The following is a 72,089-nucleotide window of genomic DNA, read 5'->3' as shown; positions in this document are numbered from 1 at the left end:
ACTTATAAGATAAAATTTCTATGAAATATTTCAGACACATAAACTGATGTTCAATATCTGGTTTGAATCAAAATAAAACATTTTATTTAATTATTTTCTTTAAACACTAATTTATCATTTAATTACTTTGTGAATACTACAATCTTCATAAATCACTCTTTAAATTGTTTTTCAATGTTTAACAAAACAATTAATATGTCACCGAAAGTTCATCGTGCGCTTGGTTTTATTAAAAGGCTTATAATAGTATTTGGATTAAGTAATCCTTTTGAAATAAGGAAACAGCTAAACAGTTCACAAAAATTACTTTTTATTTCGATTTTTTTTTTATTATAAGGAAGCTTAATTACTTTTTGATGATGATGAAGGTTAAGTTTTGAAAAAAATTTAACGCATAACTTTTTTCCAATTTCCAGTTTGAGAAAGAATGAAATTAAGCACAAGTCTGAATGAGTTAAACAATGAGCGACTCAGTTGAATTATCTAAAGTATTTTTCATTTTCCCAAATTGAATGCATTAACCGGAAAATTCTATAGCTCTTCGTATTTACTGTACAATTGAATCATTTATTTTCAAAACATGATAAATCCACTTTTTTTTTAAATTTGCTTTTTTTTTGACTAAATTGTTGACGTGGATAACCACGTCTGTCTTCAAAATATGAAGTATCTACTCCATCTATATCCTATTTTACAGCTACGCGAAATATTTGTTTAGTATCAAAAACAGGATAAGTCCCGGACTTACCTATCATCTTTTGAAAATAAACAACTTCTTTATGTGTAAATGCTATATTAGGCTACTGGCTATAAATCTTAAGTTTAAAGCGTCTTTTAAGTTAAATAAGCACTCCGGACATTATATTTAAATCTCAAATACAATTGTGTCATAGACTGGGGATGAAAGCAAAATTGTGTACCCATTTTAAAGCTTATTTCACATTCGTTTATTTTCAAAGTATGATAAGTCCAAAAGCGTTTTTATTTTTTATCTTTTGAACTATCGCTCCAAAAATTTAAAACGAAACGGTATTCTGTACCTAGACAAAAGTTCTACAGAATATATTTTTTATAAATTTTGCTACACACATCAAAAGAAAATAGAATCTTTTTTTTATTCTCCTGAAAAATTTTAAATCATGGACTTATCATCTCCAGATCACATCCTGGGTAGTTGCAATGCACTAATACACCAAAGATTTAAACACTTGGGTAGCTACCAGGTCGAAGAGGATAAATTACACTCTTTGAAAATACCCCAAATAATCAATTTCATGAAAGGAATTAGGTTAGAGGAGGAGCTATAAAATGAAGTACTAACTCATATAGCTTAAAAGGGGGGGTACAATAGATCTTATAGGTCGCAGTACATCTTACACCCCTAATATCAATCAATCAATCAACCAAATAAAAAAAAAATACATACAAATTTGCATTGTCTTCTCTGTGTTTTTCGAAACTTTTTCAGCATTGCTTATTTTTATATCTCAATTCGAACTACTTTCTTTGTAATTTTTTAGAAATTTTCGATTATACTTTCAGAGTTTCTTAACGGTAACAATAGCTTGTTTATATTTATAATCCCTGATAGGCTTTTTTTAGAATTAAGACTTTTATCGAAAAATTCTAAAAATAAAAAAGAGTTGGTAAACGATAAAAAAAAAACTAAATATTTCACGAGTACCAAATAACAAATAAAGCTGATGAAATAATTAAGCCAAGGCAAAACATACATTTATTTACTTTTAACCTAATTCCATTTAAAGGGTCAACTCCTTGTTATTTTGTTATTTTTGTTTACATGAATAAAACACAAAAATAAAAATAGCTAAATATAGACATTTTCATAGATATCACAACAAAGAAAAAAATATATACTTCTTTGGTATCTATATGTGAATCCTACATGGACCATAATCGAAAATTGTAAATATTTACGTTAGATTTGCTCAGTTTGCGCGACAGTGTAAATACTGTCAACTTTTTTCTTATTATCAATTTATAAACGTTACTAAGCATTTTCGAACAAGTATAAAAATAATTGGATATAAGTAATAATAACCACGGTTATCAAAGGTAAACGACCGATTAAAGTGGCAGGTGTTTCGATTACTTCATGCAAATTACATCTCACTAAGGTGTTTTTTTTTTTTTTTTAATCACATAACATATTAACATATTTACTGGACATAAATGTACAGATGTACACGTGTGTCAAACTATCTTATTACATACTAATATAAACTGGGGATTAAAGTTACTTTGACAATGATTTGATTGGATTTATCAGTATTAGGGTGACCATTAAAAAAAAAATATGTTAATAAAAAACGTCTTTCAAATAAAATGTTGCTGAAAGTGTTTCATATATTTCAAATTAGCCTTGCATACGAAATGTTTTTAGAACCTCTTATGAAATCTTCTTTAAAAAAAAGAGACAGTAGAAAAGATTTTGTGGTCAATAAAAGACTTTTCATTTAACGAAAATATCTTAAATCCAGACCTCAAAATTTAGTTTTAACTGTTAATTTTTAAATTTGAAACACACAGACTTAAGAAAATTTATACCCAACACTTCTGCACAAACATTTCATTCCTCACTCTTGTGTCATCTGAGAATCATGAACAAATGGTATAATCTTTTGCGCTTATCTTTTTGAGATGAGAAAAAATATCAAAATAAAAAGTAAGGATCTTTTACTGGTCACCCTAAGAAGGTATTATGTAAATTTATAATGCATTTTATTAAAAAAAATTATTAAGATTCTAGTATAATCTATATTTTAAATAAGCTCTCCCCGTTCTCTATATAATAGAGGTATATTCTGTTGACAGTGAAAATTTTGCAATCAAGTTAATCTAGTTTCTAGTTGCCGCTGAATGAATAAAAGAAATAAATTTAAGTGAGAGGAAAGAGGTTAAATTACTTAAAGAACTACAGAAATAGATATGCGGAATTGCAGAACATTGCAAGAGTGTAATATAGTACCCGTTCAAGTGACAGAGCAGTGATATTTTACTTTTATAAATCAAAGTCTTTTGTTGTAGAAATTTCAATTTAGTTTGAGGCCTGCCAACTTGCACCGTAGAACCTGCATCAGGAATGTTTAAAGTGATGAAAAGCCAGCGAAGCGATACTAATTGAAATTACTGTAATTGCCTTGCCATTAAAAGGTGTAAAGTGTGACTCAGAAAAAATGACTATTAGGTACTGCAAAAAATACGCCACTGAATTTCAAATACACTTGCTCTTCTAATGCAATCTAGATGACAATTTTTTACAATAGATGTATTAAGCATCACGAATTTAAGAATGCTGAATGCAAATGCGAATATGAGTGGTAATCTAGGTGCAAATATGATGATAACAAAAGAACTCGCACATGTTTCCAGCTGTAGCTTTAAAAGATTTTCATTTTTGATATTATCGGCGTGCTGCAGTAATGCAGAGATTACAATTTATTACCTTTTAAACGATAAACAGCGCGTGTGGATTAAAAAGAAGATACCTACTTGTCGATATTTTTGAAAATGATGATGCAATATTAAGAAATCAAAAGTAAATTGAAGAATAGCATTTCATTACATGATCATTACAAGTATTGAGGTAGGAATGTTGAATAATTTCAAGTGACTACTTGACTACTTGCGCATCTCATACATATAATTTAAAGACTTTTTTTTAATATACAATTAAAGACAAAGATAAGTCAGTCAAAATTGATCCAGAGAGTTTAATTTCTGTGTAATTTATGTTAATACAAATATGAAATATATTCGTAAAAGTCAACATAATAAAAATGTCACCCACAGGTCCTATTAAAAGTCTTTCACTTCAGTATTAATTCAAGGATTTTTTTTTATTTACATCACAGCGAAACAGCATACCTACCATGAATACATGTGGTACTCATATAGACGTTAAAACAAAGATGTCCTTATTAACCAGCCTTATTATCACACCGGTCACATATTTGAGCTGAAATTGCATCTATATGAGAAAAGGCAATATCGCGGCTTTCATTAAGTTCCATTTGCTTAAGCAAATGAAATGTTCCATCAAAAATGCCACTCCTGGGTGTGCTTCCAAGAGTGGTATTCGCATTTAACGATGGTTTTATATATAGCTACCTACGCTCTACGTGATATTTCCTCAGAATGTTTATATTGGAGTATTTTGTTTATAAATAAACAATCATGGTCGAACCATGACCATGCTGTAGTTCATTTATTCAGGAACGCAGTAAGATGGAAGGGACGTAAGACCAAAGTTACACTTAATACAGATTCTTTGAGCTAGTTCATATGGACCAATGCAATATACAAGAGTGATTCGTTATTGATGGTATTAAAGTAGAACTTTAAAAGTTGTGGAACAAGTTGAAATATTAACTAATGTTTGATTTGATAAAATTTTTAGAATCATTTGTAGCAAAAACGAAAAAATTAGCTCATAAGGTTTTTGATTTAAAGTAGACTCAGGTTTTCATGGTTTTCGTCTGTGGCGGTGAGTAGGGAAAACCCTGTAATATTTTTAACTATATTGATTATTGATACTTGATAATTGTGTGTTTCCACAAATCTGCAAAACTAAGTTACGAATTCCAATATAATTTTTTAAAAAGTATTTCATTTTTTAAAAGGTACCTAAGTAGAAAAAAACATTTGATTTAATCCGATTGCAAATTTCATAATTATCATAAAATCAGAAACATTAAAACGATGAATAATTACTATAAGTAGGAGGTAGTTATGAAATAATGACAAGCATCGAATACGGATAATAAATATCGCATCAGCAATTTAGAAAATGGGAACAACTAGCAGAAGCCCTTGATTGTTATATAAAGCAAATATAGCTGCCATCCGAAAAATGAGATGGGAACAGCCGGACAAAAGAAAGCTTAAGAACCATGACTTTCTCGTAGGGCAAAATGTTTTGATCATAAAAGGGCATGGAAAACTCCGGATCAATCAACCGTCAACAACGTATTTTGTTACATCTAAAGAATTTCGTCGACAATCTGAAAGGTCATTATAAGTGTGACTGTAGACCAGACCATTCACATTAAGGCAGGTTCTGGGAAAACTCAGAAACATCAAATCGAGATCGATACCAACGACTATTAATCGATTTCCAGGCCATGTATGACAGTATCTTCTTCTTCTTCTTCTCCATTATCGACGATAGTCATGATCTCGGATGGGGTCACAACTCTCCCACTCTACTGCTTCACACTACCATGTATGACAGTATCTAAAGAGACGAACTATATAGAGCCATTTCTAGATTTAGCATTAGTGCCAAGGTCGTCCACCTGTGCAGGATGACGATAGAGATGACAGGCAAAGACCTCACCAAGACCTGTGGTGTAAAAAATGTTTAAGACAAGGCAACGCACTATCATGTGACTTCCTTAACATAATTCTTGAAATAATGAAGAAGCGGAAAAAGCGGAAGCAGGAAAATCCAAGTCTAATATGATGTCGTAAAAAAGGACACTCAACATCGAAGTAATTGTGCTAAACGTCACCATGAACAGGCAAACTTTAAGGCAGTATAGACTTCGTCTACCAAGGATCCGCTATAAATACAGATACAGATTTGATTCGAGAAACTAAAAAAAAAACTAAAAAAAAACTTATGTATTATTTCGGGAGAAAATTCTTCGGGCGCTTTTTGATCCTGTCTGCATTGATAACGATTGTATGAGAAAATCAACGAACTGAACTAATAAACGCGTGAAGATGCAGCGACTGAGTTGGCTAAATCATTTGGAGTGCATGGATTGACATTGGAAAAAAACTCTCGTCTGAGGTAATGCACGCATGTCAACGTCATTTCATTTTCTAACTCATTTCATCCAAGTGATCCAAATTCTATATCATTTCAAATTTAAAATTTGTATAGGAAATTATCTCATTCGCTCCAGTCAGAACAGGCTTACAAGACGCTGACGAGCCCAGAGTGACCCATGATCAGATAAAAAATGATGGCACCCAATTGCAAAATGATCGCCTTTTGTCGGTGTCCTATCAATAAGAAAAAAAAACTGTTTGTTTAAAAAACATTTTTCATTAGGTAATTGGGCCTGAAGTTTTGTTTCGTGGAAACAATAATCTCATCTATTTTAAACAAACAATTTCTTGTTAAAGAAATGCGAAATGTGAAAAAGAATTCGTATTCAATGTATGACTACATTGAATACAAGTTCTTTTTCACTTGGATTTATTGATTTAGAATTCTTATTTCCAATGTTCTTCTTAGAAGGATAACAAATAGTGTATAACAATGTGTAGACTTGTTTGCCAAAGAATAATCACTTTATTTTTTTGTATCATATTCCCTCCTTAGTAACATCCTGGATACGGCCTGTGTATTCTTTTAAAAGGATTTGCTGTTAATATTTAATGGCTTGAACCTACTTCATTTCATTCATATCCTGTCAAGGTATTATTATTCGAGTTTTGAGTGAATATTGAATAACAAATCATTTTTTGTTTCTTGTTTGTTGCTTTTTTTTATGCTTTCGGATCATTGTTTTTAACCTTGTTTTCCTTTAACAACGAAACCTTAAAGGATAAATATGTAAGTCTTTTCACTTGTAATTCATCTGATACGTGTAAAAGTAAAATATATATTCTTGTTCAGTTCAGTGTCATGTGGAACTCAGTAATTCCTATAGCATAGATATGGAATGCAGTTAGAAGAGCTAAGAAAATAAACAAATCAATATATGTAAATGCCAACAAAAAATGAGCAATGAAAAGTTGAAGAAACATTAAAGAAAATTGTCAGACATAAGAAGCTTAGAGAAGGTGTCAATCTCGAAACAAAATTCAACGGAACACCCATTAAAATTCAGTTCAATCTCATTCGCAGCTGTATAACCATCAACATCATTATCTAGTAAGCTTCACTCAGCTTTCAATTTATAGTTTTATTAAATTCTATTTATGACAATCACTATGCTCATTTTATAGAATTCGAGGCTACGAATGCACAATTGAAATCGTAACCGGATGCACAAACCACAAACACATAATTCATACAAAAACGAGACTCTCTATAGACTCTAGAGTCTCAAGTAGTTGAAGTAGTTGTCATCGCTGTAGGTTCTTTAAGTAGGTATCTCCTGCAATAACTTAGATTACTATAAAGACAGCCAGCGCCTAGTAACCACTTACTGTGATCAAAGAATTTTATTCCCATGCTTGATTAAGTAAATTAATAATTATAGACTGCCAACTGCCACCAGCGGCGTTGTAAACTAAAATCACGTTTATAGCATGCAAGCTTGATGTGATACAAAGTTCTAATGTGAATGTGAATCACTTTTGCCCTTTGAAATGCAGGTATGTTATTTAATGGCGTAAATGTGGTGAAAGTATGTATGTATGTAAGAGTCTGACAGCATAAGGAGAGAATTTATCGATATAATGAATTAATGTTATACTTGCTATTGGGGTTTCCATATATAATGTTTTCTGCTTAATAGATCATCTGTCATGACGAAGGTATATTGAACTCACAATAATTAAAGACATTATAAATTAATTACTTATGTGGAACGATACCGGAAGATAGCTTTGTAGGCATTGCATTTAATGAAATTAACATGATTTTCTACTAAAACATTATACGAGAATAATAATTTCAGTATCGGATCTTCTTATTATTTTCTGATTATGCCTGAAGATTTCTGCAGTAAAACTAAAGAACTTGAACACATATCTTCAATTCTACATATGTAGATTAGATATATTATTTCTTCTGTGGGATATGTCAAATTAGCGTGGAAGATTCTCAATTGACTTTCCTACGATTTATATTACATGAATACAATATTAATAAGCTGTCACTAAATAATCGATAGTATGTGCTCCTTGAATCAGTTGTTTAATGGAGTGACAATTTCTTAATCTCGTAAACTGCTCCTGCTCAGCCTTCAAAATCTATTTTATGTTAATATGTGCAGTCCATCTGGTTAGCAGAACAAACCAGGTCCTAACACTGGGTTAATGGTTTCTTTTTTTATTCTAATTGAATCGTTTATTTTGAGAGGAGTATATTAGGTATGACTCCATTTTATAATTTTTTCAGACGAAATACAAAATGGATGCATTTTTTTTCTAGCGAATATTTAGCAGACTGTTTTTGACGTGTTGCATGTTCTTTTAATCTATATTATTGGGGAGAGTACAAGAGGCGACAAGAACTCAAATCCGCAATCAGAAAAATTCTATTTGCCTTCGTTCTTGAAATATTACCGTTATAAAGTACAAAAAAAAAGGTTAATTTATAACGGCCAAAATTACGTTTTTTAGCATCTTATAACGGTAATATTTCAAAAACGGAGGCCAATCAAATTTTTCTGACTACAGATTCGAGTTCAGCACATCAAAAACCTCTAGAAAAATATATCTTGGTTTTGTGGCAAAAAAAGTTCAATTTTGTTGAACAGTGTAATCAAGAAAATGAAAATCTGATAAAAAGATAATTTTCTTATTTTCAATTTTCTCGGAAACTATAAGGCATAGAAGCATATGGTTTTCAGTATGTGATAAGAAATTTATTGAGGCAGTTTATTTCATTGATTAATTTCATATTTAAATTCAGTCTTTAATGTGTTTTTTTTTAAACTTTTTTCCCCAAATTTTGACTTTGAAGTTGATTATTTCGAGAAAAATTAATTGAAAAATAATAATTTAATTGAAAAACTAGAATTAAGTGTATAACTCTAGCTTTTGAAAAAGGTATCATTCATAACTGTAAGTGTTGGCCTAGATTTTTAATAATTTTTTTGTTGTATTTTACGTGATATTTTAGAAAATTTCCCCTCCCGCCTAAACGGGGGGAGATAGACCCCCCTCCCGTAGTAAAAAATGATTGTATTGAACTCCTCTACAAAATACCGTTATCAATTCTTGTCGCCTAAGTTATCGTACTCGTGCCATATTAATAAATCTGTCGAAACAAATCTGATTAGTGATGTTTACAAAACAACTTCTATCTAGTTTTCGTTTCACATGAAAAATGTATCTTTAAGTTGAGTTTTAAGAGCTAGAACTTTGACATGAAATCAGAATTTACTATATAAAGCATTGGACAGGCTGGTAATTAGTGAAGTATCTATAGCAAATTACTTTGGAACCCAGCCAAATAGCTCCAATTTTGATGATACTGATAGGTCGTCAGTAATTAAAAAAAAAATTTAAACTTATTTATCTATGTGCCGCTGTTAAAAAAAAATAAAAATGCGGACCAAATCAATTTTTTTTTTCAAAAATGTTGCCTAAATTTTATACCTAAATTAAATTATATCAAAATTAAATTAACCTCAAAAAATGTCACTCTAATCTGGATGTGCGAATATGTTAATCATATAGTTTTTTGGTCGCTGAATCCAGATTCGAAGTCAATTTTGCCCTATCACGTCAGGTTTCTGAGGTATCCTCAAAAAAATGTCAAATCCAAACAAACAAAAGTTCTTATCTGGGGGTGCGAATATGTAAGTCGTATGTTTTTTGGGTCGCTAAAACCGAATTCGAAATCTATTTAGCCGTATATCACGTCAGGTTTTTATGATATTCTCAAAAAATGTCAGATACATAAGAACTTTTTTTGAGTTTAGACATTTTTTGACGTGAAAAATCAATTTTTTCAAAAACGATCTATGAATTTGCTTGAAATTTTGTTTGAATATGTAGAAAAATAGTACATGTTTTCAATAAAGCATAATAATTTTTTTTTTTTTTGAAAATTTTTGAAAATCTTTATTTACAAAAAATTATTTTTTTCAAATTCAATTAAATTCAATTAAAATTATTCTTTTGCGTTAAACCATAAGAGCAAGTAAATGAGACCCAGTCGGGCATTTTATCTTACATTCTGGAAGGGTATTTATTTTGATCCTTTATTTGTTATTTTATTCATAAATGACTTGTTATCAATTATAATAGCCCAGTAATTTTAGGCATTTTTTACCCCAATCTGCGGAAAAATTCCTACTGGGATCGATTTTGGTATAGACCTTCGTTACGGCGTTGTTATGAAGATGTGAAAAATCGACATTGATATCGCGTCCGCGTTAGAAGTTATAGAGGTCAAAAGGTCACGAAAATCAGTTTTTCGCATATATCTCGTGACCTGTTGCTCGGAGGTCAATAGGGGTATATGGGAAATCTGTTTGTCATAAAATTATCTACAAATATTGCCTTATGCATTTTTCTGTAAATCCAACCGATTTCGGACTATATTATAACGTAGTCATTCAAACTACAGAAATTTGTTCAAAGTTTCGATATGACTCTTAGAAGTAGTCTAAAATTGATTTGGGGTGTTTTGACCCTCAAATGTTTTTACCCTGAGACCAAAACGTAAGATTTTATTAAATAGTTAGTTAGCAGCTAAGTAACTTAGTTAGTAAGTTAGTTAGTATCGATTACAAGTGAAACTTATAAAAACGTATTAATAAAAAGCAAAACGGATTACACATGTATTTTTCAGTATTCAAATACTGAATTATTCACTCTTAAATAAAACAAACCTATTATTACGTATCATGTATTATGCCTACGCTTGAAACAGCTCTATTCCGAAAACGGTTGGATTTACAGAAAAATGCATAAGGCACTATTTGTAGATAATTTTATGACGAACCTATTGACCTCCGAGCAACAGGTCACGATATATATGCGAAAAACTGATTTTCGTGACCTTTTGACCTCTATAACTTCTAACGCGGACGCGATATCAATGTCGATTTTTCACATCTTCATAACAACGCCGTAACGAAGGTCTATACCAAAATCGAGCCCAGTAGGAATTTTTCCGCAGATAAAACCTAAAATTACTGGACTATAAAGTTTTAGCTGATTAAAAACAGAAAGCTATTTCTACGTTGGGCAGTTACTCTAGCAGCAGAAGCCTTCAAACTATAGGGCCAATCCTTATGGACCTGTGCTGTGAGTACATCTGAGTATACCCATATAAGCTGTTCACTAAGTAGTAAGTAGATTCTTAAAATTAGTTCTTCCGACATTTGTTGAGAGTACCTTGGTGGGAACCTGGAACACAAGTAAAATGAGAATTCAACGGATCCATAATGGAACGGGTATTCCAGATTGAAACAAAAACACCTTCCCAGTTCTAGGTCAAAAATTATTTCAAAATAGCACTATCTGATATTTATTATTTTTGTCCATCCACTTCAAGTAGCTTTATATACATTAGAACAAAAAATACCCTATTTGCTATCCACTTTTAAATCCATAAAAGCCTTTTATTTATTTATGATAAATGATAACATAGTCGTGAATGCTCCACTTCCTCATTCAAATTAAATCTTCGTCGTCAATTTTACAAATAAAAAAAAAAAAAAACCAATACAAATTACTCAACAAATATGAATAAACAGACATAAACATAAATGTTATTATTTATTAAGAGGTTAATAAAACGATACTTAGTGCGTTCACTGAACTTTGCAATAACAAATCTCAATTTTAATATCTCATAACAAATGCTAACAAGTGGTTCACCACATCTTAATCATAGATGATGTGAATCGCAGCCAAAATCTAAGTCAACAACCTCCCAGAGGTCATATGCATTCATTTCGTCTTTTTGCCCCCAACCGGTGGGTGGCAATGTTCGAGTGCCACATGTTTTGACAGCACTTAAACCAATGTCTAGGTCATATTGGAAATAAATCATGCACAAGAAAGTTCCCGAAATAAAAATCGATCAAAATCATTTTAGCGGAAATGTAAACTTCCTCTTGAAGTAGGCGAATTTTTCAGAGACTGCCATTAATAAGGTTCGATGATCGAGGAGGTTTTTTTAATCATTAGGTTAATAGCACTAAGGCTATAAGCAAATGTGGGATAAAGAGATATGGGGTACTTTTATTTGGATTAAAAAGAAACACACACACGCGATTTTCTATATCGCAAGAAGTCGCAAACGGAAGAGTACCTACACCTATTCGTGTTTGCAGTAAAACCTGTGTCGGACAAAGTCGTTAACCTAATTAGTCATAACTATGCCAACGGCGACGGCCGGTCTCTTGCGAGAGCTTAAGGTTTACAAGATTTAAAATTTGATCTAATCAACTATTAATTGAATAAAAACAGACAAAAAACAATTTCATTTGATGAGGTGCGATGCTAATTGAACAATGAAAAGTCCATGCTTTATTTAGTGATTTTAGTGCCGGTGATGGAGGCATTTCCTTTTCCTTATCCTTTTGCACTTCCTCTCTCTCTCTCTCTCTGAGCTTTGTGTTGAATTTCCGATTAAATTTCGTTAGTTGAAGGAATTTGTGTACTTTGCAGAGAAAAGTCACGTACTCAAAGTGTAAAGATACACAAGTGAACTTGGTGTACTATTCTGAGCAGCAAGGTATAGTTTTTTATTTTCCTTTTTTTTTTCAGATTGTATGCTGCAATCAGTGCAGCACATGCTTCGCAAATGGTGGAATGTATTCGGCAAATGTATGCGAACTTGCATGGAATTCCTGTTTTAACACTGTTGTAAAATTTAAGGGTGAAAACGTGTTTGACTTTTCTTTGCTTTTTGATTTATTTTAACTTGTGTTTTTTGATACTATTAAAAGCAGTTGAAACTGGTTGCTGAAAATAGAGCAAAAAAGTCTTAATGCCGTGAGTAAATTGAAGCAGGACGATAAAAAGTTAAAACTAAGCAAACTGTATTTCCTAGGAAAAGTCATTTTCTTTTAATTCAAAAATACCAACTTTATAATTAAAGCCTTGTGAATATATTTGTTCACAAATATTTAATTCCATCAGGCAGGGTATAAATATACTAACTTAAATAAATTATTTAGAGAGCGCCGTGTATTGTATTGTTTCATCCAATGTGCATCGTGTATTCCTGACGCTTGATTTTTATTATCTGCACTGTTTTTTTTTTTTTAATAAGGTACAGCTATATATATGTATGATATATATCGCTGGCTGAGAATTATAGGGTTGTATGTCAACCCACCTTGGTTTTGAGAAAATCGACCTCAAAGTTTTTTAAGGCTGGTTTTTCGATAAAATAGTTACATAGCAGTAAAGTACTGATGCAATCTTTTAAAGAACCCTACAAAAGTCATAAAACCATGAAAAAAAGCATTACTTTAAAAAAGGATTCTATGAGCATTTAAAAAAAAACATAAAACCCTTTTATGAAGAAGTTTTTTTAAAAGTTTTGAAAAAGGTTCTATGTTCAACAAAGAACCTTATAGTTTACTCAACCAACCCTACAATTGGACATCCGGGTCTAAGCACTCCGAGGACAACCTAGTCAGCAGACTTTTTAAATCAAGTTTATCCATGTACCTATACCTATAATATTTATTTATATTTTATAACTTAGCCATTGAATAAGGTTCGGACCCTCTGTGCCACCAAATTTTGTAATAATCAATGTATCTTAGAAATAAGTTAATTTTTAGTCAATTGTAAGTAACAAGTTCAATGAACTAAATTTAATTGGAAATTGAAAAAAAAAACTTTATAGTTATACTCGTAAAGAGTTAAATGGATTTTATATTGAAAAAAAGTGACTTTCATCGTGAAATATGCTTGGATTTTATTTTTCTTTAATTTTATTTAAGTTTATTTTTTTAAACAGTGAAATGACTTGTCAAATTCTATTTTAAATAACAGAAAGAAATTCCACAAATCACGTAGTTGCATTAATAGAAAACAAAAATTCCTGCTTTTGTTGAAATATGTACACGGAAAAATGACATGCTAAAAATAATTAGAATTTGTATTAAGTTAAGCGGATTTTTGCATGCTTTTTTGCCAAAAAGACAGCCGCCCTTAAAACAATCATCTACGGTGCGAAATTTAGGTATGCCAAAAAAAATTTAAAGTTTGTTTAATCTTTTAATTTCAATAAGAATGCACATAAAATTAATGAAAAATCATTTCTTAGGTACCTAAGAATTGAAATTCACTTTGATTTTAATAGATTTTAAACGGATTCTACTTATTTTGATTAGAAATCTTATTAATTTAAGAGGATGGGATTTTAGAGGAGTATCATCTTGTATTATATATATACCTAGATGAACAACGAAGCACTTCCATAAGTGCAGTAAAATCTTGACCTTTGGAAAAAAATACTCAATTTGGCAACTAAATACATACAACTAAAAATTAGTTAACTTTTTTTTAATATTTTTGTTTTTTTTTTTTAGTACTAGGTTGAAAGCTGAATCTCGTTTCTTGCCATTTGATACTTTTTGATACTTTTGAGTTTTGACTTCTTTAGTTTTAATTTAAGAAAACTAAGTGTTTCTTTAACTTTTGATTTATTAATACGAACTTTAGGAAATTTTCAACCTCGATTATGAAAATAAAGTTTTCAAAAAATCACTTCCAATTCTTGGCACTCAAGAAAACATAACTCTTATTTAATTAATATCTAATATGTAAGAACATCTAGGTTAGATAACCCGAATGAAGTATTGCAAAAGTTTAGGTTGGACAGTTCATATTTTGGTTTAAAGAGTACAGAACGGGATAAAAAAAACATAAATTACATATATATGTACCTACATAAATCAATCCAGTCATTTTTATAAACAGATAAATTAAAAAAGTTTTATTCTGGCTGTTCTCTGAGCTGCGAAATAATTATTTTTAAGATTTGAGAGAATTGTATGATTTCTTTCTATTTTTTATTTACATTATTTTATTGCACTACAAAATTTATGTTTCAAGTTTTCAGCATTGAAAGATTAACATCATGTGATGAATGAAGTGTAAGAAAAATTATAATATCTAATTCAGTTTCTCCAATTATTCCGTCTGAGAACAACTTTACTGCACAACAAGCATTAAAACTGAATTGAATCGATTTATTCAAATTAAGAACAGCACCGCCACCGCATTGCCAACTAACATCGTTAATTCATAATTACAAGTATGAGCTATGATGTCAGATGTCATTTTAAGACTCGAACCCACACACAGAGTGGAACTAATCGCAACTAGGTATATAAATACTTCCATCTTCGTATAATCTCTGACAAGCCATGTTGGCGACAACGCAAACGCCACCACCATCACCATATATTCAGTGAAACATTATCTACTCCAATATGTCTCCCAGCCAACTAACATAAGTTATAGAATTTGCTTAATGTTAAACTAAGTTACGAAGCCAGGCATTAAGGAAGGTTAAGGCCATATTGCATCAGTGGCTCTAAAACTAATAGATTCACAGCGTGTTTAACACTAACTTGTCACTTTCAATAAACGTTCTATATTCCTTCGTTATATCTACTCTGTCACCCTTCTTGCGTTGTATCCATTAGATAAAAATAAAAAAATCAGAGCGTGTGGAAGTTGTTAAACTTTTTTAATAAAAGATTTAATTAGAGTAATAAAAAAAAACTCCCAAACCGACACTTCCGATGTTAATTTTAGTTTTTTTTTTTGTAGAAAAGTAAAAGAAACAAAAAACAGTTTGACACCTACCTTGTTTTTCTCGTTAATCACGTGAAGATTGAAATCTCCAAACACGTTCATGAACGATTTGATATGTAAATAGTCAAGAAGATCAAGAAAATTTGCTCATGAAATTAGTTTATTACAAAAAATGGCAGACACAGCGGCACCACAGCAACAAAAACACCCAGTTGAACATGCGAAGCAGACGTGCTTATTAACTCGTTTGTTTTGTATACCGAAAGTCTTGCCATATACAGTTTTCGACTTAAATGTAATTATTCAAAATAGATTTTTAAGTTTGAAAGAAGACGCAATCACAAGATTAATAAAGTTTTGTATCTGCCTTCCAGCAAAAATTAACTCTCTTTACTGATTTGTGGCGGAAGTTTCAAATATCCTTTAAAAATCGACTTTTTTTTGAATAAGTAAAGCAGTCAATTTAAACTACTACAGACCCTTAAGTAAGAGACACAAGATGGCGTCATGTTCTTAAGAAAAACTAAAAATCTGAAGACAGAAATATTTAATATTCTAAAGGATATTCGAAGTTCGTTCATTAAAAAAAAACTTTTCAAACTCCATAGCTGACTTGAAACCTTAAAAAAAGGAGAAAAAATCAGTAATTATGGCAATACTACTTCACAAATTATAAGATGAACCAGTTTACAGATTTCGTTCAGGTTCTAAGCTTGAATGAATTTTGATTTCTCATGGCAACATAAAATACTGTTAATTTAACATAATCGTGGGCGTTGTGTTAATTTGAATCACTTTATTCTAAACCTTTCTAGTTTTTTTTTTTTTGTCTAAATTAAAAAAAAAAGACTGGGTCATAAGATATTGCTGTAATTGATGATTCTTATTCCAGTTATAAGCAGTATTAAGAAAAAATCTATTAGTATTGCTCTATCATTTGTTTGTTAGTGAATCTTGTGATAAGTTAATAAATAGAACTTCAGGGACTATAATTTTTTTTGTCAAAAGGTATTGATTGACCTTAGAAACCTTAACAGATTAGGGGTGAAGTACGCACATGTTTGCTTAAATTTGGATAGGCTTAAAGTATCATGAAGGTGAATGAATTAAGTCAAGTGGGATATCATTTAGGTACCTACCTAACATAATATGTATGTATGTACATATTTTTGTTCATTCTGTTGAAAAAAATCTTTTATAATCTATAAAGGTATAGAAGGTAAAGTTCAAAACATTTTCATGCCAACGGCTACATAAATGGAGCTCATGTATTTAAAAAAAAAACATGGTTATTTTCAATGCAACGCAAACTTTCAGAAGATTTAGAGTAAAAATTAATTGCTAATAGTTTTATATCCATGTATCTATTAAAATCTGACGTAACAAAGAATCAAAATTTTTATATTCCTTTTTTCCACATTAAAAAACATAAATGCAGATGTTGAGGCCAAAAATTAATCAAATTATACAAGTGAGTACAATCTACTCCCTCTAAGTCGAACTTTCACAGGACTCGAAAAACTGTTCGAGTTAGAAGGAAATTCGAGTTAGGGGTATTTGTTTAATATTTCTTCTTCAAAATTTTTTATTAATAACGGTGAAAAATCCGACTTAGAGGGAGTTCGACTTAGAGATAGTCGACTGTATTTGTTTTGTTGTTGACGTGATAAGGTAAATTAGACCGGTATGATAAAGATACTAACATCCAAGTAAAATAAAGTGTGCACGACTGAGTCGCACTTTTGCTTTATAAAAATTAAATAAAATTTTCCCAAAAATACCTTTATCATTGGCTGAGAATATAACAACGCAGGTTCGGAGATCGATAAAATTTAATTCGTTCGCGATCGAAAAATTCAACCGAGATTAAATTTTTAACTCGATCGCGAAATTTTTCGGATCTTTGAAAATAAAATTTGTGATCGTGATCGCGATGATTGTGATCGCGATCGAATTAAATTTTTTGGGAACTGAAAAATTAAATTCGTTCACGAATTTATCGTAGAACGTTCATAAAATTTCCATTTTCGAACCGATCGTAGATTAAAAAAAAATAAAAATATTTGTAATATTTATATGTGATTATTATTAAAAATAGATATCAGAAGGGATTATATTTCTCTCAAATGATAGAAAGAGAAAAAAAAAAATAATTTAATTCGTTCCGAGAGGGAACTGAAATATTCGGATACCGGGAAAAGTATCTGTATGAGAATCTTATTTTTTTCGGATAATGAAAAGATCGGAAAAATGTGAGAAGTATTGATATTATTTAATTCGCGAACGATATTTTACGAACCCTGATAGCAAGCAAATGGAACTTTCGGGTAGAAGTCTGTTATTTCTGAGATCATAGAAACTATAAATTGCAAGTATGTTCACTCATTTAGACAAAGTCATGAAAGCGAAAGAGTTCGAGCAAGATTTGGACAAACATCATCAATGATAATTTACACGTGGCGAGGTAGTTTCTCGCACGTAGAACAGACCTTTAAAGTCGAAAAATATAAAGTGAAACTATTCCAATTTTTTTGGACGTGGTTAAGAAAACATTCACCATACTATTCTAATGTGGTAGGATCTCATATTTTTTTAAAGGTGTTTATAGAAAATTCTTAGGACTTAGAAAAAAAAACTAGGTAAGAGAATGATTTTTACTTGCGATATAGGTACTATAGGGCAAGTTTAGGATTCGTAAAAAAAATCGAACTCGAGATAACAATTTTACATGACATTACGATGATGGAGAGTGCCAAAAAAGTGGGTCCGGCAATTCTGTCTGTCTGTCTGTCTGTCTGTCTGTCTGTCTGTCTGTCTGTCTGTCTGTCTGTCTGTCTGTCCGTCTGTCTCTATCTGGAGCTGCAGCCTAAACGAGTGAAGTGATTTTCTTCAAACTTGGTAGTTAGCAGTTTTTGGTGATTCCCTAGAGGGGAAATTGAAATTTTTGAAGTTATACTTCTTATGGGACGGTGAGTCTGAAAATTTTCTTTTTGACAACAATGTCAAAGGGATTATGACGCGATCGACATTGGGCAGCAGGGCTGTCGTTTCACCTTTAGAGTTGGCAGTACTTTAGTATTCAAAAATGTAGTATGCCGCAGTACGGCAAAAAAAAAATACACAACACGTGAAAACACATTGAATAATAAATTTGTCAAGACTGTGAATTCCAATGCAAAATGGAGTGATATTGAAAATTGCCCCAATTGATTTCCTATCAAACACTGAAAACTATAGTTTCCATGACTTCTAGTTTTTGAGAAAATTGAAAAATAAGAAAACTATTTTTGTATCAGATTTTTATATTTTTATTTATATTTTTTATATTTTCTTATTTTACATTGAAATTCACAGTCTTTACAAATTTATTATTCAATGTGTTTTTTTAAGTTTTTTTTCCCTTTAAAATTGATTATTTCAAAAACAATTGATTCAAATATTTTGATTTAAAATTCAAAATCAAGTGTACAATTTGAGCTTTAAAAAAAAGTATTACTCATAAGTCATAGTCTGAAAATTTTCTTTTTGGGATTATGACGCGATCGACAATTGGGCAGCAGGGCTGTCGTTTCACCTTTAGAGTTGGCAGTACTTTAGTATTCAAAAATGCAGTATGCCGCAGTACGGCAAAAAAAACACACAACACGTGGCAAGTTGCATGTAAAAAACGAAGTGCGGATTAATTACACCGGCACACAAAAAAAAAAAAGTGTCATGTACCAAGAACCAGACCTATCTTTCTATATGTTTTTGGGCACGCTGAATCCGAATTTGAAGTCCGTTTGGCCCCATCACCCTCCAGTTTTGAGCTGTGAGTGCATTTTGTTTGAATTTTTATGACTTTTTTGGAGTTTTTTGCATTTTTCTCAAAACTGAAGGGTGACCGGGCAAAACGGACTTGAAATTCTTTTTTTGTGTGCCGGGGATGACAGCGACATGTCGCGACAGCGCTAGCACACAAAAAAAAAAGTTGTATGAACCAGGAACCAGACCTATCTTTCTATATGTTTTTGGGACCGCTGAATCCGAATTTCAAGTCCGTTTTACCCGGTCACCCTCCAGTTTTGAGAAAAGTGTAAAAAAGACCCCAAAAAAGTCAAAAAACTTCCTTTTTTTGAGTTTTTTGCATATTACTCAAAACTGGAGGGTGACAGGGCCAAACGAAATTCGGATTCAGCGGGTCCAAAAACATATAGAAAGATAAGTCTGGTTCCTGGTACATGACACTTTTTACTTGCGATATAGGTACTATAGGGCAAGTTTAGGATTCGTAAAAAAAATCGAACTCGAGATAACAATTTTACATGACATTACGATGATGGAGAATGCCAAAAAAGTGGGTCCGGCAATTCTGTCTGTCTGTCTGTCTGTCTGTCTGTCTGTCTGTCTGTCCGTCTGTCTCTATCTGGAGCTGCAGCCTAAACGAGTGAAGTGATTTTCTTCAAACTTGGTAGTTAGCAGTTTTTGGTGATTCCCTAGAGGGGAAATTGAAATTTTTTTTTTATGACCAAAACTAACGGTACCTGCCATATAACGGAAATAGAAAAGTTAATTTTTTTCAAAAATGGCTCTAACGATTTTGATTAAAATTTTTGTGTGTAATACTACACATAAGGGCCAACTTTTTAAATAAAAAAAATATTTTTTGTACCGTTATTAACGGTACCTGTCATAGAACGGTTTTTTTCGTTTCTGAATATCTCGTACAAAATTAACCCGATTTAAATGAAAATTTTTATACAAAAGTGTGTAAGTAAAGATAATATTAAAATTTTAGAAAATTTTCAAAAAACCCATTTTTGGTTTTTTAAAAAATATTTCAAAATTTTTTTTTGAAAAATCAATTTTTTGAAAACGGATCAATGAAAAATTTTGAAATTTAGTTTTTATGTGTAAATTAATTATTTCTTCAAAATGGCATACCAACTTTTTTTTTGAAAAATGTTAAAAAAATTTTATATATAAAAAATTATTTTTTTAAAAAACGGCTCCTACAATTTTCGAAATTTTTTTTCTAAAAATACCTTTTTATACGAGAAATAAAATGGCATATTTGTTTTTTTTTTTAAGATATTTTAAAACGGAGTTTTATTAATTATAAAAACAGATTTAATTTTTTTATACTACCTATGAAATTTCTTCAAAATATCGAATTTTAAATTTCTTGAATAAAAAGCTTTAACATTATAGTTACTTTAAGCATAAGAGCAAGTACGTGCGACCCCAGTCGTGCAATTTATTTTCTAAAGATATCATTCTAGGACAGAAAGACATTATGCATTTTGAATCAATTATTCTGGAAAAGTGGTCACTTTTCCATCGCGACGTTTTTATTTATTTTCTTCCCAACGATTTATTGCAAAGTAACAAGACTTAATTTGAGAACATAAACATATTAACAACAAAAGCCTTTTTTGACATTAAATTAAATTGCCTCACGAGAATGCGATTCAAAAAATTTTTCAACAAAAGATTTTTTTAGGTAAGAAATTTCCTCATATCCATTGAATACTGTTCAACATTCCTAGTTGTTGAGCATCACCACCTAAAAATGTTTTTTTTTTTTAAACAATGAAACAAAACATCTGTTTTTTACCTGTACCATATCAAAGAAACATTAATCAATTTGAAATTAGATTAGAAAAAAATCAAAAATATTTGAACAAAATAAAAACAATGGAAATACCTGATGTCTATGGGCACTTATTTTTTTTTTTTTTTTGTTATTTCAGCTACAATACAAAAGAACTTTATTAATAGAATCAGCCAAGTTGTTGAAAGTTGATCACGCTTCGCACATCTTTTTCGCAAAAATATAATAAATCACAAACGTGTATTGCATGTACAGTGGAGTAGCTACCCTGGAGAAAACTGTGGTAGTAACTCAGGCCCCCCAAACAAAGGGCGCTTTTTATTCATAGGCTCGTTTCAAAAATTAAACAAATAAAATTAGTAAGAAATCGAAGAGATAACGACAACAAATTTGTTTTGTTATTTTTTCCCCGAAAAAGAGCAATAGTAGTTAACCTTAAATCTAATGGAAGAAAAAATTCTGCTGAAAAAAAGTAAACCCCTGAATCTTCTTCGTTTGTGCATCGTTTAGGAGCAGGACGTCGAATTACTAAATCCTGCACCTTGAGTATCAGCCATATTAACCAAATATGAGAAGTGTCAATTCAAAGCTAAAATTAGTATGCCTATTGTGCTTATCAAGTGATATACAAATAGTAATTTATTGTAATACAATACATCTGTTTGTATGAACACAATATTGTTTGTCAACAAAGAAACCGTCTGATCATTTTTTTTTTGTATCAGCAGACAGCTTAAAAAAAAAATAAGAACATATCAAAACCTTAAACTGCTTACAATAATAATAACACACAACACTAAAGAAATATTCAAATTATATAACATACCTAAAAGCTACAACGCACTTGACATCGACTCTAATTGGTTGCATTCTCCCATCTTGCGGGAGATCCTTAAGATTTGCACGATTTTCAGACTTGTTATTGTTGATACTTAAAGAATCTTGTGACACGCCACGCGGCCGCACAGTTCTTTCGCAAATAATATGACACAATAATTGAAATGGAGAGGCATTATTTCGTTGCTGTGTCATAATATTAAACTTAATAAGATTGTTCATTTTTTTTTTTTTTTTTGTTAGTTCGGCAAAACAATGGAAAAGAACCAATTGATGCCAATATACTTGAAAATTGAAGCATCACCAATTTATTGTGGAAAAGTACCACTTGAACTTGCATACCTACTTTAAAGACCTTGTATAAGATAGATAGATTCGCTGCGAGCTTATTTAGAAGAACATTATATTCTTCTACAATCACTTCATTGTCTTAACAATTTATGTTTCTATTTTTAGATTAATGATTAATTGATTTCAGTAAACATTTTGACTTGACACATAAGTTTTTTTGTCTTTTTTTTAGATTTGACTTTACACAGTTGGATTTATGAATATGCTACAGAAAAAATTCAATAATTTCAAAAATTAATTCATAACAGAAAAATAGATTCATAGATTTAAGCTTGAAAGAATTTGATCAATTATGATGTCTTACAGGCATGTTTTCTACAAACAAATTCAGATAAGGAATTGTAACAACCAAAAAAGTTCATCATACCAAAACATTTGGTTGCTTGTTTCCTTCTATCCTGAAATGCAAACGAAAAGTGTAAGATTGAAAGTGTTTATGGCCATAAGATAGCGAAGCACTTAACGCAAGCTAAATAATAGTTTAATATTAATTTTAACAAACAAAATATCGGAAGGAAAAAATGTAGGATAAAAATCTGCAGTAATTTTTTATCATTTTAGGTTAGAGTTTTTTTCATTCCCGATGCGACTTTTAGAAATTAAATGCACGACAAGCTTTTTTAAATTCATAAAAAAATGTTCTTAAGTTATTGAAAAAATTTTGAAAAGAAATATAAAATTTTGCTTTAAGTTTCAAATACATACATTACTTTAAATGGTTTTAACCTCCAAACTACATGTCATTAAATTTCTTGGGCAACAAATAGATTTTAGAATTTGTAAAATCGTTGGAAACAAAATTTATTTTTTGAATTCAGTATTCAAAAAATTAAAATGCCTCTAAAATTTTCAAAACCTTCAGTTTTGGTTTTTATATTTCATTATAATTTCATTTTGAAAACTCAATTTTTTGAAATGGGGTGAAAATTTTTTTTTGAATTCTGTTCTTACGAATAATATTTTCTTCAGAAAAGCATACTAAACTTGTTTTTGAAAATTTTTTTTTATCATATCTTATCTTAAATATCTATTGGAAATTTAAGATTTTGTAGAAAAAAAAATCAAAAAAAAAAAAAAAAAAAAAATCAAAAGTTTAAAAATTAAATTAAAAATTTTTTTATTTATTACCTTCTTTGTTTTGCTTCTTTTAGTTCAGATTATTATTATGAAGATGAGGCAAGTAAGACCTCGAAATATATAGGCCAAAAATAAATAATTTTCTAAAATAAATAGATGCGTTTTTAATTTAATCTGAACTAAAAGAAGCAAAACAAAGAAGGTAATAAATAAAATAATTATAAAGTTCAACATAAAAAACAAATAAAATAAAAAATTTTTTTTTTTCAAAAATGTTTTTAAAAATATTTTTTTTTAACATTTTATACCTAATGATCTCTGTAAATTTTAAATAAAATAACTAATGCTTTGATAAAATATATGAACTTAAAAAATATGTCAATTTTCGAAAAACGGCAACGCCATATTTCCATTCTCCGCATTTTTTGAGAAAAACTAAAAACGCAGTTTTGTTGGAATCAATAAGAGTATTCCGCACACTAAATTTGATCAAAATCGTTAGAGCCGTTTTAGAGAAATTTGCAATACCTCGAAAACGTTATATGGGAGGTATGCGTTCAAATGGAGATATTAAAAAAATAAAAAAAATGGGTCTAGGGAATTACGTTAAAATCATCTGTACCAAGTTTCAAGCCAATCCATCCATCCGTTTAGGCCCTAGCTCAATGTACAGATGGACGCACAGACGCACACACGCACACACGCACAGACGCACAGACCGACGGACGGCATGACGAAAACCACTTTTTTGATCTTCTCCATCATCGTTATGTTGGTTTTGATTAAAACCTCGATTTTTTTTTCTACACGAAACCAATACTTGCCCTATAGAGCAAGTAAAACACCATTCCTACAATGTTCAATAAGAAATTCAAAAAATTCTTTGAAATACAAGAAACTAAATGGCATACTCAGTTTGCAGATTAAAATCATTGAAAAAGGTGTTTTCGCTGTTTTAAATTAATTTTAAATCCGTTTTTACAATTCTTATAAAATTTTTGTGTTATGAATGCTATACTATAAGAAACTTAAACATCCTAGACAATTTTTATCATAAGAGCAAGAACGTGCGAGTGGTGAATTTTATTTTATCTTATATTAAGACCTTCGTTTATACATTTGATCAATCTGTACCCATCTCGGGCAGTTTTTACTGCAGTTATTTGATTTACAAATTGAGGACACTGTGGCGTATGCGTAACATTGTGTTCTGCAGAAAAACTAATACATGGAATATGAAATTTCTTTGAATGATTAGATGATTTAACCAATTGATTTTCTATAACCATTTTCTATTATTTTAGAAGTAATATAAAAAAGTTACTATAAAATATTTTTCTTGCTCTTTTACTAGTTAACACTGATAAACAAATATTTTGAAATAAAAAAAGACGCACATATTGGTTTGATAAGTTCTTAACACTCAAAAATTAAGCTCACAATAGCATCTGATTTGTAATAAAATCATAGTTGGGCTGAGTGCGTTTATATTTTTATTTTTAAGTCTTATTGTAAAACAAAAAACTAGTCAGGCCAGTGACATTGCCCCGGGGCTCCCGACACGCCCCAAAACAATTTGACTGGACTATAGATGACTATCAGGAATTTATGTCGTACATTTACTTAATTTCTTACTTTTTCCCTTACCAAGTTTACCAGTTCATTTAATAAAAAATACTGACCAAGAGCACCATTCATGGTTTAAAAGTATTTGAACTACTTATAATGTGAAATATAAAGTCAACACTATCGTTGTATTCAAGTTTGTTTTATCACCGAGGGAAAAAATAAATTGACGTTGAAACGTCTTTGTTTGAAAGTTGAACTACTTTGATTTATGTGACTTTAAGATACGAAACCATCAAAAATTAACCTTTTTTCCACGTTGATTTTAAAATGTTCATCTTCACCGCAAAATCATTCCGAATAATAGTTAAATCAATTTGGTTTTCATTGATTTTACGTTGTTTTATGGTGGCTTTTCCCTCAGTGTAAGTTTAATTTCATAAAAGGAAGTCAAATGGTTATACAAAAAAAACCAAAATCAACAAATCAAGACGAAAGACGAAAGACAATACATTTATTTTTAATGTGCTAGTGTTAAATTCTTCTTTTTATCATCTTCATTATGATTATTGTCTTAATGATGATAATGAACTTTTACCTAAAGACGGCAAAGTGTATCCCTTATATATATTCAACACAAAAATAGACCAGCTGATGTTACCTTTTCATAAGATTTACATAAATATGAAATCACTTGCCATATCGTGTTGATGACCTATTTCCCATAAAAATAAAATCCAGACGCCATCATCTCTATTAATCACATACGTCATTGACTACAAATAATAATAATAATAATATTAACAATCTTGCATAGATAACATTTAGCACCAAATTATTATTTGACGATATTATCCAACTGTATTGAACCCATAATAATTTATGGGTGCGCCATAATAGGTCACGAAGAAAAAAAAAAAAAAAGAAATTATAATACCCTCTAATCGCTCCATAAATCCTCTTTTGTTTCAAAGATACATCATCACTTCCCTTTTAAGGAGGAAAATAAAAAAAAAAAAAACATTTTTTGTTCAAATAAGGTGTATGAGCGCGTTGCGTGTACATGTTGTAACTTTTAGGCCCCATATCATGTCCAAATGTTTTAACTCTGAAATTTAAGGAGATAATCAAATTTGTTGGGTAGAAATAATACTTCGAAATTCAATAAAAATAAAATGAAGAATGAGGAAAAATTTGAAGCCTTTTTTAGATAAAATTGTGTATTTGTGCGTGTACCTATACAATTTTATTCTTTTTATACAGTGGGGCACATATGCCGGTCAGTTAACCCGAGACAAAAAATAACTGCAACCAATTAAAAGTGTTTGTAGACCATAAGTAGCATATAAAAATACAAAAATAAATTTTGTATTAAAAAAAAAAATAGTACGTATACGCCAGAGTGAACTTAGTTGGGTTTTTGGCATTCAATATTATTTAACTACACAAATTATTTTTTTTTTTGCACTAGTGTTATTATTAAATAAGTGCAAATCGCTCAGGCACTTCTCCTTAAATCCAGAGGCAGCGGAAGAATATCCTTGATGAGCTCACTGGTCGCGTTTATAGTTCCAGATATAGGATGAACTACTTAGTGAAGACCTTATTTGGGTAACTTTGACATATTCAGAGCTATAGCTGATAAGGTGCGGCTTGCCCGGTTTCCCTTTCTCGAAAAAAAAATGAATTATTGTCCCCGACAAGATTCTGTAAATGTTAAGCATTGTGTAGTGGTTTGGGGAAGTATAACTTGTATCACTTGCACATGAGTACTTAAACAAACCTTTTTCATTTTCATTTTTTATACTCAAAAATTGTTCATGTTGCCCAGAACAATTTATTTGCGAATCCATATCTTCTCTTTAAACCATCATATCATACCTGCATCATACTAGACTAATTCCAATTTTACTGTGTTTATGCAAATTTTATATTTCTTATGACCTATGACCATGGACTCTTTCTTATTGAATTTTCAAGTAAACTCTTTTAAAGGTTTTCTAAAATAATAGTTTCAATCACGCGATATAGTATTTAAATTCTTCTTCTGATATAATAAAACTTTTTTGGTAAATGCATATAGGAATTATGTAATATATAGCTTTCCGAAACATGTGTCTGGTAAAAAAGTTTTAAAAGACTCACTTTAGGGTTTTATTCCATCATAAGGCAAAATCTGTCCAAGGCATACAAATCAAAAAAGCATTAGCAAGTAGCAATATTGGCCGTCGGGCTGCAATCCATTAAAACTTTTTGAACGATTTTTTATTAGATTTTGGTTTTTCCAGAGGAAAACAAAAATGAACTATCCAAAGTTGGCTATCGACGTGGCTGGAAAAATTGATAGATTTCTACCAATATTATTTATTATCAAAGAAGATGCAGAAGAATTATATTGAAAATACTCTTACCACGTTATTTGGCCATATGATGTAGGTATCTGGTGTAACGGGTGCTGGCTATAGTAGTTTCCTAAGGGAGGAGTATTTTGTGTGTCTTTTTTTTTGTTCTTCTTCTCGATAACCTTGACTTTTATACAATGTATGGTTTGATGAAATTGATTTTAATAATATTTTCAATATAAATAATATATGTGTATATCCACAATGTATTGGATCTACCTTACCAAAGTTTTGACAAATCATAATCTAGTGCCTTTAATAAGAAAATACCCTGACTGTGTGTGATTTAATGATACAATTTTTGCAAGTATTTTCACATATTACTATCTATTTTGAAAATAAGGTAGGTATATGAAATATGACCACGAATAATAGTTATAATTTCTTGTAAATAAACTTGCAAAAATAGTTAAAAATCGAAGCTTCGATAAATGTTTTCGTGTTTATTATATAAAGAAAATATATTTTATGCCGCCCAACTTGATTTATCTTTTAAATCTGTTTTTGTTGTAATATTAATCAATCTTTACACAAAATACTTTAAAAGAAAAATTCTTCTTCCCGTTTCCAAAAACTTATTATGTACATAAAATGTAAAAAAATTAAGAGTTACAGAATGTTTAATCATAATAAATACATATTATCATTTTCAAAAATAATCAATCATTCATTTAAATATCGACGACCAAAGAACGGTTCAACAAAAACCCCTTGTTCTTGCAGTTTTATAGAATGGACTCTTTCGCAAAAAAATTGATCATACCAATTCATTCTCGATAAAGGCAGAACTTTAAATTAATTTTAACCGGGCGAAATCATACCTGGGCGAAACGCATATGGAATTAAGGTCATTTTAACTTTTTAATTTAATTTTAACTACTTTTATTTAATTTTCTTAGTTTTAAAAGAATTTTGAGTTGAAAGTAAAAATCATACGGCTTAGAAATATTTTTTTGAGCTTGTTTCAAAATGTTTCAAGTAGGTTAGATTTTTAGTTTACATTTCGTCGGTGAAACCAGAAATGTGTCTAACTCCATTTTAGCAAGTTTTACAGGAGAGCATAAAAACCTCATAGTTTTGTAGGCATTTTTATGAGTTTCCATTTTCTAATTCGCTAATTAAATAAAAACTATTAACTTTAAGCGGATTCTCAGTTAAAGGAACGGTAGATATCAGGTTTGGCTAACAGATGGCCTAGAGACCTAAGAGTTGTAGGTCCGATCCCAGCGGCTGCCAATTTTTTCTTTTTTTTTTTAATAAATTGATGCTTTTTTTCAAAGTTGAAACAACTTTGATTTAAAGATGTTATATAGGTAACGGCAAACGACTTTAAACTAACTATTTTCTACTTTGCTTTTAAAATTTTCGTCTTCAACGCAAAATCATTCCGAAAAATAGTTGAATCAACGTGGTTTTCGTTGATTTTAATTTGTTTTTTCCCTCAGTGTATATTTTCTATTTTAAGAGAAGTTATTCTGAATCGGAGAAAAAATCTCTCCTCCTGAATTGTTTTTTTTTTTTTAAATAAATTCATTTAAAATAGGTATTTTTTCTCAACTTACTAGGTATGTATATTGCCAATATATATTTTTTTTTTTGCAAAACATACAAATGGGAATTTCCAATAGGTACCTATATTTTTACTTTGATTTCGATTTTTTGTTTGTTCAATTGTAATAAAATCCATATAAAAGTACGAAAATCACTGACTTGGTCTTCCAACTATTCAACTCTTCCTTACACAAAAAAAATATACCTATACTCTAAAAAAAACATTTTCAAAGTTTCTGAGTTCACCTTAGATTTGCAAAAAAAAAAAAAAAAAACATGATACCAGCTGCTACTCAGTTACACTTGTTTGTATCTACCATTCTTTATCTCTTTTTTAGTACCTGGCACAGAGCCAAAACAGAGAAAATTACAGGCCACTTGCCATGCTACCCGAAATTCTCAAAAACATAAAAAAATAAAAATTCTACCTCCCCCGACCAAAAACACAAACATAAGACTACATCACAGCAAACCATAATCATCGACCAAATGCGGTCTGAAATTTCCCACTGCCACTTTTTCTGTTCGTCTGGTTCATTCGACGCGTTCTCATTGAATTTCAAAGTTCTCAAAGCCAATGAACGCCTAGTGGGACGCCGACATACTACCCGTTTGGCTATATAATATGTAGGAAACGTCTTTGCCTTTAATTTTGCTGAAACCCCATTCTTTACTTTTTTTTATTTTGTTCTTTAGGCGAAGACGAAACGTTCGGCAAACTAGAATATCTGAGCTCATTTCTTTCTACTCTGCGGTGACATTTGCGTTTGATTGCGGAATTTTTCAATGCATAGGAAACTGCTATTCAAGACGGTAAAGATGTTTCGCATGAATTCATGGATACATCTTTGTTGGAAGAAAAATACTAAAGACAAAACTAAACTCATCGACAGCTAAAAATGTCGCAATCAAAGTTTGTTTTCAAGCAAATATATATTCCGACAAAAGTATTGAGCATTAAATTAGTTCAGCAATGCAGTAGGACTAATCTAATGGCAGTGGTTTGTGCATTTCAAATAGAATTTTACGATGACATCGTAAATATTTCCTTAGAAATGTATAAATTTTCCAATATTTTAGCTTAATCATGCCAAAAAAAAGTAATTAAAAAAGATTTGTGACATCCTTTAGAAATTCACAACATACAAAGTCCTAAAATTGTAAGTATATTTGTAATTTTATGACTTAATCTCTTACAGTTGCTTGCAGTGCAGTTCGTTTCTACCCACAACCCACATAAACAAAATACAGGTGAATGATGTTCAAAATGCTTACTCAGCCACCAACGAAACACTTAAAAATAAAATGCTTGTCTCTCAACAAAAAAGAAAAGAAATACACATAAAATAAATTTGGCAGTGAAAATTGGGAAACTGTCGCCAAAATTCAGACAATTTGTACGTAATGTGTTATTCTTAATTTCAAAATTTAATGCATATGGGAGATTTTGTGAAATTACTTTTCTAATGAGACGCATCTTCTTGAAGGTTACACGTGTTAGCGTACATAATAATTATAAGATATTTTTATTAGATTTTTGATAATTGTTCTGTAATAACTATTTTGAGTCGTACCAAATGATTGATCCTTCTTGTCATTTTATTTAAAGAAAGTATAGTAATTGGTCGAAAAAAAAACATTAACAATTATTTTCAAAATAAGTTTTTTTTTACATTTTTTTGATGAAAACGCATAAAAACACTGTTTTAAGACATTTCTTATTTTTTTTTTTGTGCGCCTAGGTCAAAATAAGGCAATTGGAATCTGTTAAAGTTATTTATAAGTTTCATTGACCTACTATATATGGACTGCTAGTCGTTTGACTTTTCCATACAAAAATTGAAAAAAAATGATTCCAGTTCTTTCTAGCTATACTAGCGGTATAAACTTAGACGGCGAAAAGAGGAAAGTTTTAATGAATGACATTTGTTGTCAAAAGGTTGTGCTTTCTCTGTTTTTCTATATTTGTTCCTTTCGCACTTCGCACAACATAAACAAAAGAAACTACAAAAATGGCGATGCGGCTTTTTCTTCTGTTTTTTTTTTTTATTTGTTTCATTTAAGTTTTGTAATACTTCAAATAAATTAACAAAATAAATGAATAAAATAATGAAGAAAGTGTTTCAAAAACAATACACAAAATTTTTATATTTTTCTTTTTTTGATTTTTTTTTTCAATTTGTGTTTACATTTTTTTATGAACAAAAAAACTACAAACATGGCGGTGTGCCTTTTTTTTGTTTTTAATTGAAATTATTTCGTTTTAGTGATTAAGTGCTTAAAATATCTAAATATTTGAAGAAAAAATAATAAAAAAAGTGTTTGGAAAAAATTGTTTTGATATTTTTCGTTTGTTTATTTATTTTTTTTTCTAGAAATTTTTAAGCGCGAATATCAATTGTCAAAAATGTTGCACTTATTCCCCGCTTTTTTTTAAGGCACTAGTATCGGGAAGAAACAAGTGGAACCAACCGGAGCGTGCTTCTAGCAGTCCATATATATTAAGTCAATGATAAGTTTAGGATTGGAATAACTTAGGATTCCATGGAAGGGTTATCGCATGTTTGTATGTGTTTTCTCTCTTAACTATTCACCAAGTGAAGCATTTTAATGCAGTAACATTTAGTGTATTAATTTTTTTCTAAAAAAAAAAAACAGTTATATAACAATTGTTTTTTTGTTTACTTAATCTCGGAAACTACTCATCCGTGTCGTAACGGCTCCATTTATCAATATTTTCAAACAAAATTGTAGGTACCGTGTTATTCCTTAAATCCTTTTTGATATTGAGTTAAAAAATAAAAATATTCCGGCCCATAGGTTTGGGTCTATTAACTAAAAACAAAAAAAAATGAATTTTTCGGTCTTCCAGGGTGGCCAAACCCTTTGAAGTAACGATTAGTTACCTATCTGTGTTATTTCTTATTTTTTTTTTTTTTTTTTGTTGGAATTAGTTTTCGTTGTATGTAGCTGGGTCCACACAAGGTTGATCAACACGTTCAACAAATGTTTCAAATTGGGATACTGATCTGTTAAACTTTTCCACATAATATGTAGACGTATGAGAATTGCCTGAATTATAATATAATTCAGGCAATTTTCATAGATCTTCTCAAGAAGATCCTTTTAATCTTCCTGGGTTGGGTCACCTTTCTCCTCTTTTGTAGCGTCACCACAGGTGAACGTCGAGCTGCCGAGGCACCACCACCGGGGTAAAACAAAGTTTTTTCACTAAGTCAAGTGAAACAGCAAAAGAAAGATTTATTTAGGCTCTATTCATAACTGAAAACCAAAAGTTTCTTGAAGGTCTGGCTGCTGAGTAATTGTAATCCAAATACAGTAGCGAGCAAAAAAAATGCAAACAATAAAAACATTTGCATTTTTTCGCTCGTCTAAAAACGCATATTAAGGTAGACTTTTGACCAAATAATGTATTTGGAGTAAAATATTGAACAAATTGACTCTGTTTAATGAAAATAAAACAGTTTCAATATGCCAAATTTGGTAACTTAGTTCTTGTTCAAAACTCTTTAAAAATTTTTCGTTTGCATTTTTTTTGCTCGCTACTGTAAATGTTCTTTTTTTTAATCCGGAATAGCAGAGATCTACTTACTAAAGCCTCGAAACTAGTTTTGGTTTACAGATATGAGTATTTAATAAACCGGTTTATACATGTAGGTACAAAAAGTACATATCAATTTTTTTTAAGATTTTAGAAAAAATTAAAAGGGTACCCATTGTGGAAAAAAATACATTTAAAAAAATTTACTCCGCATTCAACGAGTGACATATAAAAAGAAAGAATTTTTTTTAAAGCTTTAGTTATATTTGTTTCATACCTATCAACAAGTTTCTTTACCATTAATTTCTCATGGGGACCTGGCATCTGTTTGGGGCCCCGGGGCACATTCTGAGCTGCTCCAACGGTATATACGCCCCTGGGGCGAGTTTGTTTTTGCAGATCGGAAATTGTTTTATTTGCTTTGATCTTCACTTTTGAAATGTCGGTATTCGAGGTTTTTAATGGGTTCATATCTAGAAATTTTCATGTAGAAATTTAGAGTAAGGAGCCACTAAACTGGAGAGCCAGGTCCTTTCAACACTCCTGTGCTCTGAGAATGGGATAGTTAACCACATAAAGTTTCCAGTAAGTATCTAGTTTTACTTAATTGGAACTGGTTTCAAGTCATTCATTGCAGGCCTTTAGTAGCCATAAAGGAACCATTTCAAGCAATCCGCTTGTTGAATTTTCATAACATCTTAAAATGACTAGAATGTTCAAAAACTGTTAATCAAAGCTCTTATCATGTACTAAAACAGTGCATTTTTTATTGATCTAACTAAGTGTGCCGACAAGGGCAAGATCAACTCTCACCCTTTATTAACCTTATCTTATGTAGTCATGGTTCGTGATCTGAGATAGACAATACCCCATTACGGTAGCATCACTTCGTGCTTTTTATTAAAATGATAACGGTGATATAACCCAAAACAACTTATTGGTGTCTGGATTAAGTATCTCTTATCGTTCAAGGGGAAACTTTCGATTTTGTCATTGTGTTATGAATGAGTTTGCCCTACAATCCCTTGAAAAAAAAGGTGACTCTACTCGTAATATTTAATGAAATTGCTATAGCTATTTACAGATGAATCACAAAGTACTTCCGTAAATAAAAGTGTTCTGTGTTACAATATGTATCTAAAAATTTTACAACATATTATTTGTGTTTTGGATTGTCTTTGCACTTGGTGTGTTTCAAAAGATAATTTTATTTGTGTAAAACATTGACATTACCTAAAGGTGAAGCATCGACTCAATGCTAAATGGAGTTTTGGGTTTTTATTGGCAGAAATGATAAGGGCTTCTCTTTTAAAACTTTTTCAGTCATTTTTGATAAATTTAAAATGAATTCCATACACGAGTATAGTATCAATTGTATGGTATCTTTCTAGATTCTTGTGTTTTCTGTTTGCCGTAGCGAAATCTTTTGACCCAATAAACATGCGGTTTACATCAAAAGTTTGTGTTCTTTTGGGGGAAAATTCGCTTCGCAAGATAAAACTGTTTATGTAAATAAGAGGAAATAATGGGTAGGTACGTTCAACACGTGCCACTTTTTATACGCAGCCAAAAAAATTGCAAATGAAAAAAAAATATACATTTACGCCTCTAAATGCGAAGTGAATCAAAGTAAATATTTAAATAACAACATAAGTTCACTTTCAATAAAGGGTACAAAAAAAGTCTCACATTCTTGTTGATTGTTGTTTTCTAATAATATTGTCTGTGCGTCTGTATAATATATATCGAAAAAATATAAACCATCAAGATTTTCCAATTAACAAAAGTTACGCATACACCACAGTGAACCATGAAATAAATTTCAAAAATGCACTGATTATCAAAATTAGAAACTAAGTGAAATTTCTTATGTTTTCAACTTCATCACAATTTTTTAATGGTTTTTCGAGTAATTTCATTTATTTGAATAAATAGTGAAGCGGCTTAGCATTAAAAAAGGAATCAATCGTGATGAAATCATAATATTCCAGCGACCCCAGTCTTTCATTCTATTTTATATTGAATTTCAAATCTGGAAATTAACTTTTTTTTTTAAACAATAGATCCCCCTAATAGAAAGTGTTTTAAGTACACAAGTTCAAGTTAAACGAAAGAAAAACCAATACCTCTCTGTTAATTACCTTCTTGTGATATAAATTTTAGGCTTGAATTCATGGTACACAAAAGACCTATTGTATGACTTCGAATGATTTATTAGAAAATAATCTACGATGTCTGGAATTTATACCAAATAATTCGTTGAACGCCGACAATTGATTATTTCCCTTTGGAGTGGACTTTGAATATCAATATGTCGTCGGCGGCGGGCGTATCGGCCAAATCACTTTTATTCAAATTGCGATGTTGTAAATTGAAATGAAAATTAAACCAGGTCATTTATTGTTTTGGAAATTATATAAGTAAAAGTAAATAATTAAGAATATTGTGTTAATGTACTCAAAACTATAGCTTGCCTGACACAGAAGTGAGCATCATAAACATATTGTCTGATTCAAGTTTGAAAAAAGGGTAGAGGGTAGTTTTTTTCTATTTCTTAAATAATTTTGAGAACCTGAGTATCTTAGTTTCTTAAAAATAGTTCCACCAAACTAAAAAAAGGCATAGTTTTACTTTCCACAAATATGTGAACGCATGTAGATTGCAGAAAACATTGCTTGTTGGTAAACCAACTACCACAATCTGCAATATGTTCTACTACACTTTGCACATAAATCAATCAGTTTCAATTCTAATCTAATAGCTACGTAACGTACTTACTTAGTAACCTTGTATTTTAAGAAAAGTATAACTGCACCATGATAGTCGTGAGTTCAACTTGCGTACAGATCTACTACAATTTTGCATGTTTAGCTACAACTTTATGCATTACTTTAAATATTTAATTATTGGCGTCAATAAATTAAATAAGATCAAAACAAGTTCAAGATACGCAATTGAAAATGACTAAACACAAAATGGTTTTACCCAATACATATGTATGTTAAGGTGCATGTACTGATATCAAACCGTTCTTCTTTCTTTGCTATAAGCTTCATATAAATTAATTATATTGTTTTCATCAATGAAACAACAAAGAAACCAACTTAAAAACCCACAAAATAAATCTACTTATAAACTTTAAACAAGTTTCTATCGCGGAAATTAATATTCAAAATTAATTTCTCACTCTGCAACACAAAAAAAATTATATATGTATCCAAAAGATACACCTTAATTCACATCTGCACACTCAAAAAGTGAAACTTGAAAGAATTAAAACAAAAACAAAAAAAAAAGATATAGATATAAGATATAATAAAAAAAAAAAAAATCATTTGGATTACCATCATGGTCAAACAAGTTTACACGAATCCAATTATATGTTTGATCTTGTTCCAATAAACTATCTGAGCCACGGAGTACAAGTGGTGCAAAATCCACCATGTTGTTCTATTAAATCCAAGAATATCTATCATACCAAATTACCTCTCATTTTCTAATATTATTTATGAGCTTTAAACGATTTGGTGGCGAGGTGGCACAGGAAACAACTCATTTAATATGCGAATCAGCATCACTTTGTTCTAAATTTATTTTTTGTTTTATTTATTTTTTTTTCTTTGAACAATACTTACATATTCTGTCAAATCATCTTTTTTAATTTAAACAAATGTATCTTTTTGCTTTATCTCGATATCTTATCAAAAGTAGTCAGCATTTGGCCGTGTCAGTGGATCTTTCGCCTGAGAAAAAAAAAACGAGTTAGTAAAAGCTTTTTTATATCAAATAAACTTACAGAAGATAAACACAGGGTTGGAATTAATAAAATTCACACCTAGATTCATTCAATGATGGTGACAATCGGATTTCCCCGGTTCATCAGAAAAAAGGGCGAGAAAATATTTAAAAGCCAAATTCAAGCCAAGGACAATTGCACTCCACATAAGGGATTTTATAAAACCCGTTAAAACTGTGAAGACAGCTGGGTGACTTCAAAAACCCTGATGACAACCACTTCCAAAAATCGAAGCTCGCAAGGACCAGACAGACACTAGGCGATACTATTACTTCTGAAAAACAGATTCTAAAGGATAAAAAGGCAAAAGAGCCATAGAGAAAAAGAATACTTACTCAGGTTAAGTTGGCGCTAGGCCTCATCTATCCACCCTCATTAAAAATATAAGCATACGCACATCCTACTTGTTAAGACGATGTGAAGGTCAAAACATTGGAAAAGAACGTTTTCTAAATTATTAAATAGGAAGACGCAAATCAACTTGCAAGACTGGTAAGTGTTTGAAGTTTGCCTATGGAGTTTAAGATTCCAAGAGGATCAGAAGTAATTTCATCTACATATGTAATTCGGTCAGTGTAAATTATGCCTAATGAGTGAGAATGAGGCTCAGGATCAGGGCTGCCAGAAATCATGATTTAGCATGATTTTCATGTTTTCGAACTTAAATCATGTTTTAATGTTTTCGTGCCCAAAATCATGTTTTTTTTTAATCCAAGAGAAAAATCTTTATAATCTTTTTGTAAACCAACAATTTTTTTCACTAGATGAACTGTTATTTTTAATGGGGGTTATCATGAATAAAAATTTCCCTCGAAATGTTTTCCATGTTTTAAATATGGGAGCGAAAATGATCATAAAAAGTTTCCCTCGGAATTTATTGGTATCGGCAATCAATTTTCCAGGGGAATTTAGACATCATTTCTTACGATTTTTTGCTCCCTGGAAATATATTCCGAGGGAGATTCAGGATCGCACAAAAAATTCCGAGGAAAAAAAATATTCCGAGGGAAACAAAATTCCCCTCGAGATTCACGATAGGTCATTCAATACCTACATGAAGTATGTATATATGAAATTAACCTTAAATGAGTACAAATTATAAACTGATTTATGTTTTCAAGTCTAATTCCCGCCATTTTTGTAATTTAAGTTATAATTACAATGGCCACCTTTTGAAAAAAAGTGGGTAAATTACAAAAGCAAATAATAATTTTTTCCTTAAAAGGGCAATTTTTCCCGAAAAAAAACTATAAACGTTTTGAAGCCAAGATCTAAGAATTCTCCATCATAAAATGAGTTTGATAATTTTCACTTTAAGAATTTTTGCAAAAAGTACCCTGTGTAGTTATACCTCTGATACTTTATACTATTTTCTAAAATAAACTCGAAATAATTTGTTTTATTCCTCCCTAGTCACGATCATTTTCTTTCAAATTTTGCTTTTTTTTTATAAATCATGTTTTTTGAACTGAAATCATGTTTTTTATCATGTTTTTTTAAATTTCGAAATGGCAGCACTGCTCAGGATAGTTGTGAGGCCAAATTTTCTTAAACATCTTCTTTATCGTCGTGGGTTTAAAAGTTGAGATTATTTAAGTTTTCGGTAAGATTTTTTGGGGCCATGTGACTGTGACACCATCACATATGAACTTAATAAATTGCTTTGATCTTACTATTGAATCTGTCCAAATTGACAGTTCAAATGTGGCGTGCAAGTAATCTTCCCGGGAGTATAAAAATCTTAACGCGGCATTGAAATCCTTGCCAATAATAGCTAAGCGTGATTATAGAGAACTATAAAAAGCATATTTATTTCCTGATAACAAAAACACCCATGGCAGACATTTTAAGACCCCCGGCAGACGCTCCCGAAAATGCAGTTTTTCTGAAAATTTATTTATTTTACTTTTTCACATAACTCGCGTATTATTGGACCTAGCAGAAAAAATTGTGTAGCAATCTTGAAGATAATTTAATTTCCTACAGAATATGTAAATAGTTTTTTCGATTAAACCTTCGGCTTAAGAGTTAGGGTGGTTTTTTTTTAAGCAAGTCAAAGGGTGATTTTCTTATTTTCGTCATATCTCTTTTATTTGAGCTTTTTCAAAAATGTATTTTAAGTAAAGTAGATCTTTTTATTACCTTCATTTATTACATTAACGGTTTTTCGATTTGATAGATCGTTTTCGATCTGTAGGAAAAAAAACTTCAAAAAGTTTGCAATTTTTTATATAAGAAAAAGGTTCTACATAGTACAAGGTAATTTGCAATAGATGTAACAAAAAACCTAGGCGTGTAGGTCACACTCAAACAAGAAAAAAATCGTATAGTTTTGGGCGGGGAGGGGCAAAAAGATTGCAATTTTTTATAAGGAAAAGCTATACAAAAAATTGCAAACGTTTTGAAGTTTTTTTCCTACAGATCGAAAACGATCTATCAAATCGAAAAACCGTTAATGTAATAAATGAAGGTAATAAAAAGATCTACAACTTTTACTTAAAATATTTTTTTGAAGCGAAAATTTCAGCAGAAATTGAAGTAAATTTTAGTTTTCGACTACCTACTAATTTGGTTAAAAAAGCAAAATATTTCATTTAAACTTAGTTTTTTTTTTTTTTAACTTTAAAGCAAATAAAAGGATGAGTAGATAGAGCTCAAAAATTTGACGTCATGGAAAAAAAAATCTGTAAACGGTTTTGAATTCAGCACATTTAGTTAATTAAAATCACCTTACCTACAGAGTAATTGCTCCCGACTTTTTTTTTGTTTTTGCCGACCAGTGTTATTAGTTTCCAAAAAGGGAATGCACTTTGAATTTCTGTCGAGTCCAAAAGGCTTAGCGGAGACTTTTCTATGACAACAACAACAACTAGAGCCAATACCCTTAAAAAAATTTCCAAATGCAAATAGAGGAGTTTGTAGTTGACTCAATAACAGGTTATTTAAGAAATTGACATTTAAATTCTAAAACTATCCTATATATTTTGACGCCCCCTGACACCTGTCGCCCTAGACGCTTGCCTTTTTTGCCTATCTTGTGAATTACCCATGCCAAATAAAGCAGTCCAATCAAAGCTCAAAACCGGTTTATCATGTTCAATCCATATATATAAAAAAAGATAGATAAACCTCTTTATCGTTGCTGGCAGCAAAGTGGCTGGCGGCTGCTGAGAAACAGGGCAAGAAATTCATTTCGTTTAAATTATGATGCAAGAACCCGCAGAACAATAAATTAATTTGTATTGAATTGGCAGCGCTGACTGAGTGGGTTTTTGATTTTATTGAATCAAATCACAAACTATATTGTGGCAGAAGAGACCGATATTAAACCTGAGAATTAAATATCTTTTAGCGAGTATCAAAGCAACGGAGTTCATTTGAATATACATCAGCAAACTCAGAATATCGACCTCTTGTTTAATTGAAATGCGAAACAAGTGGCAAAGACCTATAGAGGTATCCAACACACCTTCTTTCAACAATCAATGAATGAATGAAAATTGAAATTCGTATTCTTCGCCTAAGGCTTCCCTTTTAGCCTCAAACAATTTATATGAGAAAGTCAATATACCTACCTCCTATGAATGTAAGTTTTCCCTGTGCCGTGGCGGGCGCCCCTCTCTTTGGTTTTCTTGTGGGCCAAGTCTATCCGATGATTAATCGGAATGTCTTTTTAAAATAGAAGCTCTAGAGTGCAGAGAAAGAGATGTCTATGAGATGAGTGTTGGCTGTTGGATTGCCAAGATACGTGTATTGCAGTGAAGGGCTTCTTGAAATAACAACAAATTACCTTTTAACAAATAAACTCTGGCTGCGTTTGAAGGTGTCTTAAGTGTCAGAATGAGTAATATTTTGAGAGGTTGTTTGAGTTCATCAGTTTTTGTTTCACATCATTTGCATCAACATTAATAAATCAAAAGGTCACTAAGTTGGGAAATCCTAATAAAAAAAAAACTTATTTTAAATTCAAGTAGTCGTCGATTGGCGAAGAAACTAAAGTTGTTGTTTTTATGATGGTTGATATTTATATCAAAATTATACCGGCTGACCTTCTTTCATTCTTTCAAATTTTCATTAATTAACAGAAATGCTTTAGTATAACGAAATATTGTTTGAAAAGTAACCGAATTTGAAATTAAAAAAAAGCTATTGAAGTTGGAAAAATCCTGGTTATAAAAGTAGTTATATGTAAGTAAAATGAAAAGTAACTTACTCATTCATAGTGAATATGAACGAAAATTAAAAAACTATGGGATAACATTTAACATCTTGGTATTATTAAACGGCTTATTAATGTCAGTTCACATTTTCTAGTTTAATTTTCATTCAAGACAACATTTAGCTTAAGCTCAATATTTATTTTAATTCAAATAATTTGAGTTTAAGACTTAATAAATCCTTAAAAAATGCATTGTATGATGTTATGAATATTTTTTTTTAATTTAAAGTCGTGAACGAATTGTTGTTCTCTACAAAATTTGTATTCATTCATATTTTGCGGCGCCTAAATTATCTCATTATGCTCATGTGAAAGATCGAAAACAATTACTTGTTATTGTTAGATTGTAACATCAAGCAATTTAATCTACATCAGAAGTAGCTATTTCCGTCCCATTCATAAATTGGTTGGAATTTTTATAACTGATAAGGATGAAATTCTTTTATATAGCATTATGGCATTTTTTAGGTGATCAATTAAGGTTTTTTGCTACTTATTTTATCAGAATAAATAAAATTTAAATAAAGAATCGCGTTCTACTTATTAATTAATGCCAATTTTTTCATCTGTCAATAATCCATATATAGATAAACGGAGAAACGTTTGTCCGCAGAAAAAAATAATTAAAGTTTTTTCTTTGATATTAATTCAAGTGAAAATAAATATCGAAGAAAAAAATTGTTTTCTGTAAAATCGGTTAATTTTACGGGATAACGTCAAAATTTTTAATTCGAAGTTCAACACATGTATTATAAAAAAGCGAAAAAAAATTAATTAAATTAAAAATTAACATTTCTCATTATGTCAATTTTTTTATCTGCAAAAATATGCAAAAAAAATTATACTTACCTTCAATTTGCCTTATATGTATATTTCTTTTAAAAAATCAACCCATAACTAAAGCCTATGTTTTGTAAAATCACGCTTTTTCATTAAAAATAAAAAACGAAAAATAAAAAAAATAACTTTCTTTTCCTTAAGGGTGTCCCTTATTTTTTCAACTTGTTTTTTTTTGAACGCATACCCCCTAAATTTGTTCTCTTTGATGTTATGAACGTTACAAAAAAAAAATGGCGTCATTTGAAATTCATTTGATGGACGCGACTTTCAATCAAAGCTTACAGTTTCAATGCATATAGAAATTTCGTTTTTTATTTATTTTTTGCATAGATAGATCACATTTTTTGATTTTTATATGCAGTTTTTGTTTTTTTTTTTTAACGCTTACCCTCTCATTTTCGTTTGTTGCTTAAGGTAACTCATGCACAAAATCAAAAAAAAAAAATTATATGAAAAAATTAATGTATTCGGTTCAATAAATTCTGTTTATTCTTTGAATAAATATTTTTAAAATGGTAAATTTAATTAATTACTAGGGATATTTTCTTTTTAATGTATCTTTACAATTTTAATGTATCGGGATACAATTTTCTATGCTCCTGTACACATTGTAGGAGACATTGTTTTTGTTCCTCTTCTGCCGTGATCAACCCATAAAAATCTTGGGCCAGCTTTACTGCCGAATACATTAATTTTTTCATATAATTTTTTTTTTTTTTATTTTGTGCATGAGTTACCTTAAGCAACAAACGAAAATGAGAGGGTAAGCGTTAAAAAAATAAACAAAAACTCCATTTAAAAATCAAAAAATGTGATATATCTATGCAAAAAGTAAATAAAAAACGAAATTTCTATATGCATTGAAACTGTAAGCTTTGATTGAAAGTCGCGTCCATCAAATGAACTTCAAATGACGCCATTTTTTTTTGTAACGTTCATAACATCAAAGAGAACAAATTTAGGGGGTATGCGTTCAAAAAAAAAACAAGTTGAAAAAATAAGGGACACATCATACTGTCAATATTTTTACGTGACAACCTGTAATAAATTTTATATCATCTGAATGCTTATTATTTTAGCTTTAAATATTTGCTTCAATCATGTTTGTTTGACATCTAGAAAAAAAAGCTGAAATTTTTTGAATGCAATCAATTTTTATCAAAAAAATAAAAAAAAACATACAATTTTTTTTTTTCTTCCATCTCGATTTGGTCCACCCAAGTGGGTGGCGTCAGGTTTTTTCGTTACGGAATTTCTTGATTCGGTCCCTATGCCAAGCTCCGCGATAAAATCTATGCAATAGCTTAAAAATAACTTTTTAATAAATAAAAAAAACTGTTCCTAATAAATTATTATAAAAAAAATCTTACAAATCGGACTCAGTTAAGGAAAGAGAGAGCAAAAAAACATAAAAACGGTCATAACTTAAGTTTTTTTTTGAAAATGACCTCAAAAATTAGTGGTTTTCATTTGGGACGGTGACTGTGGGACATCCTGTATATTTTTTATGTATCTTTTTCCCTAAAGTGTTTTAACTTAAAAAGGTCTTCTGTTCGGGATAAAATTGTAAGTTGCCTGCCTAACTGACATTTAAAATCCTTTATGCTTGAATACGATTTGAGTACATGAATCAGTCATAAACAGGGCCGTCTTTAACTATCCTGGGGCCCTTGGGCACACAAGAATTTGGGGCCCTTTTGGAAAGTAAAATAAGTACAATGGTTGGCTTAAAGGCAATGGTTATGGTTAAAAAGGGGTGCCAATATATCGTTTCATATAAAGTAAAGGGGGTGCCAATAATACGTGCATCGAGACATCAATCGTTGCCACTGCCAATAATTGTACCCTGTATCCGTTAGGCTAGGCGCACACATGCGATTTTGATTGCGCGATTATTCAGTCGCAAATTAGATGACAACAATTTTAAAGACTGTAGACACAATTTTCAAATTTTTAATAGCGGGAAGCATGTGTGTTCACCGGCATTGAAATCCGTGTGATCCATTTTTGCGACTAAATAATCGCGCGACTAAAATCGCATGTGTGCGCCTAGCCTTTTTAAGTTTCAGTTTGAAGAACTGGAAAAAAGAGCTCAAACGGATTGATAGATTTGCTAAAAACTCGGTACAGACGATTTCCACGTAATTTTCAAGAGCCGTTTTTTTTTATTTCAATGTCTCTTTTTCAACGGATATCTCCAATATAAAGTTTTCGAGATATTGCAATTTTCTCAAAAAACGGATAACGATTTTGCTTTGAAAAATAAAATATGTTTTGCTGCAAATAAGGCCGCACTTTTGAAAGAAGAAAATATTTTTTGGACCGTTATTAACGGTACCTACTTGCCATAGAACCGATTTCTTAATGAAAACGACACAACCGATTTTAATGAAAATTTTACATAAAAAGGAAATTATTATTTAAGGAAGATGTAGATCGTAGCTTGCTCTAAGCTCACTACATCGGAAATTTCTGAAGTGTAAAAAAAAAAAAAAAATAAAAAGATAATGGAAGAGAATTAGTTGTTTTGAGTAATAAATAATAAATAATCTTACCTACAGTGGAAAAAAGGTATTTTTCTTGTTTTTTGAAAATATTATTGTCTTATTTTTTTTTTTTTTTTTGAAAATTGAATTTGGGTTTGGTGGTTTGGATTTAAAATTTTGTCCGCATACAACGCCACATAGTTTGTTTTCTTTTTGAAAACATATATTTTCCGTATAGGTGTAGAAAAAAATTTATTTGATTGTTTGGTTGCCATATATAAACTAAAATTTTTTGGTACACTCTAAAAAATTTTTGTTGAAAATTACTCCAATTATTGTATGTAACTGGTCCGTTACAATAATTGTAGTAATTTTCAACACGAATTTTCGAAGTTTTTTATTCAACATTTGGTCGAAAAAAGCAATTGTTTAATTTTCAACACACTAAAAAGTAAGCATTTTCTTATATCGTATATCGTAGATCGTAAATCCCAGATCGTAGGTTTTTTAAGCAATATTAGCTGAATATTAAACATATTTATATGAAATTTACCCAGGATTTGTTGAAAAATCAACAAATAATGTCTAATTTTCTTCAAAAATAAGAAATTATCGTACCTTTTTCAACAAATATGTTTAAAAATAAACAATATCTGTAGAAAATTAAGCTTTAATTTTTAATATTCAACTCATTTTGCTGATATTTCAACAAAAAAATCTGACTTTTCAACAACTTTACTTAATTTTTAACATTATTGCGCACCAAATGCAGGAAATATTGTTGGCTTTTAGGCAAACTTGTTGAATCTTAATTGAAGTTTGCTGAAAAATTATTTTTAATTAATTGAAATTCAACATTATCTATTGAATATTTAACATAAATGTTTAATACCAATCAAAATTAAATGAGAAATTCAGCATAAAATGATTAGAATTCAACATAATTGTTGAAAGATAAGCATATTCTAAAATTTATTCCCAAAAGTTTGCTTAAATTTAATCAACTGTAGTTGATTTTTCAACACATTTACCCTATTTTTCAGCACAAATGCTTAAAATTCAAATAAAAAACATGAATATTCAACATAAAAAGCTGCTTTTTCGGCAAAAAAGGTTGAAAATTCAGGAAAATTAAACAAATTTATTCAGAGCCACATTTAGTATTCAACATAAACGTTTAAAACATGTGGAAAAAATTTGAATTTCCGATTAGTTATTTGAATATTAAACAAAATTTATTGAAAAAAACTGCATTTAATATAGTATTACTAAATTAAAATGCTGTTTTTTAAATAATATTTTATCAAAATCCAAATAATTTTATTGGAAATTCACAATTTTCTTTACATATTTAAATGATTATTTTGAATACTAAATATGGCTTCAAATTTGTTTTATTTTCCTGAATTTCCAATATCTTTTCTGTAAAAAGCAAGCTTATTTAAATGGAATATTCAAGTTTTCATTGTTTTTGAGCATTTGTATTTGAAAATAGAAATTGTATTGATAAATCTATAGCTACAGTTAATATAAGCCTTTTTGGAAACATATTCTAGTAATTGCTAGTATCTTTCAAAATATAAATATGTTGAGTTCTTACCATTTTATACGGATTGAATTCGTATCAAAACCAGATTGTTCTCATATAAGCAAACTTCTTGATAAACGATTGGCATCTTCCTTATATTACAAAGAAAAAAGAAAAAGTTAAGGGAATTGAATAACTTCTCTCCGTTGAATTTGAATACATACCATTAGAAATCCTGGAAAATTAAACTTCATTCTTTGAAACAATCATCCCACAAAATTGAATTTCATTCTTCAAAACTATCATAAAAAAGAAAGATTAAATATGTATATTTAAGAATATATATTTTTATTTTTTTGTTTTTTTTTTCAATTTTTCCTTAATAACTAAAAATAACATAAATAATATTTAATTAAAAAATAACAATGATGATACCTATGTTTAAAAATAAAAATGATATTTAATTAACAAAAAAAAAGGTGAATAAATTAAAAAAAGAAAAATGATGATTGATGATATGGAATCTGTAAATAAAAGAAAACCAATGGTTTATGTCAATGAAAATTAAAATAAAATTTACATAAGGATTAGATATAAATAAATATATAAATAACCATTTAGTTTAAATATCTTAGCCCTGATTTTTCAATCGTCAGGTAGACTAGCAGAAGAATAAATGTCAATATAAAAAAAACTTTTGTTCCTAGGAATAAGCTCTATCTGAGGTTTATCTGACTATTGAAAAATTGGCCCTTAATAAAATAACAATAACTAAGATGTGACTTACCCTTTAGTTTTGGTTCAGTTTCCGAATGAGGGTGTTTATTTTTGTTAAATTCGTTGCATTTTTTTTGGGACCCCGAGGCTTTTCGGGGTAATGATTAATGATGAACCTTACAAAAAAATCCAACGTTTGGTATACTTCCTTCTGATATTCTGTATTGAATGCGTAGAAGTATCCTATTGTTTGGGCCAGTACATCAAATATGTTTGGTGTGGTGAGAAACCAAGACCGATTATCCAATTCCAATTTTCTCCCTGTCACAAGAGAATACATACATATATTGAGAAATGGCAATTATTGTAGAAAATTAAAAAGAACTTGGAATTAGTAAACAATTTTGTTGATAATTCAACATAAAATTATGAATTTTTCTAAAAAAGGCTTAATTTTCAGTATAAATGTTTAATTTTTAACACAAATGTTTAAATTCCAACAAAATTGTTTCATTTTCAACAGAAATATTTAATTTCCAACAGAAATGTTGGAAATTAAACACAAAATGCTTAATTTTCAACACAAATTCACAATAATTTTTCATTGCCACTTATTTCCACGATAAATGCAACAACCGCTTGGTATAATTCCGTGTTGTTGTTGTATTTAACATGGAATTTCTTTTTCAATGCCAAATAAATAGTTTTTTTCTAAATTATGATAAAGGAAAACTTCTAGAAAAGAACCTTTCCTTTATTATAATCTGAAAAAAAACTATTTATTTGGCATTGAAAAAGAAATTCCATGTTAAATACAACAACAACACGGAATTATACCAAGCGGTTGTTGCATTAATCGTGGAAATAAGTGACAAAGAAAAACTAAATAATATACCTAATAATAATAATAATAATCATAATAATATTTCACTTACCGGATAGATTTTAACTTTTTTATATTTTATTATAATTCTATTTCTTCTTTTATTTTGACTTAATTTTTTTTTTTATGGAAAAACAAAAGCGACGCGCACTTCACAGACATTAATTCACAACTGATATTGTTTGTTGTGATGCGGGGCACGTGCCTATTATATAACGTAAACGAAAGAGAAGAAAGAACACAAGAATGAAATGCACATTGTTTTCGCACAAGTAAACAAGTAGGTATGATGAGAATTCAACAAGTAATATTGAAAGGCAAATCGTATCCCGTAGGAGAGTGAGATAAAAATTTGCGTCCTCGCTCTTTTTTCAACAAAGGATTACGATATTATAAAAAAGAGAATATAACTAAGCAAAAAATGTTTAATTATTGAAAATACGATGTATTCATATTTGTTTGGGATATAAATATTATATCGTATTTTCTATAATTAAACTTTCGAATTGTTTTTGAATTTTTTTTACACTATAAATAGTATATTCTATTAAAAATTCAACATGATTACGAGATTATGAAAACGATCAAAATAAATTAAACAAGAACTGTTGAAAGAGAGAAAAACGATATCTGAAAAAATACGATCTTGGATGTTGAATTTTTCAATTCTCTTCTTTTTTCAGATATTTGATTAATATTAAACAAACTTTTACGATTTTTCAGCAAGAACGTTTTATTTTCAGAAAAATCTGTTGAATAAGAGAAAAAAATGATTTCTCGTAAAAAAATACGGTGTTGAAAATTCATCACCGCTCTTAATTTTCAGTAATCTATTGATTTTCCAACAAAAAGATAGGAATTTTTAACAGCGATGCTAAATTTTCATCAAAAAATGTTTAAATATGTTGAAAATTAAACAAAAATTCTAAAATTGATTATTTTTCAACAAAAAAATGCTTATTTTTCAGCAAATGTTGAAAATTACTACGATTTCATTTCGGTGCTACAATAATTGTAGCAAAATTCAACCGGTGTAAAAAAACTTTAAACACTTATTGTAGTAAAATTACTATTTTTTTTTAGAGTGTAGATGGTCTGACCGAAAAAAATGTTTTGAGAATATAATATTCGCTCCTTCGGGGCCCCCCTGAGAAAGGGGGCCCTGGGCACGGGCCCCGTGTGCCCTTATGGTAAAGACGGCATTGGTCATAAAGATTTGTTTTTCTGGGTTAGCTTAAAGATTGTTTTTTTTTTTCAGTTAGGAATAATGTCAATATTTTTGTAATTCCATGAAAATAACATTGACCTCACAGCAACCAGGGGGGTCTTATCAATGACATATTAATCTCTTTGTTTTTTCGAGAATGCCACAAAGAAAATATTATGATGTGTGGTTTTGCATTACGTCAGAAATAGTAATTGTTTTGATAAGACAGTCGGACAGCAAAAAAATATTAATTTTCTTTGCCTAAGAAATCAGAAATGTGGAACTAATCGAGTTAATAAAAAAAGGGTGTGCGTACGCGTAGTCATGGTCATCATATTCGTGTTTTAGAAAATATTCTGCTTTAGAGCGTTTTAAGGTAAATTTTAAAAATCTCATTAAAAAGGGCCAAACATCGAATTCGTTAATGATACAGTAATATGAAGAAAGTGTCAGGAAAAAATTTAATGACTCCAGAATCATAATATTTTAACCATTTTATTTCGAATTGATGTGTTTTGCCAGCTTGATTTTGAATTCAATGAGTTTTTGCACCACTAAATCAAATTGTGTAGTATACGTTTTATTTTCATTGGAGTGAAAGTGTCTACCAGATAAGGAAATATGATAACTAATTATGAATAATATTTATTTCATTGGATATCGTTAGATTGCATACGACTGTTGAACTTGCTTTATCATGTCCGCTAATTTTTTTTTTTAAATAAATACCTGCCTATAATTTATTGTTCTGATAGCAAATTTAATTGTGAAACTGAATGTTCTTTAACTAGTATCTAGAAACTTTAAAGGTTGTAAATCTTCTGTTTACCTACTTTTCTCCAAGCACAGCATGATTTTGCAAATTTATTTATCAGTCGATGGCTAGCTGATTCATATCGTAGTGCATTTTTGTTCAAACACATATTTTCTTATCAATTTTTTTCTATCACCATGTATTTTATTTTTAACTTTTAATTTATGACGCTAATTTAAATCAAACAATTAATATTTATCCAGTGGGTTAATTTAGAATGTGTATCTACGTTTTGTGTTTGCGCTTATGGTATTTAATCTTGGTTAAATCCAACCGTTTGCAGATGAAGGTTTTAAACGAAATTATTAAATATATTGTATAAATATTAATAAATAATGATAAAGTGACAAGCGCCATAGAACAAACGCTGATTGCAAATTTTAGAACAAGAGTGTGTTCTTTGTGGTTGCTGGGGGTTAAAAAATGTGATTTTTCAATAAAGTTTTATAAAAATGATTTTAATGAAGAACATTTTACTGCCAATTTTTTTTAACTCTGAAGAAGACAAACTTAACGATTCTATCAATAGAACTTGCTTAGGCACTTAAGTGCTCTAAATGGTCTTAATTTTGACTTAGCATTAATGTTTAATTAAAATTAAACAATTTAATGTAAATCAGTTTTCAAAGCAAAATTTACCAATTTTTGAACTTTGTGATATTTTTCAAAAAAAATCAAAAATTAAGTCCTTCTTTAACTGATGTGGAATGCATTTTAGACCTCATCCAAAAAATGAAGTTAAATTGACGAAAACACATCAAATTTAATTTTCTTCACGTGGTAAAAAAAAAACGTATTAAAATATTTAAATATAGGATTGAATTTGGGTATAGCTAAATAAGAACATTATTACGAATGTTTAAATACAAATATTTTTTTTTATAAATAATATGGAACCATCTACATACGTCGCAGATTATATTAGGTCCAATATTGTTTACGCGCGCTTATTTATTTAGCTTTAAAAGAAAAGAGAAATTTAATTCAATTCCATGGTACAATTGCATTTAAAATTCAACTTTGCAAGAGACCTTTTAGTTGTACATACAGACAATATAAATTGATTATAAAGCATTCAAAGCTACGTGCAGGTTTTATAAAAATAAGACAGACGGTCGAATTGCCAAATAATTTTAAAGGTAAAATCATTCAGCCAGGGCAAGCGAAAAAACAAGACACAAAATAACTTAAATTATTGACAATGTTTTGGTAAATATTGATATCGATTACAATAAATCATCATCACCAATTTTATTCAATAAATGCATTCAATAAATCGATTTAAAGGTGTTTACCTTGAATTAAAAATTTCACTTAATGAAGTTGTTTTTTTTTTTTTTTTGTGGAAATTTATTATTCATTTTTTGTAAATTTTATTGTGGTTTTTGTTTTGATTTGATTTGAAAAAATGCTGAAAGTAACAAAAAAGTTGACAGCTTTCATTTCCAATATCTCATAAATACAGATACTTTTATAATTCACTCATCTTTACCACTGATAACACACCATCCAATGTTAAACTAAAATGGCCATAAGTAAACGTAATAAGAAGAACAATGTGAAGAACCTGTGTTTCATTGATAAATAAAGTTTGAATTGTTAAAGAACTTTATTTTTAACGGGTTCTTTGTTATTTTGTTCGATTTTTTTCAAGTTGCATATACTTTGCCTTAAAATTGAATCAAAATCAAAACAATTCTATTTTAAACTGAAACAGGAAAAAATTGTTGTTTCTTTTAATAATCAAGTTCTTTTTACACATCATATCCACCAGAACGGATGCATGAAACTAGTTTCTAATTACTAAAATGCGCATACAAAATTAATTTTTTTTACGAACAAAGTGAAACAAATTAAAATTAAAAATTAAAATTATTTAAGAACTCATAAAACAAAGTAAAATTTTAATTTTTATTGCAAAAACATATTATGGATTGTCATGTGTCACATTAACAACTTTTCGGGTCATATCGACCTCATTAGGTATATCACTAGCTATTTTGAAAATTTAACAAGTTGCGAAATAGCTCGTATGGAAAGAAGTGTCATTTAAGTACCTACAGGCAATGCTAAAATCTGTAAAGTGTGTATAAAATATTTTTTGATAACTTCGCTAGTTTAAATTTAAAACTGTTATATATTTTTTATTTGTATTTTAAAAAGAATGGATATTAGAAGACTTTCGTATTTCTTGTGAAAGAATAATGATAAATGCATTTAAAAATCTTTACCTTTATTTTTTACTGCAGAGCAGTTATATTTCAGGATATGAACTTTCAAGATGTAAAATGGATCACAAACTCGAATATCTTAGAAGAAAAAGCCTGATTCACCAACTGAAAAGCTCCTTTAATGGAATGTCAAAATAAGATTTCGATTCAAAAATATCCTTGTATAGACAAGACACTCCTTAACGCGTTTAGCTTATAATGTCTGTAATCAACGTGGCATATTTTGTATGCATAAGATTTTCGGGCTAAGAGGCACTATGAAAGGGAGTATAGCGTTATCCTGAATGAATGCTTTAAGTATAATATCAATAAAGTATCTACCATCACCTTACATAGATAAAATATGTGCCAATGTACACTTCTGTTTTTTCTGACTCTACTACATTTTTAGATTACTTGACATCCAAATAACAAAATGTTCAATTATCTTACCGAATAAATGCTTTAGGGGAAGAAAGCTATACCCTAAATTTTTAATTAAAGATTGTCTTACACCTACTTCATAACATGATTATAAAATAATAAGTTTAATGCCTTCGGAATTGTGTTGTCAATACAACACCATTCGTTTAAATCCAATACAAAACAAACCAAATCCAGTTGTTAAGCTGGACACGCTATTATCATTATATACACTCTGTGGCAGTTGATTGAGATCGTACATTTGTAACAAGCCTTATATTTATAATTTTTTTTTATTTTATATTTTTAAAATTATTTTGAACTCTTCACAAAAATAGAAATAGTGGAGTCAATTTATATCTGAGAAAATAAAATGCACGACTGGGTCGCACGTACTTGCTCTTGTAGTTCACAGTATCTTTATCTTAAATATCTATTGGAAATTTAAGATTTTGTAGAAAAAAAAAAATAAAAAAAAAAAAAAATAAAAAGTTTAAAAATTAAATTAAAAAAATTTTTTTTTTCAAAAATGTTTTTAAAAATATATTTTTTTAACATTTTATACTTAATGATCTCTGTAAATTTTAAATAAAATAACTAATGCTTTGATGAAATATATGAACTTAAAAAATATGTCAATTTTTGAAAAACGGCAACGCCATATTTCCGTTCTCCGCATTTTTTGAGAAAAACTAAAAACGCAGTTTTGTTGGAATCAATAAGAGTATTCCGCACACCAAATTTGATCGAAATCGTTAGAGCCGTTTTCGAGAAATTTGCAATACCTCGAAAACGTTATATGGGAGGTATGCGTTAAAATGGAGATACTAAAAAAATAAAAAAAAAAAACGGGTCTAGGGAATTACGTAAAAATCATCTGTACCAAGTTTCAAGCAAATCCATCCATCCGTTTAGGCCCTAGCTCGATGTACAGATGGACGCACAGACGCACACACGCACAGACGCACAGACCGACGGACGGCATGACGAAAACCACTTTTTTGATCTTCTCCATCATCGTTATGTTGGTTTTGATTAAAACCTCGATTTTTTTTTTCTACACGAAACCAATACTTGCACTATAGAGCAAGTAAAAAGATGATTATATCTCTAATAAATTTTCTGTGCTAGTTTTCGAAATATTGAGAATTACGCGTTTATCAAAATGGCGGACGCCTCACAAGACCAATTAATACGCAAAGTGAGATTTATACTCAGAACAAACCCCTCTTCAATGCTGCATCCAAACTTTGCTCACGTCACAATTTTTTTCAAAATTTTCCCAGACTGAGTTATTAATGCAAACAATTATATCATCATATTTGAATTTATTTAATATTATAGGCAAAAATTATCATAAAAGTAACCATTTAACGACTTGTTTTTGAATGGTCACTATGGCGTATACGTACTTTTTTTTATACTTATATACTAAATTTTTTATTTTAATTTGAGTTTAAACAAAATTTTTCTTAAAACAATGTAACATAAGTAAAATGAATTTAAAACTGTAATCAGTACATACCATACGAGTTAATAGTATTTCTTTAAAACGCTATCACTTTGACCAAATATCACTTGACAAAGATGACGGATATTCAAAAAAGATTTCAAGCTGAGAATCAAAATGAATCTTTCGGACAAAAAAAAGGTTAGTTCAATATCGAATAGTTCTAGAAATATTTAAAACAGTAGGTTATTTGAAAGATAAGAATATTAAAATAAATTAAATCCATAACCCATTAATTCTGGTGGATTCATTTTTACAAAGTATCTTAAAGATTTAAATGACCAGAAAACTAACTGAAACCAAACGATTTGGACTGTATTATTGTACATAATGTATATACTTCAATTTCAAGAACCACAAAGACTTGCTTTTTAATCGAATTGTTTCCCTCAAGTGTTATTTTTTTTATATATACCTAAATAAAAAATTACCTCTCTGAAAATTAACTGTTCGTTTGTTTCAAATATGACCTAAAGCAGCTGCTGGCTGTCTTAACTTGTGACAATGAAAGTAAAATACATTTATTTATTAATAAGTCACCCTAACAAAGGTTGCTCTGAATAAAATAATTATTGAAATGACTCTCCATTAAGTTTTACCAATTCCTCTTTGGGTCGTAAAAATTGACACTTACAAAATAACAAAGTGTTTGGTTTTTGGTCAGCAAGAAATAAAAAAAAAAAAGAAACCAAAACGGATCAATGTCCCGCAAGGAAAAGGTTGATACTGAGATAAATTTATTGATGTTCGTTATAAGAAAATCCCTTTTTTGGAAACCCCTATAGCCGTGGTCTTAATGCATTTTAATAAGTCTGAATTAATATTAAGTCATTGGAGAAACTTTTATTATGGAAAATTAAGCCAAAAACCCATCGACTGGTTTCGCAAACACTAGGTATTGGCCAAAAACAAAAAAAAAACTAAGAAGCTTTAAGGCCACACGACCATCGTCGTAAAAAAATATTAAAGCTACTTCCTCTGGTGATTCATTCGCCCACACGCGCACCGGCCATTTCGCTGTTACCAATCAATGGTGGATGCGAAACGGTGTTAGAGCGGAGATTGAAGAAATATATAAAAAAGCCGGTCTACTGACTCGGTTTTAAATATCTCAGGGTGACAATCTGTCTGTCGAGATAAGCTACTATCTTATATTGTGTTCTATTTAGATTCAAGAACCTACGACAACAACTAGCAAGCTATAGATGAAGATTCATTGTTTGATTTAGGTCATTCACTCAGCAGTAGCGATATGAGGTGCTTCATCGGTTATACTCGTATAATGTAAATGGTGTAGATAAATTCAAACTTTTGCAGAGCAGTCGTCAAGTGAGAATTTGAGATAAGCTTGTGAGTAAGCGCGAGCTATATGATGAGGATGACCTGTCAACTGTTTTGAATGATTTAAAAATCAACAACTATGGCGATACCTACTTTCAATGTGGGCGCCAAAGCGGAAAGTTTCCGCGAAGATATTTTTATTTTTTTTTTTATAAATTTATTATCTCGAAAAAATAAAGTGTTTTTTTTTTTTGTTCTGTTTTTGTTTTTAGCAACCGACTTATGTAGTAGGTATTAATTTATGCTGATGAAATTTATTTTAATTTTTCATATAAAAAAAAGGTTGAAATAAAATGTTCCGATCAAGAAAGCGGTGACTTTTTTGTGCTTTTTGTTTTCTTGTTTTTTTGCAAAATGACTCAGATTATTTTTTATTTTTGAAGTTCGTAATCTGAAATCGAAATAACTGCTGCATGCAGTATCAATTACCAGTAAACAAGCCAACATTAAATAATATTGTTTATGCCCTCCTTCAGTAAACTGACTCAAACGGAAAATAATTAAAATGGGCGTACAGGATATATATGTGCAGAATATAATGTACGTATGTGTGTATGATCACTTGAAAAAAATATACATAACATAAATGGAAAACCTTATACATATGTAGATAAATTGTGTGGCCCAAAATTTAGAAAGATGCGATTCATCAAGATTTTTTGGCTAAAGCAAGAACAGGAGGTAGTACCTCCTACAAATATTAAAAAGTGCAAAAAAGTACAATTTGTTCTAAAGATTTATAAATTTATTTACTTTTTTTTAAGTGGTTGCTTTTGTCAATAGATCCCATAAAATAATTTCAGGATTACGGTTTTGAGAAGAGATCATTTTTGATCGACCCTCTGGATATTCCAGAACGTCCAATTTTGTTTTAATTTTTGTGTACATTTTGTATAATCATATAAGCAGTCAATATAATTTATTCTTTCACCTTTTGATATTTATACAATTTTTTTGTGGTTTTATCATCCGATGTGTTTTTTTCTGAACCACGTTTAACCGCTGAATATGTCATGTTGTGAAATTCTAGTTTTTTTGGTATAATTTTTTGTTTTCATTTATGTTAACTAAATTCAAAACAAAAATCAGCATAACAGATGCTAGAAAAAAATTAAGTCTACCACAGTAAAAATATAATTTTTGGATTTATATTCATTAGTTAAAATTGGTTTTGTTGAACTTCTTTGAACCAGTTTAATTTGAATCGTTCTAATGACTTTCAAAAAAAACAAGAATCATTATAAACTTAAAAAAATCGCGTTATATTTATTCATTAAAGATTATAAAGAAAAATAATAATTATATTTTTTTTGCATAGTGTTTTGAACTTTAAAAACAAGTTTACAACATTAAAATAATGTTTAATGAATATATTAATTAACATAACAATAGAAATAGAAAATGATTGCCTAGATACTTATTACTTTTAAGAAAGTTAATGATTTATGAGGGAAAAGGACTGCTTCTGCAGAACTTATTCATACCTAAGGTAGGTATATCGTAAAATGTATTTATTAGTTAATTTGAGAACACTTATAACAGTGTAATGGAATTGAAGAGCTTGCGAAAAATTAAAATCTGCTACATATGTATGTACATTAGGGCGTTCGTTATTTCTTGAATCAAGTTCCTAAGTGGAAAAACTGTTTCTAAATAACAAAAAAAAAATCCCCTAATTTTTTCAGATTTTTTTTTGACGCTAGATGGCGCCCCAAGAAGGTTGAAGTTTTTTCTTATTTGAAAATGGTATATTTTGACTTATGAGACCATTTTTTTTAGATATAGCCTTATTGTAAACATTTTTGATGAGGTTCTTGTCTATATTAAATACCCTTTTCAAAAAGGTATAAATCATTTTTCTAGGCGAAGGGGTTTAGTCAGGACATGGATTGAAGCAATTCATTCGTTACTGAAAACCATTCCGTTGATCTGTAGCCACGAGAGAATACTGGAGAAAGATGACCCAGCCGCCAGCAAATAATGAGTTTTTACGACTTCTCCAATTTAAAGATTGTTGTTGGCCACTTTCAAGCCCAAAGCTAACAGATGGGCGTATTAGATTCGTGGGTTGGAAGGTACCGAATCAAGGATAACTTCCAAAAACGCACTTAGTCAGATTTTGCAGCAGAAGTGTTATTTTATCAAGCACTCGATTCTTGCACTTCTAAAATTCACAAATGGACTTGAATGACTATAGCTTTGCCCAGATTATGTGTGGAATTCAGATGTCAACTAACATCTTTGAATTAAATAAGAGCTCCAAAACCTATATATTTATATAATTTGTTTAACAGTCCAATTTGAAGGCTGTTTAACTGTGGCCTGAGTTATAAAGCACAAAGTTATAGTAATTATAATTTCATACATGTGTAAGATTTTCTTTTTCCAAATATATTTATCTAGATAAGTTCCTTTAATGTTTAATATCGATATCCTTGAATGAATTAAATAAATCTATTTCTTCTACAAAAGAACATACAAAAGTTCCTTAGAGTTGCATAGTAACATGTGTTCGTGTTTCTAGGGAATTGCCTATTTAGACTGACCAAACTTTCAATGTTCAGATTAAAAATTTATAAATGATTTAACGTTTCAATTCATGCAATTTATGTGTGGATTCTTTTAGTTAAAGTTAATAAAATAACAGCATTAAAATGCGTATACGAGTAAGTACCTGAATAATTTATTTCAATTGTGAATTATTTACATCAAAATAAAAAAGAGTATACTACCAGTATTCAGTGACGTGCCAGATTGCCAGATGTGTGGCCCAATTATTTATGATTTTACCTTCACGCGTCATATTGTTACTTGGACTGAATCCAGAAAGAATTAAATCAATTATACTACAAAATATTTACCTCATCATCACTTCAAGTCATAAAATCGATCATTATTAAAAAGAAGAAAATAACCAAATATTTATAGTGTGGACTTTAGACTAATCGATGAAAAATATAGGATTTCGATTTTCAAGGATTTGTTTCCTTTCTGCGGTCATTAATTGTTTTTTTTTTTTAATGACTAATTTTTAAACCACACCTTCAAAAGCATTTTGTCAACAAGTTAACTTGTTTATCGTGTTTTTTAAAAAAAGAAATTGATTTTAACAAAAAAAAATATCCAAATGTCAATATCGAATAAAAAATTGTTTTTTTTTTTCATTTTGTGGTTTATTGTTGTTGGAAATGTGAAAGGGGTGATGGTGTCATTCGAATATCAGAAATAGATCGCTGAGTGATAAAGATCGAGTGTTTTCGCTAGGAGATATAAAATGACAGGCAGGTGTTAAATATTGACAGACAGTCAGGTCAGAACTAGAAGGTTTCTATTTTCAAACAGATGTTTTTGTTCAATGAAAATGGAATTCAGTAAATTAATCTTTCCTGAGTAGGATTGTATGCAGGTATACCGGTACTTTCACATTGCAGCAGGAAGGACCTTTGTCTGTTTCAATAGTTGTATAATTAACAAAGGGATGATTGCAAAGAGAAAAAGGTTCTGGATATTATGATGATTATGTAGGCCCATTTGTCTAAAACAAAAAATGTGTAGGGCTACAAAGCTAAATTTTAAATACAGGGTGACGTGGTTTTTGGTATTTAGCTATTTCATAAAAAGTTTGAAAATAAAAATCCATTTAGAAATTTGAAAAATTGAAATTGAATACTATACAAGAAGCTTCTTTTTCATTAAATTCAAAATTCTTCAAATTTATTAACACCTTGATCTTCTATTCAAATATAAATTAAAAAAAAAAAAAAAACAATTTCAAAATCTATTTTTTTGAATAAGATAAATTAATTACTTTATGAACTCACTTTCGAAACCATTAAATAATCCATAAATTATATGTATTTCACCTTTTCAATAAATTATTTTTCGCTTAATTTTTTTTTGGTAAGGACAGTAACCTGTCCTTCCGACTCAAACAATCCATCAGATTTGTTTTTTACACTAAATCATTTTGTTCTTTTGTTAAGAAAATATTTTTTTTTTGTCAAAGTTGTTTACATGAAAATTTGACAGATGGTGATTTGTATTTGATACATAAAAATGTGGATTTTGAACTTTTGTTATTTTTTTATAATAATAGAATAGGTAGATATGAATTTTGTTTTTGTTTTTTTATTCGAAACACGCTTAAGTTTTTGAAATAAAAATTTTCAATATTATTGTATTAAAACACAAGATGAGTCACCCTGCGGAACAAACAGTAGTTGTGTTTAAGAGAAAAGGAAAAAAAGACCGAAAATACAAGGTCCATGATTAAATTAGACTCGGTTCGCCCAAAACTTGATTTTATTGTACTGTCCTATTGGACATTTGTTTTAACAGCAGTTAATTTTTCAGTATGCCAATGAGTATTGGTTGAATTTTATTCATTCACTTTATACCTCAAATGTTATTCTTTTAGGTTTGGAACTTATAGATACATTTGAGTATGTTTGTATGAGTGATAGCATTACTGTTTGAGACGAGACATTATAAAAATTTAGTATTTTTAGAAAAATCTGAGGAGATAATTATTTGAAGCAACATTATGCCAAAAACAATTGTCGGCGCTATGATGTTTTATCTTTCTTTTATACGAGGGAAGAAACATATACAAAAATGAATTCTTGTAAAATTCTGTTAAAGAGCCACCATTTTGGTCTCAGGGAAATAAAATGTATCTGAAATTTTCACTGACTTACTTCGGTACAATGAAAGTTTTTATTTATTTAACAATAACTGAACTTATCGTTAAAGGGGATCGGTTAGTTTTTTTTATACAACTCAGAATCTATCTAAGTACACTTGTCATATTGCTATCATCCAGGGATGGGTCAAATCTGTTATTTAATTTTTGGGTCTGGCTTAATCTACGGTTGAAAAGAGGCTGTTAAAGTGTATAAGCTGCGCATCACCTTTGATATGAACTTTATTCGTCAACAATTCTCATCGAACAGTAATTTTTTATTATTTTTATCCTGCGCAAGGAAATGATTTGAAACTCTTTGAATTTTTAAAGTTATACTTCTTATGGGACGGTGGGTATGAAAATTTGTTTTTTGTTAAGAATGTCAAAGGGATTATGACGCGATCGCGTCACCACGGCTGTCACGGCCAGCACGGCTGTCGTTTCACCTTTAGAGTTGGTAGTACTTTAGTATTTAAAAATGCAGTACGGTAAAAAAAAACACACAACACGTATCAAGTTGTATGTTTCATGTGGCAGGTTGCATGTGAAGTTGCATGTGGCACGTTGCATGTGGCGTGTGGCAAGTTGCATGTGGCAAGTTGCATGTGTCAAGTTGCATGTGGCAAGTTTCATATGGCAAGTTGCGTGTGGCAAGTTGCATGTGGCAAGTTGCATGTGGCAAGTTGCATGTGGCAAGTTGCATGTGGCAAGTTGCATGTGGCAAGTTGCATGTGGAAAGTTGCCACAAAAACAAAAACGTAAATACTCATAAATAAAAAGAAAAGAAAACAACACAGACTAAAACTAAACTGGTATTGATATAGAAGATATCAATCGAAGACAAAATTTAATTTTTTTCTACCTTCGATACAATTTTCGAATATTGTTCTTTTTAAAGTTATTAGATTGCTTGTTTGTTGTTTGTTGAAGTTGCTGCCGAAATGATTTTCAAGAAATAAATTTTATTAAAAAAAAATGTGTCGTTATCAGTTAAGTTTTTGGCTCTCATGTAAGTTTTTTCACTTTTCTATTGACAGAAAATTAATTTTTCTTCTTGAAATTGCAAACAAAAAACAATAAAAATCGAATGAGGGCTACTACTCATACTCAAGGCCTCATTTATAGTATCGTTACATATTTTTCAAGTTCCTGGACTGAATGAAATGACTTAATTTTTTTTTATTAATGTTTTTTTTGTAGGTTCGGCACCCCCAGATGACCACAGCTCCCACTCTTCAAGTGTACCTAGTACCTACTTAAATAACTCCTTAAAAAATATATCAAAATAATATCAAAATAATGCTGCCTCTCGGCTACAAGTTAATCTTGCAAAGAAAATAACAACAACAATTCGGCGCATATTGGTCTCAAATATTGGATTACGTTACTGAGTCATAGTTCTGTCTCAAACTCCAAACTAACTAACTAGCTTAAATACTGTTTTTTTCACACAAAATTGATTTAAATTGTTTTCGAATAAGATTAACTTCAGTTTTTCTTAGTCAATACAAAGTAAAAAATTCTCAAAGAACTATATTAATATCGTCCAGTGTGAGTACCTACTGCTAATTGTTAACTTTTTTTACAGTAAGATTGCTTACCATATTTCTTTTATAATAATTATGTTAACTGAATTTTTAAGCAAAAAAAAAAAATTCCTAATCATATCGTCATGCTCAAATTCAGCACTCCATTTCGAATCTGCAGGCATACTTACTTAACAATCTGTTTGCTATCTCAATAAAGTGAACAAACTTCCCAAACAAATTACACAGCAAACAATAATATCAACAATCTTGAGCTTAAATGAAAGTCACATGTTATTTAATTTTCAACAAATTTTTTAGTTTATTTAGTTTTTGTTTTTCATTTATCATCTTTTCGGCTTTTCTTTCTTATATTTTTAAAAATTAAGTTTCATCACAATTCGTTATTTCGTGTTTTTTTTTTTTTAATTTTTATTTGTTTTCAATCATATAACTACTGTTTTGGTTCTTAAACTTTTTCAATGTTTTTTTTTTTGTATTTTATTGTTTATAAATTCGTTCTTGTAAAAATTAATTTACAAGTGAATTATAATTTAAAAAATAATGTGTGTATATAACATAACAAAATGCATTTGCTAAAAATACAAAAAAAAGAAATAAAAAACAATATTATAAAAATTTCCTCGCAAAAATATATACAAAACAAATTTATGTTAATAAAATTAGATATATTAAAAAAAATATATATATATTTAGTAAAAAAATTAAATAAATCTAATGAGGTACAAGCAATGTAAATAATACAAATTGTTATATAACAAAAAAATTAAAAAAAATATTAACGGAAATTATATAATTTTATAGCCACCAAGAAAAAGTTTTCAATATGAAAACAATATAAACTTACATACATTTTTTTTTATAAATAAAATTGTTTCTATATAATATATCTCGTCAATTAAGTTTTACAAAAATATTATTCTTTTCAATTTTTATATTTTATCTTAAAAATACTTTTCTTAAAACTTAATTAATTTCACATTTCTTGTTAAAGTTCTTTTTTTTATAGATTTGTTAGGTATTTATTATTTTTTAATTTTAGTTGTATAAATAAATATTTTTTTCTTTTTATACTTAAATAAAATTTGTCATGATTTTTTTACATTCCTAATTGATTTTTGTATCTGAATAGTTTCATATCTTTGATTCGATTTGCTTATAATTTTTGTTTTCTTTTTGGTTTGATACATCAACAATTTTTTTATAAATAAACTAACCATTTTATTATAAATAGTGTTTTTTTGTTTAACTTAAATAAAAACTTGATTAAATTCTTTCGTTACTTTAATTTATTCTATTTGTTTTTTTTTTTGGTTTAGTTGTTATTGTTTTTTTTATTATATTTTTTCTATGTACAGAATTTTTTTTTTTTGGTAAAAATTAGTTAGATTTTCGAAATTGTACATGTGTTTGAAAAAAAAATTCGAAAACAAAAAAAAAATTAGGTACTTTCGTTAGTTTTTTTTTTTTTAAATTAAACCTCTGTTGGTTCTGCAGTACAAGATTGCGTAGCACAACTTAAATTACGAGAACTCTGACAGAACATTTTGAAAATAGAAAACTTCTCATGGGCATCATCGGGCTGAATGTGAATTGTCGTATCCACAGCGATATTTTCCAAAATTGTACTCTTCTGAATTAAAGATGAATTCACAGCTGCCGCATTCGTTAGGAATGTATCTGCTTTATTTTTATTATTATTTTCACTATTATTACTATTTTTTAAACTATTATTTGTATGCCTAAGTATTGGTGTTAGATATTTACAAGAGTTCATTGAATATGAAGATACTTTGCTACTGCTACGTTTAACACTAATACTGGCTTTGGTGCCGTAACGCAGGAAGCCACCATTGCGCTGTAAGCGACGCTCTCTGGAACGGGCATCCAAGCCGAAGAGGCGAATGACGCCACGGCGAACGCGCTTATTCCTATAAGCGAAGATAAACGGTGAGGTGAGATTCGCTAGAAGAATCATGAACACTGCTAACTGGGTTGAATGCGGGAAATTCTCGATCACACGTCCTTGTAGTAATACTAAAAGGCCATAGGGCAGGTATGATACAAGAAACATTATAACGACTAGAATACTGATGCGAGCGGCACGCGACTCTTCGCGATACTTAAACAGTGACGAAGCATTTGAGAGCCGGTGTCGAATAGATGTCATGTAGCTGAGAGCCTTCGGTGAGGCATGAATGGTTGGGATTTGAAGAGCTTGATGAGGCATATAACGAAGGCGGGATGTTGTATCGAAGCTGGTCAAGGAGTTTCGATGACCCTGGTTGTACTTTTGAAGATTCGGAGTTGAGTGAATCTGACGAATGGCATGGAGGCGTTCGGTGGCTAAAAGATCCTGTGAAGATCGCCCAAGAAGCGGAAGTTGTCTCACTGAATAGTTCCTTTTAATTTCTCCACTGGCACTTGATAAAGTCAATAAGATACTATTCGGATTTCTTTCTCCAGTTGAGGTTTCCTCGGGCTCTGAAAGAGGAGCCAGAGGTGGTGGGGGTGGTGTTGATGAAGTACGTCTAAATGGCTTCTCAGTTTCTGCGATCGTTACTGTAGACTCTCTGCGGTTTCTCTTATGATCGATTTGCATTTGCAAACCACCACCACCGTTAGTCGATGCTCCGGATATTGAATTTCTCTGCACAATCAAATGCGTATTTCCCTGATTATGACTATGGGATAGATTAATTGCACTTTGAAGCAGTGGAGATGATCCATTCTGACGCATTCTCAGTCCATTTTCTTTAGCTTCTGAGAATATTCTCCAATACATTCCACAAACAAAGCCAAATGGCAGCAAAATTATCACAATAAAGTAAATGCTTGCAAAGATCATACTAAATATCGTGCTCGATGTCATGCTAAACACTTCTATTTGCTCAGGTAACGCGTATCTTTTCTGCTTTCCAATCACTGTGGTGTATTCGAAATTGATCTCTCGAAAAGCTGACATCACCCCAAAGAGAATCCCCAAGGCCCATGTCATTGCGATCAATACCCACGCCTTCACTCCCGATATCCGACTATGATAACGCAGAGGATCTGTCACAGCCATCCATGTATCACCGACCACCAGAAGCACCGATAATGCCCCCAATGCCGCTGCCAGGTCAATCGACCAACACCTCATCATTGATGTAGACTCCACTATTTTAGGCTTATCTCTAGTTCGAACACTAGGATCTACTATCACATTATTGTACTTCATCCCATCGACTTGGGTTATCACAATTTTCTTCAATCCTTCCTCGTCAATTGTCAGCTGCTCGCAATATGTCGAATTGCACTTGAACACTATTTCCGAATGTTCGCTTCCGTTACGAATCACTTCATCAACAATTGACTCTGATTCCGCCATCTGCTTCCCCTCCTCCTCAATCATCTGATTCCTATGTATGGTCAATCGATGATAATCGGCAGCATTGCCTTTTGTGATGATGTCTGAACTTTCATCTAAAGTTTGCACTGTGGTGGCTGACATATTGCCACTCAAAAATAATGTTGGTGCTAATATACAACAACCGATTAAATTAATAATTAATAAATTAATAACAAAGCGATTAGCCGTTGTTCGTAACCCTGGTGTCACCCAGAATGCACCTAATGCTAGCAGATTGATTGTGAATGATATTAAGAGTAAACCAAAAATTAAAAAGTCTATTGCCATATTTGTACATAATAATACTACTTTTTAATGTTTTGGATTGGCTATATGGCTACTAAATATTGTTTTTTTTTTTTTGGATTTCTCTTTTTTTTCGTGTTTTTTTGGATTTTGATTTCCGGGTTTTTTATTTCACTTCTTTTTTATATTTTGCACGATCTTGATCTCCCGACAAAACTGATCAAGTTTCTGTTCAATTTAGTATCTATTTCTCAGATATAACATTCAAAGATACTTTTTTAAATATATTTATTCGCATTAGTTGTTTGTTTTTGCGAAACCAACTTGTGGACATTTTTTTTTTTAGATAGGTATATTTTGCACAAAAATTTATACTCAAGATCACTTTTCTTATTTTGGTTAAATATTGGCACTGGTTTGGTTAGTTTTGGTTTTCGATTTTTGTATCTTCTTTAATTTTTAGATATAGACCGTGATTTTTTCTTTCTTTTTGTTAACAATCACGCTTATTCGCCTTATTTGTAAGAAGAAAAAAAAAAAAACTCAACTCTGTTCATTGGTTAAGTTATGAGTTGTTCGTGATTTCTGTTACACTCGAACCGAGATTTTTTTTATTTAGGACAACGTCTTGTAGATACTTTTTTGTATCTTAATTCACTAGACGATCTTCAATTTAAATATTATTTACGATTAATCCGTTTGAGTTAAAGATCTTTTTTCATTAGTTTGTTTAGTCCGAAAAATTTTGTTTTATAATTGTATCTTCCGCAAAAGAGTGTGTGTATCTTTTTTCTTTTAAAGCCGATCTTTTGTTGTTTTATATTTTTTTTTTTTTTTGTAATTCTTGTTTTGTAAGAATCCGCGAAACAGATCTTCACTCGTGAGCGTTGTATTCACAACTGTTCGTTATTGAAACAATTTCCCTCAAGAAATATATATTGTGAGACCGCAAAAAAATTATTTATTTATAAATAAAAACACAAACGAACGGCTATAGTGTAGGTATAAAATGAACTTATTGAATCTCCGGTGGGTATATTTTTTTGTTGTATTTTGGTGTGAGGTGAGGATCGGCGGCGTTTTTCTTTATTTGAAATTCTTTTTTCTTATCTCTTCTTTTGTGGATTTCTCTTTTTTGGAGTGTTTGCGAGCAGATGAGAGAAAAAGAGAGAATGAAAGAGTATGAAAAAGCCACGCGAACCAGCGTTGTTGTCGATGTTTTCCCAACTCAGCGTGAGATAGGTTTTTCTTTGGATATTTTTTTTTGTTTGTATTAGTATTTTCGAGGTGAGTTTAGGTATTTTTTTGTTATAATTTTCTCACCAAATTTTTATATCTGATAGTATTTGTGTTAAAAGATACACGATTTTCCATTTGAGTTGTTTTTTTTGTTTTGAGTGGAACCAGAATTGAGTGGATTTTTGAGTGAAATTGTTATAAAATTGATTAAAATGAATAGGTATGACTGTTAAATAATTATTGACACAATTTTTTCTTTCTTTTATGGAACAATATTTGCTTTGCTTTGAATTGATTTGATATGTAATCAATTAAGGATGTAGAGATGAAGACTATGGAGTCTGTGTTTTTGTACTGTTTTATTTTATTGTAAATAGTTATAATCTTTGTTTATTAGAAAAATTGATCAGCATTGAACTAAATTTGTAGCTTATCTTATGAGACACAATGTCAAATATTGACAATTTTTTAAATTATAGTTTTCTTATTGATAACTTTGGTAGGTATAATTATTTTCTCTAACTTTTGTTTGGTAGAGTGTGAGAGATCAGTGTATAGTAGAATTCCCAAGTCCGCGGGAACGTGTGAATTTACTATCAATTGTAGGTACACCAGGCGTACGCTGCGTGTTGATAGATAATGTCAACAATGATATTTATTTTAAAATGGTTCCCTTGAAGTGTATGATGATAGAAGAAGAACTTGTAGAGTGCGCATGTACCGAAAAAAAAATCCAAATCTAAATCGATGACTTCGTTGTTTCAATTAACAAAGATGTGGGAAACCACCGTTTGCAGACAGACAATACACAAAAAAATACAATTTGAAGCCGGTTTTAATAGCTCTATGAGTTGTTTTTTGTGTTCTTTTCCTTTTTTTCAGTCAGTCTGGACAAAGTGCGTCTAATCCAAGAAGTTGGCCAACGATCTTTGTATCGGTGCGATCGGTGAGTATAAAAGCTGAATTTGCTTCTTTTGTCGAATGGCAACTTGTATTGTGCAAGTCACAGATGTTGGTAATTTTCCTTTACTGCTTGGTTGTTAAAATTAAGTCGACTGTCGTTGAGAGATCTTGAATAAAGTCTGTAATGGAAGAAATAAAAAAAAAAATAATTAGTTGATTCACTTGTTTATAAGTTTGTGACGGGGTATTTCCCCTTTCAGAATGTTAGGATTTATTTATCAATAAGACTTGTTAATATGGCTTCATTATGTAGTTGGTATAGGTACATATATGATATAGTTTGTGTACCAATTTTTTAAAACTGACGTGTTTTGCAGTTTAGTTGAAGTGTGAGTAATTTTTTAAGTTTATTTTGAGAATTGTGTACAATAGCGTAGGATAAATTATTCTTATTTTAAGGCAAGGCCGTTTAATAACTTTATTGTTATTAAATGTTGATAAGATCCTTAACTTAAATTGCATTAATTGGATATGAAATGAATGACCGATTTTCAGAAATATGCTATAAATAAATCAATCTAGATGGTTTCAAGGTGTGAGATTTATTATTACTCCAGATTTATTAGTAAGTACTAAGAACGAATTGATTTTGTATCTAATCTTAATATAAAATTTATCGAACTTGAAAAGTGATTCATAATTAATTAAGTTGTCCAGTTTAAAAAAAAAGAAAAACAAAATTATTAATAACCAACTAGGCCAGTTAACTTTTACATTAGTATTTTTTTTTAATTTTCTATATTAATATTCAAAATCTTATATATAGAATTTTTATAATGGATCGATTCTAATAAATGTCACATTAATATGCTAATTCGAAAATAATATAGGTCAATAAACAGTTTACTTTTTACTACTATAAACTAACTATGTTTTTGTGGCAACTCAGTATTAAGCTGTGTAAACATTTTATAGTGTCAACAACAAAAATGATTACTTTTGTATTTAATATTTATAATAATTATTTGTTGTTGATGGATAAAAAATGTAAGTATGAGTTTAGAAAAATAAAACCACAACCAACGAACATTTTGTTTATCCTTAGCAATGATATGTTGTTGTTTACCACCAAATTAAAATTTCTTCCTCATGTCATAGATAAAATTGGCCGAAAATCAAAACTATGATTTTTCCTAAAAAATAAAAAAAAATCTTCAAATTGGCATAACTTTATTTTAAAAATTTATAAAAAAATATAAAATATTATTAAAAAAAAAAAACGGCTCCAACAATTTTCAAATATCTTTTGCTATACAGTACATTACATGCCAAATTTCACTTTGAAATTAAAATGTTTTAAAAAGGCATTGTCGTAATTTTAAAAACAATTTTTAATACTTTTTTTAACATTTCTTATAAAATTAATGATAAAAATATTCTCTTATCAATGCCTTACAAAAAATCAACCTTAGCATAAAAACGAGTACATAAGTACGTGGGATTCAATCGTGAATTTTTCTCATAATAAAATATTCATAACTTTTTTATTTATTGACATAAAAAACCTATACGCACCTTATAAACCTTATAATGTTCCCTATTTAACATTAAGAATATGTAATTTTGATAATAAATTTTGCGATGCGGGCCTATATACGAACTCTTTTGATTTGAATTCTTTTATTCTAAATATTTGAACATACAAATCTTTCTCCGTGCAAATCTTTCGCCTGTATTTATAACTTTGGACTGAGTGAACCAAATTCGGTAATTCTTTTTGTATTTCGTTCAGTTCTGGCCATAGAAACTATTAGCAAAAACCATAAAACCCAGTTTTGATCCATGAAAGTCGGTTTTGTTTTTTGATAAAAATGATAATGGTTAGTACATTTTCTGACACTTTTTGTTTTTATAACAAAATATTCAATATTTTGAACTACTTGAGACGTTTTCTGGACACTTATTTATTTTCACTCTTTAATATTACATTTTTTCTGCAGTAGTTAAATGATTTTTCACTCCCTCTCTATATTTAATCCATGAATAAACATTGAACAGTCAAAAGAAGATTGTAACACAGTTGGAACTTTTTTGAAGAATACTGTGTGAACTCTGGCGGTGTACCTCAGGGCTTCGAATTGGAACCGTAGTTGGTAATTAGAGCGTTAATGTAAATGATAAACTTGTAATTTCTAACATTTGATGAAGCACTTTCTTTCCCCTTCTTATTTCATATTGCAACGAAATGTATCAATATATTCGGCACTGACACAAAAGCCGTAAAATATCAAGAAATGATATCTAAGACAAGTACGTCAATCACGATCAAATAGCATTAAAATGCATTGTAATTAAAACGTTTGCCACTTCATTAAAACAAAAACAAAGGAAAAACGAAACTAGTAGAGCATAAAACAAGGAAATAATTGTATTTATTGATACATTTACTAGTAGGCACTCTATTCTATTAGAATAAGAGCATTAAACAAAGGTTGTAAGATTGGAAGCTAACTCCAGTCACTCAAAGAATTTTCTATTGTTACTTGGTTTAAGAACAAGATTTTTATCTAAAAATAATTTTTTTTTTTAATTTATTGGTTCAAAAGAATAAAGAATCAATTCTATTTTAAAAATCAAGGTTAAAAAATAAGTAATAAAGTACCTTCAACCAGTTCTATTTGAATTCGGTTATGCTCGATAGATAGTCTTGAAGTTATTAATTACCATCAATAATAAAAATGTCTATGTCTATTCTCTTAAGCACTTAATTCATAAACATGTATTTAATTCCTAGTCAAACAATTAAATAAATTTAAAAAAAATGAACAAAGAGTACCAAAGTTTACTCATATATATTTGTCTGCTAATAAAATAATTTTTACAAAATTATTTGATTTAACACTTGTAGGTACTTTTTATAATACTTCATACAAAGTAAGAAAAATCAACACATAAGTTAAAAAATTATGATAAAGTAATTGAAATGAATTCACGTCATTAGAACTTCATATAAAAAGAAAAAACGAAAGTCTCATTTGTCCAGTGCTCTTGAAGATTAATAAAGTGAATGTAATAGTACCACGAAACCCCCAATAATGATTATACAACAAGTTTTCAATACATTCCACAGGTGTGCTACAATATTGATAGCTTTATAGCTTTCTTTTTGTAATTATTGTCTAGTCTTTTTTTCTAGGCTGGTTTAGTTGTCATTTATACCAGCTAACAATCAATATTTAATTTTAATTGAGCTAATCATGGGACAATAAATTAAGTTAGTAAAATTACATTTAAAGTGCTTTCTGAGATTGTTTCTACAAATGATATGTACACACCTATTCAATAACTCGTAAACCTAACTATCTGTCTTTGAGAATGAATTTATGATAAAATGTTTGTTGTTTTTTCAAATTACTACAATAAAGAAATGTAAAACTTCATGAAGATAAAAATGTATAATGCTTAACAGTTGAGACATCAAAGTGAGTTGCTTTAAACAATATTTTTTTAGACATAAGAAAGATATTTTTAACACTATAATAATAATTGTAATACAATAAAAAGAGTAAAATAATTAAAATTCCAAAGAAACTCTAGGTACACTAATTAATAGTAAGTATGACAAAAAAAAACCTTATCACAAGGACACATTGGTTTATTAACTTAATAGATCTATTTTTTTTTTTGGATCATAACGGTATTTTTATAATTCTAGTTTCAACCCAACAATTTCTAGTTTTTTTTCGTTGGATTAGGGTGATCTTCAAAGTTAAGTTTAATTTTTAACATTAATATTTTTTGATATTTAATATTAAAATTTTCATATAAAGGGGAATTGGGACAAGACCATTTTTGTACTGTGTTGAAAATAAAAATTAAATTGTCAACACTTAATAAAAATTAAATTTGTCCACGACTTACTACTCTGAACCGTTCTTGTGTGCGTGACCTGATTTTGGAAGAATTGAAGGAACCTACAATTTACCGCCGAGTCCGAAGGGCAAGCAGAGATGTCTTTATCTGACAATGATAGGTAGGTACTCTTGGAGGTATTGTCAATTCCGCAATATTTTTTTCTTGGCGGTGTAGGCTTGGAATTGAACCTATATCTCAATCACAGACTTAAATTTTAAGTTACTCAATATAAAAATGGAGTTAAATATAATCTGTTGTTATAGGCAAGAGATGTTCAACTCCGGTTTTTGACTATTAGAAATGAAAATTTAGAAAATGAAAAATCATCAAAATTAAAAAAAATTAATATCCACCCTAATGTAGATCGTATTTGAAAATTTTATCTTTTTCTAGTAAATTTATTTTTTTTTGTCATTATGTTTAAAAGAGTTTAAAAAGAAAATCAAAATATAAATCGATCAATCGAATGTCATCTTATCTATTAAGCTACTCACTTTTGGTTGAATTTAAGAAAATCAAAGTTCACAAAGTGGTGAAATGTGTGCAAAAACATTGGTGCTGTGCAAAATGCCTACTTTCTCATTTTTTAAATACAAAAAGAAAACAAGCAGACAACAAGTAATTGAACTTGAAGTTATAGATAAGTTTTTAGGAAGGGGAATTAATCAACAACGAAGAAAAAAATAACAAAAATAATAAAAATTATTTAAATTATTTCTATTTTAAGTGGAGCGATTGAATATAATTCAATTTTAAAGTTCAAGTGACCTCAACTCCAAATTTATAAAGCGTTTCGCCCAGGTACGACAGTGGGCTCATCAGTTAGATCTGTCGTACCCTTACTAAGACGCCTTATTTTGGTCGATGTTTACCGACTCTATATAAAACTCACAGCATGAATATACTGTGAATTCTAATATTCAAAGGGAATTTGTTTAAATTCAGACCTTAGAAAAATGTATGCCCGTGGTCAGGCTGATATGAGGTCACTTGAACTTTAAAATTGAATTATATTCAATCGCTCCACTTAAAAGAGAAATAATTTAAATAATTTTTATTATTTTTGTTATTTTTTTCTTCGTTATTATATCAGCCTGACCACGGGCATACATTTTTCTAAGGTCTGAATTTAAACAAATTCCCTTTGAATATTAGAATTCACAGTATATTCATGCTGTGAGTTTTATATAGAGTCGGTAAACATCGACCAAAATAAGGCGTCTTAGTAAGGGTACGACAGATCTAACTGATGAGCCCACTGTCGTACCTGGGCGAAACGCTTTATAAATTTGGAGTTGAGGTCACTTGAACTTTAAAATGGAATTAATCAACGTTTGCTTTTAAAATTAAAAATCATTTTAAACACAGTTGAGTTTAACTGAATAATTAAGTACTAATATAATATTAAAACTGATAGTTATTTTTAAAAAGATTAAGTTAGGTTAAGAACTTTATTTTTGCCATAGAAGTTGTCAGAACAGGAAATTTTAGACGCTGTTCATATTAAGACATAGCTTATCAGTTCAATTAAATTTTATGCGACCTTTACTTAGTCAGAGTAAAACCTCAGGTACATAAATAAGAACGCTTATACCTAAAAATAAGATACTTTTTTACAGTAAATTGACACAGATGACTTTAACATGAACTCTACTGTTAATATGATAAAGGGTCATTTAGATTTCAGATAAAGGAGTAAATTATTAATATTACAATGGATCATGTTGATTCATAAAAGTTTCACTGTAAGTTTAACACGTTTACAAGGATCAATTCTACAAAGTGTCACGTAGATTTC

The 72,089-nt window shown here is 29.8% G+C and overlaps 1 protein-coding gene and 1 long non-coding RNA gene across 2 annotated transcripts; one reads left to right on the top strand and one right to left on the bottom strand.

Annotated features, from left to right (window-relative positions):
- The first annotated feature begins 29,352 nt into the window (after positions 1-29,352).
- On the top strand, positions 29,353-30,299 carry LOC129916971 (uncharacterized). The gene is made up of 3 exons (XR_008772571.1): positions 29,353-29,457; positions 29,527-29,990; positions 30,040-30,299. It is a non-coding gene; the product is annotated as an uncharacterized LOC129916971 (long non-coding RNA).
- A 31,747-nt stretch (positions 30,300-62,046) lies between these two features.
- Positions 62,047-65,820, bottom strand: LOC129912983 (uncharacterized). The gene has a single exon (XM_055991277.1). It carries the CDS (start codon positions 64,274-64,276, stop codon positions 62,072-62,074), a length of 2,205 nt encoding a protein of 734 aa, XP_055847252.1. The 5' UTR covers positions 64,277-65,820; the 3' UTR covers positions 62,047-62,071.
- Between the last annotated feature and the right edge of the window lie 6,269 nt (positions 65,821-72,089).

The sequence above is a fragment of the Episyrphus balteatus genome, chromosome 3 (assembly GCF_945859705.1).
Source record: "Episyrphus balteatus chromosome 3, idEpiBalt1.1, whole genome shotgun sequence".
Lineage (NCBI taxonomy): Eukaryota > Metazoa > Arthropoda > Insecta > Diptera > Syrphidae > Episyrphus > Episyrphus balteatus.
This window is presented reverse-complemented; position numbering and strand designations above follow the sequence as displayed.

Bases quoted from the DNA above. Each gene is read 5' to 3' on its own strand.
- LOC129912983 (XM_055991277.1), bottom strand. From the start codon at position 64,276: ATGGCAATAGACTTTTTAATTTTTGGTTTACTCTTAATATCATTCACA.